This window comes from Podarcis bocagei (assembly GCF_964188305.1).
Source record: "Podarcis bocagei genome assembly, chromosome: 11".
NCBI classification, from domain to species: domain Eukaryota; kingdom Metazoa; phylum Chordata; class Lepidosauria; order Squamata; family Lacertidae; genus Podarcis; species Podarcis bocagei.
The window spans coordinates 41,978,925-42,051,013 of record NC_138136.1 but is presented as its reverse complement, the minus strand read 5'-3'; the positions used below and the strand labels follow the sequence as shown (position 1 = coordinate 42,051,013).

Sequence of the window (72,089 nt, the reverse complement as noted above, 5' to 3'; positions counted from 1 at the left end):
CAAGTATGATCTAGTTGAGATTCCTGCATTGCAGGGGGTTGGACAAGATGACCTTTGGGTCCCTTCCAACCTCTACAATTCACCAGGCTTAAGAACAGAGGGAGAGAACAGAAGCAGGGCTATTCCATGGCCTCTGCAGCATGATCCTGTTTCAGATGCATGAAAAACGAGTTTACGGGAGAAAGAAAAGGGAATGCAGCTCCTGAATTTAGGGGGTGAGGCATTTGCCAATTTCTTCTCAGGTGTTGGAGGTAATGGTTGGGTTGGAAGAGCAAGGTGCAGGGCCAGGTGCTGAGGTATGGCCCCTGTCAGGAGTTCAGCCTACACTCGAGTAGGACCCTGTGTAACAGACCTCAGCAACTCAGCATTTTGCCTAATCTACTTTATTTACACATAAACACACACGGAGTACTGCAACATGGTTCCTCTCTCTCTAGCATCAGACAGCAAAGAGAAAAAGGACAAAGGACAATAGTCCTACTTCACAGAACACAGTAACACAAACATCCTGTCTCCGTCACTTCCCACTTTGTGAAGTCAAAACACATACCATCATGTGATAGACAAAAATCCCATGACTGCAATCATGGAGCAGGAATTCTAACATCCCCATCCCTTACTGCCTCCCTGGCAATTGTCTTCTCAGCTCCCACCCTGCATGTCTGCTACTCTTCACAGGTTTTGAGCCTTAGTGAGGAGAGGGAAGACTATAGCTCAGAAGGGAAGAGGAACCTCTGAGATGTTGGTGGACTGAAGCTCCCACCATCCCTGACCATTAGCCATTCTGGCTGAGTCTGAGGGGACTTTGATTCCACCAATGTCTAGAAGTCTGAAGGATCCCTGTCTTTGCTAGTCGATCACTCATAATCTCGAGGACTCTGTGACATCCTTCCTGTCCCAACCAAGTCACGGAAGGAAACAGTTTCTCCTGCACTTTGGTTTACGGCAAAGCAATCCCTTTTGTTTCCTCATATAGTATTTCCATATAGTACTTTCCATATAGTATTTCCATCCTGGGCACTCAATTATAATAAGTATTATTATTATTTTCATTTGCAAAGGAGTTCTCACGTTGCATAGCAAGCCCTAGCTGCAGTAACCAAAGAGCTCCAGGTCATCCATTTGTTTCCGTTCGTAGAATCCACAGAGAGCAGTACACATTTATTCTGGAGAAAAAACATCCCATAAAAAGAGCAGCCAGCCAGCCCTCCCCTCCCCCCACAAAAAGACTGTCATTTATGGCGATGTGTTTTCTTATAAAACTCTGGTGCTGTTGATTTATTGGAGAGTAGTTTGTTTTATTAATGGCATCGGGTTGCAGAAATGTTGCAGTAATTTCATATCCTTTTAAAATGGCAAAAGAAATATGGAAGCTCATCAGTTCCAGGCAAGGGACTCTCTCTAAGTGAACAATCAGTCTGATATAGCATTTTCCAGACATGATATTATTCACTAACATTTGGTATTGGCTGGGTTATGCCTGGGAATTTAATAATGACTAGTTTGGTTTGTCTGACGGGACCCTTATAAAGAGCTAAGATTACAAAGCCTAACTAATGGCTCCATTCCAGTAGGAATGTTGGAGAATTCCATCAGAAATGGAAACGGGAGCAGAAATGGCCACCATGCACTTGCTTGTCAGAGACCAGGAATGGAAACCACACAAGCGAATATAAGCGGCATTTGCTATGGTCGCTTTTCTTTTTAATCTTCAGGCATTATGTTAATAATTAGGTTGTTTTCTGCACCGGGTTTGGTGTTTCCCTTCAATTGAAATTCATTATGTAATTAATCAGATAATTAATTATGTTTGCTTTGTACATAGCCAACAGTGAGATGACCAATGTAAGGTTTAGTGAAAGCTGAACTATGGGCTCATCCTATACCCTCCAACATTTATCTGATGAAAATAGGATCAAATCAGAAAGTGGGATGGCTTCTGTATATCCAGGACTCATCCCTTTTCAATCCCTCCTGCTTTCTGGGAGACAGTGGAGCAGGAGAGAGTGGGGAAGCACCTGGCCTTTCACTTACCTGGCTTGCCTCTTCCTTCAACTCTGAAACTTCCCCTGCCTTTGATTCTTGCCTCCTGGCTTGTACAGGTCCCCAGTGCCCCAATCTCCTGAGACAAAATCTGCAAGCAGAACATGACCTGACATAGCACTCGTTCCACTTGCTGTGAGCAGCAACTGGTATTCAGAGGTAGCCTCCCTCACAGGGCCGCCGAGCCCACATAACACCGGTCCTGAAAGACCTACATTGGCTCCCAGTACGTTTCCGAGCACAATTCAAAGTGTTGGTGCTGACCTTTAAAGCCCTAAACGGCCTCAGTCCTGTATACCTGAAGGAGCATCTCCACCCCCATTGTTCTGCCCGGACACTGAAGTCCAGCGCCTGAGGGCCTTCTGGTGGTTCCCTCACTGCGAGAAGTGAAGTTACAGGGAACCAGGCAGAGGGACTTCTCAGTGGTGGCACCCGTCCTGTGGAATGCCCTCCCATCAGATGTCAAGGAAATAAACAACTATCTGACTTTTAGAAGACACCTGAAAGCAGCCCTGTTTAGAGAAGTTTTTAATGTTTGAAGTTTTATTATGTTTAATATTCTGCTGGGAGCTGCCCAGAGTAGCTGGGGAAACCCAGCCAGATGGGCAGAGCGTAAATAAATTATTATTATTATTATTATTATTATTATTATTATTATTATTATTATTTACTATTGAAGGATTAAAGGATTAAAAAAGCGATGACTCTAATGTATTCTTCTTTGAGGGAAAGGAAGGCTACCAAGATGTAAATCAGATGTGTTCTGGGTGCTGCTGCGCAAACACTCCCTTGGTATGGAAGTAGTTTTCTTCCTCTGTTAGCACCCGCCCATCCATAAAGGCATTTCATCCCTCAATAATCTCTTGTGCAGATTCACTTCTGGCAATTGCAAGCGCTCCAGTGCCTATTTGAAAGATGAATTTCTTGTACCTGTCTTTGACAGCTGGAGTTTTTGCTCCCAAATATGGGCAGAAGTCCAAATTCCTGTTTCTCTGGAAAGTTAATTAATGTGCTGTGAAACTGAAAGTCAAGCCTCTAGAGGTTCACTGATGTATAAGAGCTTAAGCACAAAAAGGGAACAATGAAAATGCAGCGCCTGTGTGGTATGCGAAAGTGAAATGATCGCAAATGGCCATTTTTCAATGGATTTGCCCCCCAGTTTCAGAATACCTAGACTAAATCCAGGCTTAAGTTCCCCCCACAGCTAGAAAGTAGTCTACAAAGTCAGTAAAAGAAGATAAAATAAAAAGGCAGCTGTTAGCTTGAAAGGTAGGCCAATCAGTAAAACAAATCTAACATGAATGTCAGATTAGAAAACTATGCTCTATGTCTTACTACCTCTGGTTCATATCCAAGATGAAAAACTACATTGTAGCTGCTGCTGCTACAATGAATTTTTAGTGTTGACTTTGCAATGCTGTTTTTTTTTTTAAAAAAAACATCAATAAGAAAAAAATCTTGCTTTACAAACATTTTGTATGTTAACCTTTTATGTTAACACAATCCATGCAAAGTGAGGCAGGATAGCACTCAATCAACCAGTCAAATGATTGATAAATAAATAAATAAAACTCACTCCATTCATATGAATGCCGATAATCCATTTGGCCAGCTGAGTTCCAGATCAGCTGAATTTGACACTGCCAATTCTGAATGAATTATGTTGAATGTGTGTCTGTGCGTATGTGGGGGAAACATAAAGGTAAAGGCAAAGGGACCCCTGACCATTAGGTCCAGTTGTGGCCGACTCTAGGGTTGCGGTGCTCATCTTGCTTTATTGGCTGAGGGAGCCGGCGTACAGCTTCTGGGTCATGTGGCCAGCATGCCTAAGCCGCTTCTGGCGAACCAGAGCAGCGCATGGAAATGCCGTTTACCTTCCTGCCGGAGCAGTACCTATTTATCTACGTGCTAGCGAACTGCTAGGTTGGCAGGAGCAGGGACTGAGCTACGGGAGCTCACCCCATCACGGGGATTCGAACTGCCGACCTTCTGATCAGCAAGTCCTAGGCTCTGTGGTTTAACCACCAGCGGCACCCGCGTCCCATGGGGGAGACATAGCTAGAGATAAATCCTTCAATTTGGATTGCAAGCTTTTGTGGGCAGGGACCTCTTTTTCTGCTGCGTATGTAGGCTGTGGAGGTAAGAGGGAAAGAAGCAGCCAAGGAATGTATATTGGCCCTTGCATTGAGGGGGTCACCATTTGGCGCTCAGTTGAAGACCCCCAAAGGTCTTAGGCTTGCAGCAAAATGCCACGACCAATTCCCCAAGGCAAATGAACCTCCCCAAGGTGCTATTAGCATATATTAACAGGCAGGCACGATATGTGTGGGTGCTGAAATGGTTTCTCCTCTGTGGCAAATAGCAACCGTGGGGAGGGATTTGAAATTTGCATGAGAGATTCAGTCTGGGGGAGAAGGGTTAAGCTGCGTCCCCCATCCATGCCCCCAATCCATCCCCTCCCCAGAGCTGCTTTTACAAGAAGAAGAAGACATTGAATCCAATCATGGATTTCTCATGTAACAGTTGGGCAGGGGACCACCAGCAGATTGATATCAGTCAAGTCATGTTAACAGACTTTCCTGGCTCATCTTGTGGGCCACTGGAGAAAACAGTGCAGAACTAGACTGACCTGCAACCTGACTCAGCATGGCTATGATGTTTCATAATCATTTCCCAAATGTTTGCATCAGTGACCCACTGTACCAGGGATTCCAGAGCAGGGTGTTTTCTCCTTCTCTTCCATTTTGAATTCATCTCTCCCTCCAACAGCAAGCTCAGCCTGCTAAGTGCTGGTAGGATTGTTGACAGAACAGAGCCACCAAGAAACAAGAGTGTGTTCTTGGTGTGGGGAGAAACTGCAGGATTTGCAGAAGTAGAAAAAAGAGCTTCAACAGAACTGAGCATGCTCTGTTGCCACAGAATGCCGAGTGTCTGTTGGGCACAGGGCAGGAAATGGTTGGGCTGGGAAGAATGGAATGGAACATCCTGGAAGAGGGTGAGGCTGGCTGGCTGGAAGACTGGAAAAAAGCACTCACTCCACACTGCAGCCATTGACTGCAGGTCCCACTTGTTTCTTGGAAATGTTAGCCTTATATAATGACATCCCACACCTCCGTGAGTCTCTGTGTCTGTCTGTTTGATTTCTCCTGAATCACTGTGGTGGTGTGGGAGGAAGAGGTATCACCTGAAATCAGAGAGGGAGGCAGAGATAGTAGGCTGGGGGGGGGGGAGGTGTCAGGTGACATGTGCCCTGGGAGTTCTGTGTTTGGAAGTCCCCATATCATTTTAGTTAAAAACAGCAACAACAACAGGCGTGGTTTGTGTGCATGATTGGGATCAGGGCTGCAGTGTGTGGGGGGGGGGGAGGGGAGGGGAAACCCTAACCTTTAAGTTTCCCTCTCAGCATTGGGATGGAGGTGATATTGATCAGGGTCAAGTTACTGGAGCATAGGGTTAGGCTCACATTGCAATCTCAGTCCAAATCAGCTATCCCTTGAGAAGTTAAGGCTTTTTTAAAGGGATGGTTTGGAAAAATCAACCAGAAATAAATGGCAAGTGAAGGGACCTGACCAGCAGCAGAAAAAAGGAGTAGGAGAGAACAAATTTTAGCACTCTTGCACTAAAGCCAACAAAGTGTTGTGCTAATATACAACAGTTTTCAGCATTGCTTCATGTTGAAGGAAATAGCAGTTTCCCCACAGCTGCAGAAGAAGAAAATGTTGGGAGTTCCACTCTCCGGAATTCCCACACCATACATAGTCTGTTGTGATGCGTTGACATAATGCTTAGTTGCTTTGGGGGAACCTACAACTTGAGCCTTGCAAATTTCCATTCCCCAAAAGGAATGATGTGGAGGAAAAGCTTTGCTGTCTCCTTCTTGGGGAGGCACCCACTGGTTTCACTCCAGTCCCTCCCCTCAGACCTATTTGCATGTCCAGCACCCCAAACATTTCTCACTAAGGGGGGGGGGTAAAAGAATGCCCGACTTAAAGGAGGTCTGGAAACAAAATACCAAGAATGAATGTGGACCTCAAAAGGTGAGCAATAACCAACAAAATTAGTGCTTGAAACCACAGCAAGTGACTGTTGCACGACTTGGAGAAGCAAGGGCAATGGTGAAGGCCCTGTGGGGAAGAGAGAGGAAGGGAACAGGGGCCAAGACAAGGAAAGATGGGGGGCGTTGGCCCTTGTCCACTTGCTCAGTTGCTACAGCCCAAGATTATTATATTTCCATTCACATTCCCATCGTTTGACACTCACATCCCCGGTTTTATAATAAATTCCATTTTAGGAGAATAATAATGAGGCATTTCATCGCAAAATTGCAGATTATTGAAAAAGCAGATACGTTTAAAACAAATGTGGAACGATTACGCCTGCCTTTCTCTTTCCCCCTCTGTCTCTGCTGACCTGGGCGTTTCCAGCTGGGTTTTCACAGAATTGTTCCTCTTCCAGTTTTGAGTTGTGTAAGAGAGGAATTCCTGCCTCCTGATTTTCCCACTGTTGAAATGGAATCTGCAGCTGATCAGTCAGGAACTCCCCTTTCCCCCTTGCCTCTTCCTGCCAGCTCCTCCAAGAAAGGAAACCCATCATTTTCAATCTAACAGGATTTTCTAAAGCAAAAAAGAACAGAGGACATTTATGATTGATGCTGATATGTAAGTAAGTATCCACTTAATAGTGCTGACTTGTGTGGAATTCTAGGTCCATACATGTTCCATGTACCAGTGGACAAACAATTAAAGGCCAATCCAGGCATGATGGCAGCAAAACTGTTGTTCTCCTGGTACCCTCCAGATGTTTTGCTCTACAACTTCCATCACCCCCAGGCAAACCTGCTGAGATGTTCCTTGCCCTGGTGCCCATCCATATCATCACAATATAAAACATAAAATCATCCTCTGACCTGGACCAACCTCTCTTATCAGGTTAGACCTGGTAATGAAAGGCATGAAAGACTCTGATAGGCTTTACTCTAAGTTGGGGTAGTTAACATGGTGCCTTGCAGATGGTAGACTACAGTTGCCATCATCCTTGACCAATGGCCATGTTGGCAGGGGCTGATGGGAGCTGGAATCCAGAAACGTCTGAAGGGTAGCACGTCAGCTGTCTCTACTCAGTTGTATTATTACTACTTTTCTGTTGCGCGTCGAAGTCCCCAAGACACCCCAAATAAGAACACAATGACACTTGATTTTTGTTTAAGGTTTTTGGCATAATTTTGGCCACAACTTTATTAAAAATACAGCAATGTGAGTGGTTGCTTAGGCATTGGTAGCGACTAACTGACCCCGCATGGGGACAGCTCTGACATTCGCACTCCCCACGAAGTCAGCAAGGGTAAGTCACCTGGGGAGAGAGACGGGACTCACCTCTCTCCAGAATGCTCCCAGGGGCTTGCGTGGCCCTAATCCCTTGCCAGGGGGTTCGGATAAAAGCATGGCGAGCCCCTGGGTTCCTTTAGCGGAAAACCCTTGCAGCAGCAGCATTTTGGAGGGGCAGGCACAGCCAAATCCATACCCCTCCACCAACCAATTCCCAAACCAATGCCTAACCACAACCTTACAAGTTGTGACGATTATCTACGCAGGAGGCAAAAACCAAATGGCACCAGCCAATCAGCCAAATGGACAAAATTCCTACCAGGCCCCTGCCCCAAAGCAGATGACCCCATGACAGTCATAGCAAGGTCAAGCAAGCAGCCTAACATTAGGGAGGGAGGGCGGGTGATCTGAAGCACGCAGCGAAAGAGGAAGCTCGTCACTGCGTGTGGTGTATTTAACAAACAGGGCTGTCACTCAATAAATGGCAACATATAAATCTCCCCAGTAACAGCCCGTCCCTGCTTAAAGATGGCCAAACTCTTTTGCCCAGCAACAGTGAGGTGTCTTGTCAGCCCCCACCACAACATGTGCTCTCCATGAGGGAGAGCACACTTTCTAACAGTGCAGGAGCAGAAGAACTCTGATGGATCAGGTCCATGACTCATCTAGTCCAGCATCCTGTTCTCACAGTAGCCGACTAGATGCCTGTGGGAAACCTGCAAACAGGACCCAAGCACAAGATGCATCGCCGCCACCAACCCTGGAGCAGAGCCATCATGGCTAGTAGTGATCAATAGCCTTCTCCTCCATGAATTCGACTCATCCTTTTTCAAAGCCATCTACTCTGTTTAAGCTTGCCTGGACATGCCAGCGCTGAGTCCTCAAAGGATTTTGCACATTCCTACGTGCACTGACTTAGGAGGAAGTCCCACTGAATGCTACGAAACCAACTTTGGAATAAATAGGGATCAAATTTGGCTGCTTCATATGCTTGTGGTCGAAGCTCGAGTTTTGCACACATTTCTCTATATTGATTTCCTCACTTTATAACATCGGTTTTCTCTTGGAAAAAAACACCACACTGGGTGCACACACTCATGGCTGCTGTTAGCCTTCTGAATAAGACTCTGCATTCTGTATTTGGGGCATGTGCATATATATGCTGTGCTTTTGTGTACATTTTGTTTTGTTTTAAATAATTGCTTGTCTAGAGAAACCTGCAGAGACTTGTGTAGTGTAGGGCCAAACTGTACGAAACTGAGGTCAATTTGTTGTAGAGGCCTATATTTCTTCTCCAAAACCTCTTTATGGGAGACTTTAGAGTTCGTTTGCTGCCATTCCAAAATTGCACATAACAAGTACAGTATCTAGTTTCTCAACAAGTGCTGGCATGCATTGAATTTGTACCGGAACACAGTCTCTAAACAGTCTCTGTCTTTTTTTTGAATGACAGCTGTCAGTTTTGAGCAATGACCTATTTTCAAATTTCCGGAAAGCGGGAACAAAACACACATGAGTTGCAAGGCCAGGAAAGGAGGCTGGTTCACATTCCTATGAGAAGTAGGGGCTCTGTGGTATCGTTGTAGGTGAACTGAATCCTGGGATTTGAAGTTAAGGTCATGCAAAGGTTCTGGGAGAAATAGGAATGAAAGGGTGGGGTTGAAGTGCTTGGAGAAGGGTGGAGTTTGGTGTTAGTTTCAGTTCCAAACGAGTTGCTGGAATAGAGAAGATTCCAACATTTGTCCCTGGTATTTTGGATTTCTTACTTTGCAGTGAACCCTCTGGCTGCAGTCCTAGACCCCAACTGCTGATGGATGCGTTGTGGTGGCAGCTAACATGCAGTGCATTTGCCTCTCCAGTGCCCTTTTGCCCCCTATATTTTTGGGGTTGGGGCTGGGCCTCCTAATGTTCCAAAAGTGCAGAGGTGAAGCACGGAGCTGACCGCAATGTGGCTCCAACGGCTGGCTCTTTCTCTTCCTCCTCCTCCTTGAGAGGGTCGAAGCAGCCTCTCACCATTGGCGACACCAGGAGGAGGCAGAGGAGGAGCCACTGGCCATTGAAGCTGCAGTGCCACCTTGTTTAGCTCCTCCCTGGCTCCTCCCACCATCCTGACATCATTCGTGTGATGTTTCATTCCCCCCCCATTGCCCTTGTAAGCTGGTGCCTCTGCCTGTGGAGAGGAGTGCTGCTGTTAGGACTGATGGGAGTTGGAGTTGTGAAACACCTGGAGCGCTCAGGTTCCCTACCCTTGTTCTGGAGACATACATCAGGAGACAAAATGATCTCTTTATGTGAAAGATTGATTGCTTATTGCTCAAAATATGATTAAGCAATGCCATTAGGTAATGCTCCCACATTGACAAGTAAAGGATGTGCATGGGAAATTCAAAGAACACAGAAGTATTTATGTGGATCAGATAATGTATACTTAAAGTGCAGTAATGACAGCTTTCTTTTTATGGGTTCCCAACCCATCTAGGCTGCTGAGGCCCAGACATTCAGCAAGGTTCAAGAGAGACTGGCTGTGCGTTTTGCAGTGATTTACTGTACAAGACTCATAGTTTAGTTAATACGACCACATTTTTTGACCCAGATTTGTATCATATTGACCATACAATATCACTGCAATAGCAGTTTGACTTCGCAGACTTGAAAGTATCTGGCATCTGACCAGCGTACATGAAGCAATTTCCTTTCTTTTTTAAAAAAATGAGACTGTATGTTTGTGTGGTCATAAGTGTGTGTGGCATTCTGAGGAAGTTCGCAGATGAAACATTGAGAAGGATTTTGAAGAGGCAGAAGCTTCCCTGTTCTGACAATGGCATGGCCATTCTGACAGTGCACAAATGGGATGGTAGATATCATAAATTGGCACTGTGGGAATTAAAAGTATATTTATACTCATATAAAAATCATGCCCACACATATACAGAGTTGTGCTGTGCCTATTTTGCACCCTCATGGTCTGCATTCCAGTGGTTGGGGGCTCAAAAAGTCAGCTCCTATGTCAAAGGCTCATTTTGTGGATTGCTGAAATTGACTTGAATTGACGTGGCTGCTGTTACACGTTGGCAGTTTCTAGCAGTCACAAGCGAGAGCTGAGTGGGGACCAAAGGTGGGAAAACAACCCCAGAAGGAGGACAATGTGCCCCCCACCTCCCCTAACACCCCATATACTCCAACTATGTGTTACTAGCAATATATTGGAGTGAAAGTCCCGCTATGCAATTCTGGCGGGCAATGAAATAATCAGGGCACTGTTGCATGATACAGATAGTGGCCAACATTGTGCAATAAGGACAATTTCCTCCACTTTGTTTCCTCTCAACAATGACATCATATAGCAACATCTGATTGTGTGGGACTGTGAGATCGTCAAGTTCCCTAAAAATTATGTGAAAGGCAACAGCATATTGGAGCTTTGGAGAGACATGAAATTGCCAGATACCATTATGAGAGGAAGGACTGCTCAAAACTTCCCCTTTTGTGTTAGAAAGTCAAACCCAAAGTGCAGTCCTCCTGCACTTCCTGGTTCTGATTCCCCCATTGCTACCTCTGTTGGTAAGGCAGGGAAATTCTCAGTGCAGTGATCTGAGTCAGGACACACGTATATTTGGTCCTAGACATTATGGAGGAGGGATTAAGATTGCTGCAATAAACAGAAGCATTTTTCTTAGGGATTGTAGGACAAGACTTGCCCAGGAAAATAAAGAACTTATTTATGTATGCTACAACAGCAGCAAGAGTCTTGATAGCACAAGGATGGAAGAACGAGAAAGCCCCGACAAAAGAACAGTGGCAAGAGAAATTGATGAACTATGCAGAACTGGCTAAATTGACATACAAACTGCAAGATAAGGACAACTGTAACTTCAAAGAAGAATGGGTACTTTTTACAAATTACTTGAAAAGGCAACAAAATGAATTGGACTCCTGGGCAGGTTTTGAATAAACATAAACAAATTTATTGATGTTAACATAGTAGATAGATAATATAAGGATTTATACAATTTCACAGTATGCAGAGAACAATATGAGTTGAGAAATCAGAGAGAGGAGCTGAGGGAAGTCTTGGGGGGGGAGGGGGGTTTGTTGAGAAGGTGGGAGGGAGAGAAAAAAGGGGGGATAATGAATATGATTTGTTTTGATAATTTGTTATATTGAAATTGTTAATAATTTTTTTTTATATATATATATAAAAAGATTGCTGCAGTAAGTGTCAGCTGTAGTTCGATTCAGATGTTTCATTCATACAGTAGACCAGTGTGTGACTGGGGCTATCCCAAGTAGCTACCTACCCACAATATCACATGCGCCAGCTATCTCTGCCAACTGGTGCCCATGTCTATAGCACAAATGTATTCAAGAAGGGATCCTTCAGGTGTACAGCTGCATCCTTGCCGATGTTTGTGCTGTTGGTGCACACAGTGTGGATGTGGTGACTCCACACTGCCCCATTCATGTATTGGTTTACCATAGGAGTAAAACGTCTTAGTGGGATTTGTGTGCTCTTAACACATGTTATCCCATAGTCTTTGCCTTTGCAAACCTAATGCAGCCCTGCTTCTAGGACATGTTTCATCCTTAAAAATCCCGACTTTACATAAAAGGTTCAGCCAGGAGAGAGACGTCTGTTTGGTGTCTGGCTCTCAGAACTGCAGATGGATGGCTTTGCTGGGTTGCAAGCTCCCATGGCTGAGAATTAGTTTGCTTTCCAGAGGCAATGCCTTCAGCTAATTCATCATTGTAGGACATTAGTGCAAGCTGTTGAATACTATTACATGGAGACTTCAAACACAAATAAATAAATGGCAAGTGTCTGGCTAATGTACACCAGCCTAGGAGGCCCCCCACTCTCTTGGGTTTTTCTGATTTGCTCCAAGGCTCCCTTGCTCTCTCTACCGCATTTCGATAATTCGTTAAGCATGTGTGTGCATTACAGTACATGTTGCAAAAGCAGAAGGGGATGTCTGTCTCATCATGTAATGTATACAAGTTTCATCATGTAATCTGCCCTCCCCCCCCCCGTGTTTCTATACTTTTTAGTGCCCCTCAAAGCACAATGCTACTACTGGTATGCTTCCAACTGTTGTTCATCGCATGAATATGATTTGATCCCCAGAAGCTGCACGGTTCGTGGATTTACATCTGTGTGGTTCACCTACAAGGGAAAAAGTCAGGAGATTTTATTACTTGTCTGGGTGACTTTTTATTAGTCTGCCCATAGGTTCCTCTTGCAAGTGCCATCATTATGTGTGCTGCTGTTGACTTCTGGGAATATCCTTGTTAATTTACTTCCCCTTATTTGTACAGGAGAGGAAACATGGCCAGCACAACCTTCTTTGAGAAACATTATCTTTGCCCGAGATGGGACAATGGAGGATTTAAAGTCAATATTAATCCAGCTGCATTACCTCTCAAGGGGTTGCATGGCTGATACATAACAGGATTTCAAGATGCATAGAAAGCCTTGAGTCTTAAAGCATGTCAGTCTTAAAGGATATTAGAGGACTCGAATGAAAAAAGCTATTGGATTCCAGAATTGACTGTGCCTTGAACTTCCAGAGGCCCTCTTTTTTACTGTGACAAAGTAGAAGACTGAGAATTTCACAAATATCTCTGGATTTTTCAGACTCATTCTTTTCTACTTCAATGTATGTATATGGTGCTCAGGCTCTTTAAGGCTCTGTGAGAAGGCATGGAGCGGAACATCCATTTGAGCTCCTCAATTTCTCATTGCAATGTAATTCCCATCCCCCAGTTGCAACTAGGAGTGAATCTGTCCATTTTGGTTTCTCTCAGTTTCTCATTTTTCCATTCTTAAGTTCCACACATTGCCATGTCAATTTGTAATTTTTTTGTTAATTTTTTTATTAAAGATTTCTTAGTTTACAAAATTTCGTGCATTGTCTCTTTTTCATGTTCTGTTTTCTACAGATCAATTTCATTCATTGTGAGACATTTGTGTTATATACAATGCTAGGTTAGGAAGAAAAGGGGGAAAGAGGGGGAGGGGGAAATGGTGAGTGGGGTGGGGTTGGGTGGCAATGCTTCTATTAATTTGTAATCTTTTTAAATAAAAAAAGTTCTCATGAGAACTCACCAGCATTTTAGAGCGAATTTATCCAAATATACACATTCATGTATGCAGTTTTGCCTTACGTGATTTTGCAAAGCAATTTTGCTAATATAATGCATTTTGGTATGCTACTTTCACCAATATATGCATTTTAATGCATACTTTGACCTGGCAGATGCATTTTTGTACACATTACTTGGTGGGAGAACTGCATTGCAAAATTCAAAGGATGGCTGTGGTTTGGAACACATATTGTTTCAGGGCAAACTGGGTATGTTCACCTTGAAATGCAAAAGGAATTCAATTTCTCCCTCATCCTTATTTGGAATACATAGTTTATTGAGTTGTGCGAACCAGGCTAAGTGTTCCACCCCTGACCTTTTTGCAGCTGCGCTTCACTGAGCTATGTTAGGGTCCATCATCAAGTGCAAAGCATAAAGGAGCAATCTAGAGGAAGCTTCTGTGTATAACATGGAACAATAATGCACATTTAATGGAGATGTGATCATCCCATTGCTACAGTGGTCTGGTAGTGGTTGACTTCACAGATGAGGTCATTGTGAATAAAACAAACCTGAATGTCAAACGAATAATCACATTACATGCTGGAAAAGGAGGTTGTATTCCAACCTTGAAGAATTGAGTGGCTGCCAACATCTACCTAGTACAAATCCCGAACTGCTGGTAACGGTGCAGATGAGGAGATGAATCATATTTTTGCCTGTGAGCTTCCCAAGGATGTTTTGCTGACTGATGAAATCAAGCATCGGACCAAATGGGCCTTTAGCTTGATCCAGCAAGGCAATTCTTCATATATTCTGATGACTGCCTTGGCTCATCCTACCTCCTGGACCAGCCTGATCACATTCACAGTGACTGTGCTGCATACCGGTGTCCAGTGTGAGTTTTTCTTCCCACACATCTGGCGGGTAATGAAGTCATTTCCTTTGGACCATCAAATGTTGGTAAGGAAATCTTGATTGATGGTGGATGTATGGGAAAGGTGGGAAGAGCAGCTGGAGCCAGTCAAGATATGATAAGTAAATATAATCAAGGCTTCCTATATAGGGATTGGGATAAGTGTCTCTCTAGTCATCATTATAGTATCGCTTTCCTTGGAGGAAACAGGAGTATTAAAAATAGAAATGCAATAAAGCAAGTAATTGGGGAGTGAGGGATTAAATAGAGATCTGAATGTGAACTGGAGAGTAACAACGATCTGAGCTCAAATATGTTTCTTTGTAATTCCTTTCCCACTCCACGATGTTCCTAATTATAGTCATGTTAGGAACCAGACTCTGTCTGATGCCTTGAGGCCCAGCAGAACCTGAAACAATGTGGGAATATGGCCTATACAGGCCAGAGGCCAAATCACAGAAAGCTACCAGCTTTGCTTATAATGTAGTAGCATCTATGAGCCCAAGCCATACATAACATCAGAAACAACCTTAGCCGTTGGTTTTGTGTCTTCTGCAGCCTGGAAAACCTGAGAAACAGTTGTGGGCTCCACAAAAAGGGCCATTTTACAGAAGAAAAATGGGAGATGCACGAAAAACCTCCCCCTCTAGAACCCCCCTCCAAAATGAATAAAATATAGATGAAAGAGCAATTCAGCGCCCACCAAAGAGGCAATAACCCCCACCAAACAAAAGAAAAAGGAAGCAAAATATGTGGATTGGGATGTGTGTGCATGGAAAAACCTGAGGTTCTTGCATTGCTGGCATGTGGCCTAATGTGAAAGTAATTGGTCCACCCACTTTTGCCTCTGGCCCCGCCTACCCATGTGGCCCCTGATAGGTTGCTCATGAGGGAATGTGGCCCCTGGGAAAACAGCCCCCCACCCTTGCTCTATTGCTTCTGCTTACCAAGGAGGAGTTGGGAGTTAGAGTGGAAGAGGGAAGATACTGGAAGTTGTGCTCTCAGGATCCCTGGGTCCTAAAACAGATCTGCGATTAGGCCCCTGCAGAGAGGGTTAGGCAGCTGGCTACACTTGCCCCAGGCCTTGGAGGGCTAAACTGGCCAGGGAGCCCTGCCAGAGACCTGCTGCTATTTTGCTGGAGTTTATAACTTTATTCTGGGACGCGGGTGGGCTGTGGGTTAAACCACAGAGCCTAGGACTTGCTGATCAGAAGGTCGGCGGTTCGAATCCCCGCGACGGGGTGAGCTCCCATTGCTCTGTCCCAGCTCCTGCCAACCTAGCAGTTCGAAAGCACGTCAAAGTGCAAGTAGATAAATAGGTACCGCTCCGGCGGGAAGGTAAACGGCGTTTCCGTGCGCTGCTCTGGTTTGCCAGAAGCGGCTTAGTCATGCTGGCCACATGACCCAGAAGCTGTACGCTGGCTCCCTCGGCCAATAAAGCAAGATGAGCGCCGCAACCCCAGAGTCAGTCACAACTGGGCGTATAACTTTATTCTAACAAGACTCCTGCCCTGGGCCTCAGACAAGCTCTGCATGGGCCTGTCTGTGGTGCAGGAAAAAGCATGCCAATCCCATTAAGCTTTCCCTTCTCTCTTCCTCCCAGACTCCTGATCTTACTTGGTAAGTAAACAGAGCCAGTAGCTGCAGAGGCATGGCACATCTTGGGTTGCCTCTTTCCCCCACGGGCTGGGCTGGTGCAGAGATGCACACAGGCTCCCTTCCACATGCTAAGATTAGTTTGCATTCTCTACCTTGGCAGCCGTGACCAAATGGCTTTCAAAGCTTCACCAATCTTTCTCCATTGCGTCTTTACCTAGCCGCTCCTGGCTTGAATTTGTACACTCATCATCCCGGCTGGCCTTGTGGGTTTCTCCGCTTGGCTGCATTCGGCAACCGTTGTGCAAAAACATCATTCCCCCTCCTGTCCCAGAAAAAAACTAATGCATTTGTGCAGTCCATGACTTCTTTGAAGGCCAGGCTATAAAAGGAATGACTGAAAATGTCTACTTTTTGGCCAATGGCCAGGGATGATGGGAGTTGTAGTTCAGCAACATCTGGAGGATGGAAGTTTCCGCACATCTGCTGTTCAGGGAAGAGGTGGCAGAATGTAAGGAAGAGGAATTGTTTCAGTATTGAGGAAACCAATATGGATTTAGGATTAACAAGTGGATTGATTTAATGATGAATTAAGACAAGCTATATAACAGTTAACTTTACAGAAGATTTTATAGGCATATTAAATCGGGAAATATTGAAGTGGGGCTCATGTTTTTTAAAGGTGTCATAATTTTAAACTAAGTTTTGAGTTGGGGATTTTAGAAGATTGATCCCTTCCAACTCTAAATTCTATGGTTCTACTTTTTTTAAAAAACCAACTCTGGTAGTTTAAAATCTACTCAGAAGTTCGGCTCTGCCCTCGCCGGTCCTGGAAGGATCCTGTAAAAAAGTCCCATATGCTCAGAGACTTTGCGCCTGTTCATTGAGCGAGATAGGAAGCCCAGAGCACTTGTTCTTTAGATGTCCCTTTTATGAAGAGGCACGTACAGTGGTACCTCAGGTTAAGTACTTAATTCATTCCAGAGGTCCGTACTTAACCTGAAACTGTTCTTTTCCTGAAGCACCACTTTAGCTAATGGGGCCTCCTGCTGCCGCCGTGCCGCCCGAGCACGATTTCTGTTCTCATCCTGAAGCAAAGTTCTTAACCTGAAGAACTATTTCTGGGTTAGCAGACTCTGTAACCTGAAGCGTATGTTACCTGAAGCGTATGTAACCTGAGGTACCATTGTAGTGAGACCATTGATCCCCTGCTGGTGAGGCTCGCTGACTTCCTGGAAAAGCAAAAATTTGACCTTTTCCTGTTAGGCAAAGATCATAAGATGACAGATCTGTACAGATCTGTAGGCGCAGACCATCCTCTGACCCAAACTAGTTGGTTAAGAAAATCCCCAAACTCAGTTCCATGGGTGACTCTGGGTCTCTCTGCGGTAGCTTGTCTTAAAGTTTTAAGTGTCATATAATTGTGAGCTACATGAATGGACTCACATTTGGCCTGGTCCTTAGGATGAAATCCTATATATTTACCATAATGCCAGCTGAGAGGCCTAAGTATGTGGCGTGCCACTCGACTGGCAGAGACAATGCCAGTGGGGTGACGCTTTTGCCACTGGAAGTCCACCAGTACAGCGCTGGAAAATTCTAGTCACATGGTTATTTCACCAGCATTGTTCTCCTGGTGGGGGGTGGTGGAGAAGAGTTATTAGGACAGGTAAAGTGTGGATACACTTCATCCAAGGCCCCATTTCCTTGGCATGCCCAGGAACCAATGCAACTCTTCGTGCCAACATCCCATTACAGTCAGTGAGACCGGAAAGAGTTTCCCTCCCTACTTCCTTCCCCTGCCGATGGTGAAATGGCAGAGCAATGGCTCTTTGTGGTTGCTTCACTAGTGGAACACCTCCCCACCCGGCAACATAAAGTCGGATTGTTCTTCCAGTCTAGCTCAGGGATTGCACAGTTCTTGATTCACAGGCCGGGCAACTTCTTCCATGGGAGACTGCACAGGATACTTTTATTATTGTGAGTTTTCTGCTGAATATATGAAATTTCGACAGAGCTGCCCTTTCAGGACTTGCTTATTTGACAGAGACCAGCTTGAGGGCGGCTGTTGTTGCTTTTTTTTTTTTTTAAAGGGAAGCAAAACAATCCTTTGAGAATTTGTGTTTTGAACATTGGGATACGTCACCAGATACATTCTGGTTTATGCAACGCCCGTCAGCTCTACGTAGCCCAAACAAGGTTGCATTTTACCATCTGTTTTGTTATGCACTCATAAGGAATGCTGTTGCACAGGGTTCCTATCTGTATATAAGGAATCTTTCTTTCTTTTGCATGTAGGGATTCTTGCACTGTACCTTTTGGTGCAGAATTTTCTCGGAACTATGGCCTTATAGCCCCTTATCTCTTGCTCTTGACCAGTGCTTTTTTTTGGGGGGGACGCAGGGGTACGCATACCCCTAAACATTTTGTGAATCTAAGTTTGGCTTCGTTGAGGGGCAGTATTTCAATATGAGTAGGAAAATGAGAGTACCCCTAAACACGTTTTTTAAGAAAAAAAAGCACTGCTCTTGAGGCTACATAGGATGAATTAGAATTAAAGTACATTCCACTATTTACTAGACTGCAATCCTATGCACATTTACTTAGGAGTAAATTCCACTGAATTCAGTGGGACTTTCCTCTGAACAGACCGACACAATATTCTCAGCTAATAGTGTTTCCGTGTCAAAACTGCCAGTGCATACTTCTATGCCACATAGCCAACATTTAATCAGGAGAATTTGCATTATGGTTAGGCATGTTAGCTTTGCAGAGAAACCAGGGAACTGTACAATAAATTACATAATCTTCATTCATTTGCAGTGACTCAGTAGCCAGCATGTCAGGTTTTATTTCTATCTCGGCAAGCAAACATCATTTCCTTTCTTTATATCCACCTGTATTTACAAATTGCATAAACATACTTTCTACATTAAGAACTGAGAAATGCTTTTCTTTTTCCTTAAGCACTGCACTGGGTCATGTTTTGCTGTAAATGGCCTTTTGGTCAAGATCAAGCACTGATTGAAGTATCTATTTTTAGGCAAAAATGTTACCCAAGAGGGGCCTTTTAAAATGCATGAGCAATTAGGCAAAACTATTTTCTTTTTAAAAGTCTTGTGGATTTTGATGGAGGTACATTTCAAGTCGGGAAGATGCTCTGGATTGTAGCCTTCTTTTAACCCCATCTTACAATTCTTGTTATAATTTATAAGTGAAAAGCAGTGGCGTAGCGTGGGGGGTGCAGGGGGGGCCGGCCGCACCGGGCGCAACATCTGGGGGTTAGGGTTAGGGGGCGCAAATCCACAGCTTAGGGGGCACAAATCCACAGGTTAGGGGGCGCAAATTACTTGCCTTGCCCCGGGTGCTGACAACCCACGCTACGCCACTGGTGAAAAGTGCCTTTCCGTAAAGCAACCTGAAGATCTAGGAACGAAGGGAACGTGCTCCTTCTCAGGGTGATTGAATTCATTTCCTCCCTGGCACCAATTATTCATTGTTTTAAAAATGGGGAGAAAGAATCCTATATCTCCCCATGTTAGAACAACTCTAATCTGATAAGGAGCAATACAAAATTCTTTCTCTTTCTTTTTATTTTAAAAAAGAACCCTGAGAGTGGGTTCTTTGTTTCTGTTTTTCGGTCACAAGCAACTTCTTTTTCCTGCACCGGAAGCCTCTCCCCAAATCCCCTCAAATTTCCGAAGCGCTTTGTGAGGATGCTTGCTGAGACGAGGGAGGTGGGTGAATCCTGAAACACCAGCCAACACAAACTTACTCTCCACAATTTATCATAGTTCCTGTGGATAGGAAATCTGACCCCCCCCTCCCACTTTCAGATAGCTTGATGCAAATTACGGTACCCTTGAGAATATCTGTGTTCTTACTCTTGAGCTTTGCTGGGGTAGGGGGTCAACTACACATGAGCAGGCTTGGATTAAGAAAGGAAGGGCTGGTTTCTGCAGAAATGTTAATCTTTGGAACCTAATTAAGAACTTCCTCTCCACTGGCACAATGTAGGACAGCTTCCTCTCTCTCCCCCCCTTTCCTTGACACGACTTGCTCAGGAGGAATGCCAGGGAAGGGTGTGATCTTCCCAGCTATTACAGTGAAAGGAAGGAACATACCAAGCAGATGAGGACGCGAAAAAAAATAATGCTGCTGACTCTTTAATTTTACCTCCGCCCAACGGGTCACCGCTCAGCAATATTTTGAAAGGCTCAGTCAATAATAATAATTAAAAATAATCCAGGGGATTAAAAACAGTGAAAGAGAGAAGAACAAATTAATGCCTGGGTTGATATCCATCAAATTCTCATTGGCTTCTCTACTGTGTCTGTTTCACCTGGTGAACCAGTATCGTTTCATGCGCATTTTGTCAAAGCTGAAATAAAAGCCATGTTTTGTCATGTGTACAGAAGTTGCCTGCAGCTTGGTATCCTCCGTAGGACGAAACTAGTTGCAAATGTACTACTTGTCCAACAGCCAATTACTGGTGTTGTTTTTTAAATCTGTTCACCATTATAAACTTCCAGGCACCACAGTGCCCTCAAAAATATGTACCAAGTAGCGTACGAATATTTGTGATGTGTTGGGATGTAAAAAGGCAGTGATTTCTGTTCTGATCTGAATTTGTCGCAGCCAGTGTTTCCATTCCACTGCGAGTCAGTTTCCATCAAATACTAGGTTATTTGTCTTGCCGTTTGCTATTTACCATAAGTCATGTAACTTACATAACTATTGACCTAACTTATGTAACATGCATTCATTTCAATGTAAAGGAAAGATCCAAACAATGTTTTAAAAGACATTAATTATTTATCATTTATGGACTTAAAAACGACAACGACAACTATGTGAATGAATACATTTGTTCGACTGATTTCTTTGTCTGACCATGGAAAAATGCGCAAACTGCAGCAATTTCTGCTCTCTGTTTTTGTCTGAATTCTCTGATATCCCTAGTGATAAGTGACTTCTCGCTGGCTCACTTAAACGTTAATTCATTTGTTGATAATTCTTTTTTTAATACTCTTTTTATTTATTTTCATGGTACAGAAGATAAATTTTGAGAAAACAATTGTTACAACAGTAAACAACAAGTAACTTGACCTGATAAAATGCCACATTTTCCTATGGGGAGAGGGGCGGATGGGGCCTTTCCATTGTGTCCCTAAGAAAGCACAGAAAAGCAAAGCCCAGGGTGAACTTGTCTCTAGTCCTCAATCCCTGTTGGTCTCCTCTTTCAATGGATGAGTTTAAATTGGCATACAGAAAGCTGACTGGACACATGAAGGGTCTTATTTGAAAGGACACATGAAAGGCTTGGATTTTTCACTTGGGTGGTCAGCATCATCATTATTTGCCCTAGCTACATGTGAGCTGTAGTTTCATACGGCTTTCCCAGTTTAATGAACCAGGCAGGGAGGCAGACAAAACTACAAAGCCCAGGCACCCCAGCAGGAAATGGTCTCCTGAGCATGCTCAGAAGCATCCTGGCCATAAAACTACAAGGACTCTCATGCCTTTACTTAACTATCTCTGCTCTCAGGTTCTTCTTCCCCTTTAATCCACCATCCCCATGACACCCTCATTCAGCATAAGTGCCTGACACCCCCAACCTTGGCAAGCGTGTAATGAAGAGCTATATAGGTAGGGAGAAAGGATAAGAAACAAAACAATGAATGTTAATAGCTGCCAGCATGACATCAATAAAACAAGGGTTCAAGGGAATCCATGTTTCAAGGACATCAGAATGGATGGTAACTGCAAAACAAGGACAGAGAACAAAATAGAGTTAGTATAATAGTTTGGACTCAAAAACATTGTTGTTAGGTTTGTGATTAAAAAATAAATAAACACAAATCGGTATCATTAACTACTGCTACCGCTTGCACGAACCCCATTGCCTCACATGGATGTTGACCGAGCGAACACCGCGAAGCTCGCATTAAAATTTGACGACAGTGAAATTCTATTTTTTTTATAAGATATTTATTAAAATTTTTTAAGATATTACAATACAAAATGAAAAAAAACCAAACAAAATAAAAATGATTAAAAGCCACTCCATTTTTCTATTACTTATTTTCCTTAGCTTGTTTCCCGGACCTCCTCACACCTCCCTTTTTTGTATTCCAGTTCAATTTGTTAGCTCAGCAAATCCTTACCCTCTTTGTTTATCCTAATCTTTGGTCTTAAAATAGTAACATTAGATTTTTCCCTATTAACAACCCATTTTTCATATTCCCTTAAAGCATTACAGCTGGAAACCACTTAATTTCTATCCAACATCATTCTAACATTCATTAATTTTACAATATTTCTGTAGATAGTCTTTAAATTTCTTCCAATCTTCTTCCACCGACTCTTCTCCCTGGTCTTGGATTCTGCCACTCATTTCTGCCAGTTCCATATAGTCCATCAGCTTCATCTGCCATTCTTCCAGAGTGGGTAAATCTTGTGTCTTCCAATACTTTGCAATGAGTATTCTTGCTGCTGTTGTAGCGTACATAAAAAAACTTCTATGCTTCTTTGGCACCAATTGGCCGACTATGCCCAGGAGAAAAGCCTCTGGTTTCTTCAAGAAGGTATATTTAAATACCTTTTTCAGTTCATTATATATCATTTCCCAGAAAGCCTTAATCCTTGGGCACGTCCACCAAAGGTGAAAGAATGTACCTTCAGTTTCTTTACATTTCCAACATTTATTATCGGGCAAATGATAGATTTTTGCAAGCTTGACTGGGGTCATGTACCACCTGTAAATCATTTTCATAATATTCTCTCTCAAGGCATTACATGCCGTAAACTTCATACCTGTGGTCCACAACTGTTCCCAGTCAGCAAACATAATGTTATGTCCAACATCTTGTGCCCGTTTAATCATAGCAGATTTCACCGTTTCATCCTGAGTATTCCTTTTCAACAGCAAGTTATACATTTTTGACAAAATCTTAGTTTTGGGTTCTAACAGTTCTGTTTCTAATTCTAAACCATCCCTACATGTCACTACAAAATGTCTATGGCCGAAATATTGGGAAATTTTGGAACAAGAAGGGGACAAATGGAAATTGCAGAGTTTTGAGAAATTAAAAGATAAAGTGTGAGATTGGCTTCATTATTATCAAATAATGGAGGTTTATAAGTTGGACAGAAAAATTGGCTTCCAGGTGGAAAAATCAAAATTAGAAACAGAATTGTTAGAACCCAATACTAAGAACTTGTCAAAAATGTATAACTTGCTGTTGAAATGGAATACTCAGGATGAAACGGTGAAATCAGCCATGATTAAGTGGGCACAAGATATTGGTCATAACATTATGTTTGCTGACTGGGAACAATTGTGGACCACCGGTATGAAATTTACGGCATGTAATGCCTTAAAGGAAAATATTATGAAAATGATTTATAGGTGGTACATGACACCAGTCAAGCTTGCAAAAATTTACCACTTGTCTGATAATAAATGCTGGAAATGTAAAGAGACTGAAGGTACATTCTTTCACCTTTGGTGGACATGCCCAAAGATTAAGGCTTTCTGGGAAATGATATATAATGAACTGAAAAAGGTATTTAAATATACCTTCCCGAAGAAACCAGAGGCTTTTCTCTTGGGTATGGCCGGCCAATTGGTGCCAAAGAAGGACAGAACATTTTTTATGTATGCTACAACAGCAGCAAGAATACTCATCACAAAGTATTGGAAGTTACAAGAACTACCCACCTTGGAAGAATGGCAGATGAAGGTGATAGACTATATGGGACTGGCAGAGATGACTGGCAGAATCCGAGACCAGGGAAGAGAGACAGTGGAAGAAGACTGGAAGAAATTTAAGGACTATCTTAGGAAACATTGTAAAATTATTGAATGCTAGAATGACGTTGGTTGAGAAATTATGTGGTTTCTAGCTGTAATGATTAAGTAAAAGAAAAGAAAGGCTAAAAATTTAAATGGATAATAAGGGAGAGGATTTGCTGAATTAATAATTGGAAATTGGAATACAGAAAGGGGAGGGATGAGGAAGTTGGGGAAGTAAGTTACAAGAAAATAAGGGATTGAAATTATACTTGTTTTTGTTTCTTTGTTTGTTTGTATTAATGTCTTGTCTTGTTATTATGTAATCTGTGAAACTTTAATAAAAATCTTTTTTTAAAAAACAACACAAAATGTCATGTCACAGTGAAATTCTAAACCATCCCTACATGTCACTACAAAAGAGAACAAAAGACAACAGAGATCTGCATATAGTTGAAATGGAAATGCAATTCATCTCACCGAAGTGGGGAAGACTGTCACCAGGTGAGCTGTTTGCACCCTCAGTCTGCTGTCTAGGTGCTAACATTTTGTTATGGGGACTCTCTGAGCCCCTGTTCTCCCTTCTTACAGCTCTTTGCGTGGCGATTCCCCCCCCCCCCAAGTTGGAATAAATAAAGACACTGGACACCAGAATTTAGGTTAATGGGCGAAAAATGGCCACAACTTTATTGGTTACAGGTAAGAGCGGTATTGGCTTTAGGCAGCCAGACGAGGGAAAGAAAGTTTATTGCAATGCACTGTATATGAGGCTTCCCTTGCGCTTCATCTGGAAGCTACAGTTCTTGCAGAATGTTGCAGCACAATTGCTGGCAGGAGTGAGGCCCTGCCAGCATAGAACACCTGTGGTCAGAGATCTGCACTGGTTGCTGATTTGCCACCGGGCCAAGTTCAAATTGTTACTTATCAGTATATAAAGAACATTACAATTTGGGACCAGTTTACCTGTGAGATCGCCTTGGCCCATATATGCGCAGTCAGATGGGCAGGGTACAAATAATAAAATGATCATTAGAATTATTATTCGACTGCCTTGATCTGCAGAACTGGCCCTGTTGCAAGTGCCACAAAATCCTCTCCATAATAAGTGCAGCAGAACCTATATTCAGACAGGTGACCTCAGACAAGCGCCTTCAATTTACTGTTTTCGGCACATGCTAGAAACATTTTTGTTTGGACAAGCCTATGCAGAGATGTAAAATGTCGATGTATGTTTTAATCTGTTTTTAGTTTATTGTTGATTTTATCTTTGTAGTGCTTTATAGAGGTGGTTTTTCCCCACAGATAATTTTATTGTGTTAGTTTCTTTGAGGCTTTTTTTTTTAACAATCAAAAAGTGTAAAAGCTTTATGAAATAAATAAACAAAATAATAAAGAAAGTTAGACTGGGCCTGGCAGCCCTTTGAATAAAGGGCTGTCCTCTGTAAAGTGGGACACATGGCTATCCTCCTGTAGACACCCCAATTGCACATGGCCTGGTGTACATGTGCGCGAATGCTGAGACCAGGGCAAGTTATTCCCCACACCTCTTGAGAGGTGCCCAGAATCTTGCAGAGTTGTGCACTTATATTTGATTGCGCACCGATGTGCTCATTAGATGCACACTCCCCAATAATTATATTGCTAAACATATGCTCCTCTCATTGTATATACATGAAACAATTACATACTTTCTCTCCCTCTCCCTCCCTCCCTCCCTCTCCCCACCTCTCTCTGAACTTACCCTTTATTTTCTGAATTCATTTTCTATGACGTAATCTATGGCTTTACATCAGCATCTTGAAATGAACATGGCTAGTTTGAAGGTATTCTGAGCCTACTTCTTCTTCTTCTTCTCGTTCCATGTTCTGTGGTCAATTGATGCTTAACATGTCAAACAAACTTTGAAAGATAAGTGATGAAATGCAATCTGCTCAAAATAAGTCAGATGCCTTTGCTCATTTAAAGGAGCACAAGGTTTTTCTTTTACAGAGATTTTCTGTAGCCAAGAACAATCTGGGAGTATTTTTAGAGCAGCACCAGATGTCCTCCAGCGAAGTCTCCTGTGATTCCAGGATTGCTCTCGTTCCTCTAGTTAACAACCTGTCAGGAAGATGGAACCAGCTCTCAAGAGCAGTGCTTCCCAGGTTTCTGAATGTAAACCAGACATGTGCTTCACTCTCAGTTGTGAAAAGTGTAAGAGTGGTCCTGGCATTGCTTCTGGATTCCAAGAAGATGCAGCAGTGGCCAGCAGTGCTGGTTGGGCTTTTGAGAGATCCCTGGAACATGGGCAGAACTGCTGCAGCTCATCAGCAGAGCATCAACTTTGCATGCAAAATGTTTTAGCAACTATTCCTGGCATTTCCAGTTAGGACTGGGAATTTCACTATCTGAAACCCTGAAGCAGGGCTGCATTTAGTTTTGATGAGGCCCTCAGTTACTGAAGGTAATGGGGCCCTTTATATGTCCAGCTGTTCTTTGATAACAACAAATTGTCACTTTTTTGTGTGTTGAATACAGTGGTACCTCGGGTTACATATGCTTCAGGTTACATACGCTTCAGGTTACAGTCTCTGCTAACCCAGAAATATTACCTAGGGTTAAGAACTTTGCTTCAGGATGAGAACAGAAATCGTGCTCTGGTGGCGCGGCAGCAGCAGGAGGCCCCATTAGCTAAAGTGGTGCTTCAGGTTAAGAACAGTTTCAGGTTAAGAACAGACCTCTGGAACGAATTAAGTACTTAACCTGAGGTACCACTGTATATGCTATATGGTAATTTATGGACCTAATAGGTATCTAAAGCCATTTGCACATAACAAAATATGTATTTTATCAAAGTAATTGTTGAACTAAAATACAATTAAGAAGAAGTATATTAATAGTGAAATACAATTAAGAAGAAGTATATTAATAGTGAAATAATTACCAGTGATATTTTAGGGAGCAGGCTAGCAGGCAGGGCCTATTGCTTACATCGTAGGAGCCCACACAACAAAAAATGCTGTAGCTGTATGTAGGTTTTATTTTATTTGTTTTTTATCTTATATTTTGGAAATGTACATCCAGTTTTTTCCCCTTTAAATTTTTTGGGGGCCCCCAAGAGAGTGGGGCCCTAAGCTATAGCTTGTTTAGCTTATACGTAAATCCGGCACTGCCCTGAAGAACCACTGCCAACAACACTGAGCTGAATTCAGAAGTGGGAAAAGGGCAAAGCCAATATCTGTGGTGCAACAAGAAGAAAAATAGGTTCCTTTGGGTTATTTCAATTTAAGCATTGCACACACACACACACACACACACACACACACACACACACCAGGGCTCTGTCCCTGCTCACGCCCCTTGCTAACCCCACGGCCATTCTCCCACATTGACCCTTTATAGCTTTCCCTTACCACTCCATGCTAGCACTAAGCACACTTTTCACCTTCCCAAACACATTTCTGAAGCCACTTATCTCTTTTGTGCTGCAATTGTTTTAAACTACTCATTCCCTTGCCAAGGCCACTGATGTTGTGGAACCTGCCTTCACTGTCTCCACTTTCACCCTGATTTCATGCAAATCCAGGTTTCTGACATGGCACTACAAATCCCTTCAAAGGGGCTGTGCAGTGACAGCCTTACGTTTTTATTATATAGGAAGATACACCCACACATATACCCACCCCCCACTTATATACTTGTATAATATTCATGGATACATGTGTGCGACTCTGTGTGTGAGAGAGTTATCATTTGATGTAGCAAATGATGGGGCTTGATTCCTTGTTTCTGAACCGTTTGAACTCACAGTGATGGTGCAGTGAGATATCTTATAATAGTTTTGCCTGCTGAATCTGTGGGAAAGAGCTGAGCCATAATATACCATTACACAGCTTTGATGTGTGGAATGTTAGACAAGTTTTGCATATCTGATTCAACATCAATGTCACCTTGATAAACGGCACTTCTGGTCTTCATCAAATAGATGTACTCAGGGGAAGTGTGTGTTTATTTTCAACAGCTTTATCAAGTACTCTTTGCTATCGTTGGGGGGGGGGGAGCACATCAAGGTGTTATTTTGTTAAGCTCTGACCCCATGAATCACTTTTGCCTCCTGCCATCATCATTCCAGCTACCCATAATGGTTTCTGAACAAATATTTATTTCTGATTAAGAACATACCATTTCATATTTTCAAAATGACGCCTCATTTTCACACGCTCGGACATGCTTACCGTATCTGGGTTGTGCAGGAATCTTCACACAGTGTGGAATCTTGACACACAACACACACAAACAAACAAACACATCACTGCACCATTCATGTATCTGAAAACCTGTTGCCACAAGTGAGTATAAGGGAAACAGCGGAAGGAAAATGCAACAATTCCTACTTTTAAATGAAGTTGATGATAGGCACCACCCACCCTCCCGCCATGTGCATAGCTTTGTCTGTGCAAGACAGAATCCCCACGGGGAACCTAGAGATCTCTTTGTCCTTCATCAATGTTTGTTTGGGTCCATACTGTGCTGGGTACATTTCTACCCACTGAACTATTACATTAATCATGAACCTTTCCACTACTCACATGTGACCCACTGCCCTCCAGAAATACAAGGCCCTTTTGCAGTTTCCAAAGAAGCATCACACTCCTATCTGGGTTCCTGATGCACAAACTGTGCATTGCATAGTTGGCACTGACTCGTGACAGGACCTTCTTGGTGGGATTCCTCTTCTGTGAAATGCCCTTCCTGGTGAACTGCTTGCCCTTATTATTAACATTCAGGAGGAATTTGAAAACATCCCAGTGTTGGATGGCTGAGAGACACTGTTCCTGGCAACCTCAAAATTATCAGCTGTGTGGATATGAGACCATTTCAAAATGTTCCTAGATGTTGTTGTTGTTGTTGTTGTTGTTGTTGTTGTTGTTTTCAGTGAATTAGTCTTCCACTATGCCATTTACCATGCTGGACTCCTTTGGGAAGCAGAATAGGGTAGAAATTTAATAAACCTAAATGGAACAAATTACATGGAACTATTTATTTATGTATACCAAAGCAGCTTACATAAAATAAGCATAGCAACAGCATTCACAAAATCCATCAACTACAATCAAAACCAGCAATAAAAATTTGACAATCAGCACAAGATCCTAAGGGGACCAGAGGCTGAAGTTAATCTACACATGGGCTGCAGAAGTTTGGGAAAACAGCTTTTGCTCATTTTGAACAGGACCTGAAACACCAGAGGCCTCGTTTCCAGAGGGGGAGCCATGCTAGTCTGTTGCAGCAAAAAAGAGCATAGAGTCTTCCTATTACTTGGAGATTGAACCAAGGCAAAGGGCTTTCAGCACATTTTATGTTGGCTTTTTTCCTGAGTCATGCAGTGGCTTCACCCTTGAAGCACTAGTGATGAAGTAGACTCCACTCACAAGACTTTGAAGATGACTTTTTACTTGTACGATGGCAACTATTAACAAGCTGAAGCATTTATGCATACCAAGGCCAATACAATGCATTTCTCAACCCTTAAGCCCAAGAGAGAGTCTCTTGCTTTTTGCTTCCAAAACTCATTTGTAGCAGTGCATAAATTACCAGTCCATTTTGCTTGCCTTCCCTTGCAAACTCCTCCAGACACAGAGTCTGCTTAAGTTTCTACTTCGAGCAAAACAGTGGTGAAACAGCCAGCCAGCCTCTAACTCCCACTCCTCCTATCTAAGAAGAGCCGGTTGCATCAGGCCAATGGCCCATTTAGGCCAGCATCCTTTTCCCACAGTTGGAAACCACATGTCTGCAGGACACCCACCTGAGAAAAAGAGAACTATCCCTTCCTGTGGTTTCCAGCAACTGGTACTCAGAAGCATCGCAGCATCTGACTGTGGAGGCAGAATATAGCCATCATGGTTGGTATTCATTGATAGCCTTATCCTCCATGTAATTGTTCAACTTCTCTACGGACATACCTTCCCATGCACATTGCTGTTCAAGATAAGTCTTGCAAGTCAGCTCTGAGTCTTCTCCTCGTGACATTTCCCCCCTTTAGAATATTGCACTGAACTCCAAGGTAAAATGATGAGCTCCTGCACTGTTTAAAAAACATGCAGACATAAGGCACTCAGGGCTGCCACAAATACCGCAAAATACTGCGACAAATGCCGCAAATAACCAGGCTGCTTTAGGACGTAACAGCAATTTCTAGCACATTTTGGGTTGCCCATTTCGCCAAGACTTTCTGTGACACCCATGCAGAACTCTGCAGATGCGATCAGTGCTTGGTTGCCCAATTTCTGTGCAAGCAGCACTGTGTTTTTTTCTAATCACCAGCTTCTCATCTCATCATTGGGAAATCTGGGAACTCCTCTACTGTATGAAAATGAAGCAGATAGAGAGTCTGAACAGGTCAAAGAGGCAAAATGTCAGCCAGGCTTAGATGATGTTGCACAAGCATTGGGTGTCTATCGGTTTTCAGGTCACAAATATACTTACAAATGTATATTTCCCTATCACCCGTTTTCTGGTCACTTTACAGCATAGTTTTGCTAACAGATGGTCAAACTGCTGTCTGATGGAAATACAGTGCTCATTTGGTAACCCCCAGCCATTTTACCTCCATATTTCCCCGACGTATCATGTCTCAACATATAATAAATATGATTAATGAGAAAGTAAATGAAATCCCATGTATGATTTTTACCACTAAAGGATATACAAGGCTGACCCAAGACATTTTGCTGTCTGAGGCTCAGCATGAAAGCATCCCCACCCCAAGTCAAGGTCCGTAGTACCCAAGGCCTGTCAAGTTACTTTAACATAGCCTTCATCACTTTGGTGCTCCCAAATGTGCTCCCAAACTCTCATCAGCCCTCTAACTGATGGGAATTGTAGTCCGAAACATCCAGAGGGCACCAGGGTGGTAAAGGCTGCTTTGGTACCCAATACATGTCACAAGAGCCCAAACAATAATGTATTAAGGTCAACATTTTGCTGCTCTTTCATGACACTAAGAATCTGCTGTCTCGTTCTGCCTAATGGTAGGGCTTGGCTTGGCAATATGGAGCAAAACTTGCAAGAAAACTATGCATTCCTTTATGCCTCCACTTCCATCCCAATACATGCACCCTTGGGGAGTGTCTCTCTTTTATAGGTCTCAGCCAGAGTTTGCAGTGAGGAATTGTGGGTCTTTAGCTGTGTGTCTTGCAAATTCTCATCTTGGGGCCCAAATCCAGCAACCTGCTTAGGCACCGGGACCATTTGGACACCTCCAGAAAGCAAGATTCAGCAAATGTCTGCCATCACAGAGCGAAAACAGAAGAAAAGAAAACCCCTTGACGTGCCGTAAGGACCATAGTTAATGCTCAGCCCACTTCCTAAAGAGAGGAGGGAAATATTTATCTTTTGCCCCTTGCATTTTAGAGAGCAGCCTTTGAGAGAATTCCAAGGCGGCAGAGTTCTTAATTATTATTTTAAGAGTGCAGTATCTGTATCTCAAGAGGTCTCTGTTTCCGAGAATCATCAAAGTTCTTTGCTCTTATGCAAACACAAGAAGACTTTCTTCCATAGGCAAACATTTGGGACTTTCCTCATCGCAAGAGCTGTGAGAACATGGAGCAAAGTGCCTTGAGAGATGGTGGCTTCTCTTTTGCTAGAGGTGTTGCCACAGACACTGTGCAGCCATCTCTCAGAGAAGCTGTAGTTGAACCCTGCTGGTCCTGCAGAGCTGAGCAAGAGGACCAGCAAGGTCCCATTCAACCTCATGATTTTAAAACTAGCATTCCAGAAGTGCACTTCCACTTATTATGAATGGTGAAGCATTTGCATGGAGACATTGGCCCTGGAACTCTTTCCCCATTCTGTCAACAGCAACGAATTGAGGGCAACCTCAGCTCCTGGGTCAAGTCTGCAGCAAAACTGGTTTGCATAGCAAAATAGATGCCTCACGTGAAGCTGTGCAGGTGCAGGGATGCTAATCCTCCGCCTTGCCACAGGGCTAGTCCTTCGGGTGCCTGGCTCCCCAGGTGAATGCAGCCACATGAAAAGGAGGAGAGGAACATTCCTCCCACCCTCCCTCACCCAAGGCTAGGGCCGTTGTGCAGCTATTGGTTTCAGTGCAGCAGAACTTTCCCAGCTCTTAACTGAGCCTGGCATTAACCAAAAGGCCACACCTTTGCTGTGCAATGGTATGTAGGCTTTCGCCTCCTTCCTAGCAGTGACCTCCCTGTTCTCTTTTCTGGGAACATCCACTGGTGCTCTGCTGGTTAGCCATGTGCTAGAGGCAGCCTAGTTTCATAGGTTTATGGACATGCAGAGAACGTGTGTGTCCTCAGGGTAAAAGAATCTATTCCAAGGCACATTCTTTTTGTGTTTGCTATAAGCTTGCTAAGGACTCAGCCCTGCCCGACTCTGACTTTTTAAATTTTATTTCTGGTTTATTCATTGCTCCATGCAAGTAGCTAATGCTTTATGAGCTGGGAAAGTCGCCTTCTGCACAATCAGCCGTGGGTGTTGGCGGCTCCAGAGATTGTCCATGGACGAGGGTTTCATCACTGGGCACGTTGCAGGAGCAAAGGTGTTAAGCCCAGCACCGAGTGCCCTGGAGGCTGAAAGAAGGCAAGAGACTGTCAGAATTTGCAAATGATCTAGCCTGGGTGAATTACTCAATGCAGTCTCCGTGGTTCACACCAGCTGGGAAAAAATGCAGGTGAACCAGAATTCATCGGGGCTTGCCTGCTGTCAAGTCACTCGGCCAAGAGGTAACATATAAGAGCTAGGAATGGAGAAGTCATTCGGTCTGCTTTTTGCAGTGAACCAAACCAATTTGATGGTCCCAAACCAGTGTGTGGATTGCTACTCAGCTCCTGATTAGATTACTCAGGGGTCAGCAGACTTTTTCAGCAGTCTGCTGTCGGTGATTTGGCTATCCCCACACCCCCAAGAGATTGCATGGCATGGACCAACTCCATAATGCAGAGGTGTGGAAGCCAGATGTTGTTGGATTCCAACTCCCATCAGCCTTTGCTAATGTGGCCAATAGTGAGGGATGATGGGAGTTGTAGTCTAGTAACACCTCCATGTCCACAGTTTCCTTCCTTTATACATTAATGGGTGGTGGCACCTTTCCTTCTCCACCGGATTTCTTTGGGGGAACCCTTTCTATAAGGTGCCTCAATGCACTCTGTAGGAAGCCAATTGTTCAGAATGTCCAATTGTTTTCCTTGAAATGGGGTTCCATTGGGTATTCAGTGACTAATCTAAACAGCGTCCCCACCCCCCAGCAACGCAGATAATAGTGCTTGTAGCTTTTATTCATTGAAATAAGTGGAAGCGTTCTAGTTTTCCCACGATGTAATTGTACAGATGTGCCTGCACAACAATGAAATGCACATATATATTCCAAGAGAAGCATGGGACCCCCTAGTTATTAGGCTCATGAGCCATTCACACAGACCCTACTGCTTCCTCTGTGCATTGTTCAGCAAGCAAATCACACAATAGTCACAAAACAGTTGTAGAGAAAGGAGGAAAATGTAATCTAAAAGCAGATTAGCAGTAAATAGCACCACCTAAGGTATCAGCAGATTCCCTGGCCCCACACTTTCCTACTGGGGTCGCCTGCCTACACTGATGCACAGAATATGATATGATTTTATCATTTTTAAAAAGCTCACGGATGCTGTTGAATGGGTCTTGCATGTTCTCTGCTGTATATCAGGGACAGCTATAGAAGGCTCTGGAGGAAGAAGTTCAACTCATCATACCAGATCCTAGCTTTGATTTGCAAAGTGCTAAGTTTTTATCGTGATTACTCTGCAGTAGGAATCTTGCTTTGGGGATTTCCTTCATGTTTGTTTCTGGAAGTCTCATTAATTCAGTGTTTCATTCATCAAAATCTGCTTTTATTTCATGTTTTATCCATTGGTAATGATTTTGCTGTGATAGATTTGGGTGTTTTCCATCTTCCTTTCTTTCCACTTTTCCTTCCTTCCTTCCTTCCTTCCTTCCTTCCTTCCTTCCTTCCTTCCTTCCTTTTTACTAAATTCTACTGTCACTAATGGGAGGAGCTGGCTTCTGCAGCAGAAGATGCCATTTTCCTTCTCCCATAATTCTCCTGGATGTAGTGCATTCTGGGTAAAATAAAATAGAGATTGCAGCCCTCGGTGGGAGCCCCACCTCTCCTGGAATGCCATGAAACAACAGAAAGCCCTGGGAAGAAATATTCAGATTGAATGGGACTCTCACTTAGGCTTTGGCAAATCTGTCAATTTCGGTTTCTCTCAGTTTCTCCATCTTATGTTCAGTTCTTTGCATTTCCAGATCAGTCTGCAATATATAGAGAGCTGGTGAGAACTTTGAAGGGTGGTTAGATAGATCCAGTTCCCATCGCTACCCACAGTTCACTATTCCATTCATCTGAAAAACAAATGAGCATTCCCATTTTGAACAGGTTGCCATTCTTGTGGCAAGTTTGATACCTTTGTGGAATCAGGTCACATGGTGGATTAGCTACATAGCATAAAGCAGCCTTTCTCAACCTTAGGTTCCCACATGTTGTTGGACTACCACTCCCATCACCCCTGACTGCTGCCCCTGCTGGCTGTGGATGATGGGATTTGTAGTCCAACAACATCTGGGAACCCAAGGATGAGAAAGGCTGGTGTAAAGGATAGTCTCTAAACATGGGCACATGAGAAAGTGTGGGAGAGTTTATGGAGTCAGTTATGTAGTCAGAGTTATGCGGCACAACATGTAATTAATCACCAGGGTTACTTAAAAAAGACAGGCACCAAGGCTGATTGCAAAAGCTGGACTCCTTCAAATGAGTGTCTGGATGCCATGCTGTGTTGAAATGAAGTCTAAACAGATAGAGCAATCTCTTGGCGAATAAAATGGGTATATAGGGAAGTGTGCTTTTGAGCAGGGCTGGCCCACCCATGAAGCAAGGTGTACTGGCCTGGCCCAGATAAGGAAGCCTGATAGTTAACTCTTTATTGGCAAGAGAAACACAACAGCTTCTACAGTGCTCTGGATACACATACAAACACACACATGCTTCTGGCCTCTAGGCAGCTGTCCATAGGTCTGGACTCTATGGAGCAGTTGTCACAAAAGTGGGGGCCCTCTCCTCATCTGGCTCATATCCCCTCCTCTGATAGGTTGCATGCTCGCAACCTGAGACTTCTCCTGCATGTAAGTCACTGCTTCTCTTCATATGAGATAACTGGGCATAGCTACTCCAGTTTACTAAACTGATTACAAGCTATGTAATGTCATTAGCACATTCCACAGTGTTGCAAGAATGTATAGATGCAAAGGCTATACCAGGAATTAGAAGGGATCTAATTTTATTATGATTAACAACTGCTACATTGCAAGCTGTGGCTAAATCCACCACTTATTACTGATTGGATTGATAAAAACATGGGGAATTTGGGTTGTGGGAAAGATTCCATCTGAAATTAAAGGCACATGTAACCTGTTGCTTGTGGATGTACTGATAGAAAAGTGGTCACCATTTATTATGTATGTCGATTCAACAAGAACAATGCAGAAAGGCTCAGCTTCCATTTTTTATTTCAGAATATTGAAGGAGGGGAGGTGCAGCATGAAGAGAAAAACCAAACAAAGAAGTCATTTTGAAATTGGAATCTTTGCTTATCTCTGATTTTTCTCATTCTGTTTATATCTTGAAATGCACACTAGTTATTGTGTGGTTTGAGTGTCTGTGTGTGCATAAATACATACAGATCTAAAATAAAAATCCTGTCCAAATTGTTTTTATATGCACTGTATTGCTTTAGCCTTTTAACTGCACACCATCATGCCCAAAAAGTGAGTGTCACATGTTTACTTACCTCTGCACACATAAATCTGAAAGCAGGTGGGTACCATATGGGAGACATCCCCTGTGCGCAGTTATTGAAGGTGTTTCAGAGAGGGACTAGTAGCTGCATGGTATCACATCATATTATTTACATCATTGCCCAGCATAGGGACCTGGAGCTTTATAAAATCTGCAATGTAGAAAACTAAAATGAGAGAGAGGGTGATATCCAACATGAGCCATACTCTATGGACATCCTCTGATTGTGACTAACATTGGATGTAACCCATGGAACAGGAACACAGCCATTTTGAACATAAACATCAAGGCTTTTTAGAAACGCTTTACTGAAAGTAAGTCCTTCTGCAGTCAACGAGACTTACTTTACAGTAGGCATACCTAGGGTTGCATTGTAAAGGGAGTTCTGAGCATTTGTTGAAAAATTCAGCCCCTTCAAAAGGGAATTTTTGTCTTGATACTTGAACACCACCAAAACTCATTACAGCACTACTTCAAATGCTTAGTTTCCCAAGAAACAAGGAATGCAGATATCTTAATGCACTGGAAGCTTTAGCTCTTTGTGCCACTACCTTCCCATTCACATTCAGAAACATCTTCTTGATGGTGTTGGAGAACGCTTCATTTTTGGGATTGTGCATGTCCATATAATTGTGCATTTCAACACACCACCATAATTATTACCATAGATTATAGGGAGGAACAAGTCTGAGGTCTTGCCAATTTTTAATAAGATGTATTAAATGCAACCTTGAATAGTTCACATACTGTTGCTGGTTCTGCCTTCGGTGCTTTGATTGTTAGCAAATGTTTAATTCTCACTTCATTTTCTGCCTTAATCTTCAGAGTTACAGCAGAAAGGGTAAACAACACACACTTTGCTGTCTCTGCACTCCTGGGACAAATTTTCACAGGTTGCAATTATGCTAAAATAAGCCAGGGGAAGGGTGACTACATTCTCAACTTGCACAAATCACCATAGACCTGGAGTCCAGATTTCCTCTGTTCAAAAAAAAAAAAAAAAGCCATGAATATTTGAGTCCATAGCAAGTCTTGAACTGGTGACCTAAAGGATGTCAGGCAAGGTTTAAGCATGTGCTCTGCCACTCAGCAATACCCTAAGGACGGAACATCAGGGGACCATCTGATAAAGCTTCCTTCCACCAATTGGCTAGAGTGGGTCAGGTGACACTCTCTATCCTCTTTAAAGGCTCCCAAGTCAGACTTGCTCACCCGTCTATGCAGCTATGACATCTGCTCCTGCCTTCAGCCTTCGATTTTCCCTACCTCCGCTTTTGCCTCACCTGACCCTCGCTAGGAGCCAGGTTTTACATTAACAATATCTCTCAAACTTAGATCTCTAGCTTTTGTTGGACTACAACTCCCTGGTCCTGCTAGCTAGGGATGATGGGAGTTGTAGTCTAACAACAGAGGGAGATCCAAGTTTGAGAAACACTGCACTAAGGCATCAGCCAAAATAAACAAGCTAATCTTTTCCTACCAAATACATCTGTGCCTCTTTAACTTTTCTCATTCATCAAGATCATTGTTTGGCTCCTGATCACATGCAGTAACCTATATGTCATAGCCTACAAGTAAAGCTGTGACTATTATGGCACTATGGCCAGAGGCTGTACTTGCTTAATTGAGATTGAAAACCAGCCATACCACCTCCTATTCTCAGGAAAACAGGGACTGCACCTGCTTCTGATGCTTGGATGCTAACCTGTTTAGCAATGGACAAGTTTGTCAGTTTCAATTTCTTCTGGTTTTCGTTTTTCCAATCTTAAGTTCAGTTTTCCCCATTTCTGATTTGTTCACAATTTATTTAACGAAAGTCAGTGCAACCATTATATCTGCATTTTCATACAACTTTTCAGACACCTTTCCCTCCCTCCCTCCCTCCCTCCCTCCAAATTTGCCTAACATGCACATTTTTGCAAGCAATTTTCCCCAATACAATGCATGACGTTTGTATATTATTTTCACTACTATCTACATTTTTTAGCACACTTTCCCCTTATATACATCTTTGTATACTCTTTTGGGTTGGTGAATTGTATCACAAAATTTGAAATAGTACAAATTTTGGAGGATAACTATGATTTGGTTTGTGTTCAGGAAGTACAAATTAGGTAAATCCATATTAAAATGCAAGCTGAACAAATTTCTCCCCACCCTTGACATCCCTAATCCTGCTGACCTCTTTTAACTTTATGGTTACTATTGCATACTATGTCTCAGCTAGTCCTATTCTCTATGTAGCTTTTTCTCTGAAGCATTTTTCTCAAGGAAGTCTGTTCTTATCAGCTTGATATGTGATATGCTCTTGATCTAGGAGCTGCAAGTTAAAATGACTGATGGAACAGGATCAACAGAGAAATGGCTTTGGAGCTTGTGCTGTCTACAGCTCACATTTCCCTGGGATCTTTTGTTCTTCCCAAACTGGCGTGCTTCCTTGCAGAGGGTTCCTCTTTGTAAGAATGCCAAAGACAGAACTGAATTAATGAATTCTGGTCCTTTCCAGCTCTGTGGTTGCTCTAATCTACCAGCAAGAGATGCTCTAAGAGCAACATCTGGACAGGTAAAAGCTAAAATTCATGGTCAAAGTGATATTTATAAGAGGAAAGGAATAAAGACCGGTTGTCAAATTTTGCTGGTGCTTTTAATCTTCACAAGATACATCTACTCTTAAAAAGGCTGGTTCACACAACTGAGGTACTGAAGCCTGATAAACATACTGGGCATTCTGATGCTCAGGCATGCGGTGTGAGCATCAACATACAATTAGTTGCTAAGCACTGATTCAAATTGATTTGACACAGAACAAGCCCAGTTAAACATTCATTGGCCCTCACCTACGAAATGTGAGCTGCAGATGTCCATCACATGTGTGTAGCAATTTTCAAAGTGGTGAGACCAGTAAAATAGATTTCATGGGATTAGCTGGATCAAGATTACAAGTTTCAACCTTGCAATAATTTTCATCTGCTGAATTATGCTCTGTTAATATAATAGGACACCAAAGGGAAGTCCCCAAACCCTCCCTCACCTTCTCTTTTCATTTATTCCTCTTTTTCCTTCTCTCATCTGACTCAAGGCCAAAGTAGACACAGCCCATCTGTGTCTGTCCATCCTAGAACTGGACCATAATCATGTGAGGGAGGGCAATAGGAACAAGCACATTAACTTTGCCCCCCTTTTAGTCATCATCATCATTGCCCTCTATGATTTGGAGGCAGGGCCCCCAACTTGAATAAAATATGGGGGGGCAGGTAAGTCCCACCCCACATAATCAGTCACAAGGCACACACACTATTTGAATGGTTATGCCCAGCAACTTGGGAGCAGCAGCCTCCTCAAATATTTTATGGTGGGCTGAAGGGGCCTCGGCCCCTAGGAGTTGGCTGCTCATGGTTGGAGGGCAACTTTGTGAAGTAGGGAGCCTCCTGTGCTTCTGGTGGCTCTCTGCACATCTGAGAACCCTGCAGAAGTTCATCATGCTTCACAGTTGCCCTCCAACTTGTGGAGGGCAATGTGAATGCAACGGAGAACAGAGTTCATCTCTACTGACCCCCCCACCAATGTGATTACTATGAACAGTCCCAGAGTGCCTGAAGGCAGCTAATGAATCAAGATATTCTTAAGGGACAGGCTTCCAGAAATACATTCCAAAGATTTCTCAAAAGGTCAAGACAATTTAAACCTCTCCCTTCACACGGAACAAGAAAGATCTACCTCACTTCATTTGGGATTTGAAGCCACCTGGAGGTCAACGTGCTGTTTGATTGGAGATTTTAGTGTTAATAATTATCTGTGCTTGCTCAATGAATGCAATAAGTTATTCCTAGCCTTCTCTGCGTCAGCACAAAATAAAGCTCCTGGAGATGACATGTGGATGGTAATTTACTCTACATCTTCCCATGGCCTATTTTCATTGTGTATAATGCAATTCATATTTTTCTATAATTTTACTCTTCCCAGGCAGGAAATGCTTTTTCTAAAATAAAAACAACTACACCTAGCAACTTGTCTCCGAAAGTTTCTGTATTTCAGAGGTGGTCATGCTGCGGTTTTTCTCTAAACAAGCTATATGTGTTATATAGCAGCAGCAGTGGCCATGGGGGTGGGGCAGAGCTGCGCTCCTGAAATTAGTGTCACTGAAGCCCTGCCCCATCTTAGTAAGCTGCAATGAATCCAGTGTCAGGAGGATACCTTGGCAACTCTGCCCCACCACCACAGCCACTACAGTGTATGAGAGAGAAGCTAAACATATGTGAAGACGAGAGAGCAAAGGCTTCTTCACATAGAATCTTAGAATTACTTTGTCCAGTTGTGGGCACCATAATTTAAGAAGAATGTTGACAAGTTGGAACGTGTGCAAAGGAGGGCAACCAAGATGATCAAGGGTCTGGAAACCAAGCCTCATTAAGGATGCTTGAAGGAGCTGAATATGTTTAGCCTGGAAAAGAGGCAATAAGATTGCCATCTTCAAATATCTCAAAGGCTTTCACGTGCAAGATGGAGCAAGCTTGTTTTCTCCTGCTCTGGGGTGTGTGTGTATGTGTAGGACTCAAACCAATGGTTTCAAGTTATGGAGATTATGACTAAACATCAGGAAAAACCTTCTGACAGTAAGAGCTGCATGACTGTGAAACGGACTCCCTCAGGAGGTTGTGGACTCTCGTTTAGTTGAGATTCTTGCAGTGTACTGGTTTGGAGTAGATATCTGCCCTATTCACATATAAAATGTATGTGTGTGTGTAGGCTAAAACTTAAATGAAAATGAAAATGCAGGGCAGAGAAGATAAACATTGCCCCTTTCTCCATCTCATCTCAACTAACTCCATTATTTTCTGTCATTTGCTTTAGCCTGGTTCATTTCCGGTATCAGATCTAGGCTGAAGAAAGTACCTGCAACCACTGCGAATTAAAGCATTTATGTATTTATGATATTTGTATGTTGAAAATGGCTGTTCTTGGTTGGAGTGATTGGTGCTCTTCCTGCCTGCCTGATTCCTATACTTCCTATGGTCTTTCAGGTCTCTCAGACTGGCAATTCCTTTTGCAGATCTTCTCTGCTGCCAATACAGCACCGTCGCCCCATTCAAGAACTGTAGTTAATTAATCACATGCCTTTTAATTGATTGACTGGATAATTAAGCAAGTAAATCCATGTATACAGTATTTGCATATGAGAATAAGAAACCATATCCTAAAGAGGAAAAAGGAGCACATTTTATTTGGGTGGAATCCAAAGAATTAGGGGAAGGGATATTGCATGAAAAATGTTCTAGGTTCAATACTTGGCGTCTCCACGTAGGGCTGGGAATGTCTTCTATCCAAAACCCTGCAGAGAAACAGCCCGTTACTGTAGATAATACTGGGCTAGAGGGACCAGTGACCTGACCCAGTATAAGGCAGCTTCCTATCTGTCTTGGGCAGAAGCTTGTAGGGGGAGTGCAGTGATGCATCACATACCTGTGATGTCATGTGCATGACACATGTCACGCATGTGCCATCAGGAGGAGCGCATCATCAGGAGCAGGCCTTCCTTAGTGCTGCACAGATTCTACGACTGCAGCTCCTCCTCTCTCATGCTCAGGAAGACCCAGCCTTCGATGCTGCACTGCACTCGGCTTGGTGGTCCAGCCGCCTCGCCCCCTCAATATTGGGAGGGGGCTGAGCCCCCTGCTAAGGAATATTGAGGGGGCTGGTAACACCTCTGCCCCCTAGAGCTGATGCGTCTGCTTCCTATGCTATCCAGTTGATGCCTTTGTCATTAAGAAAGGGATTTTGTTTTTGTTTTTTTTATATGATATTTATTAAAGTTTCAAAGAAAGGATTACATAAATAAAAAGAGAAAAAGAGAAAAGAAAGAAATAAAAAAATACAAAATACAGAAAAAAGATAATAAACATTTAAAAAGAAAAACACATCAATCTTTCCGTACCTTACATTTCATTTCCTTACTTCCCTGACCTCCTCACACCTCCCTTTTTTGTATTCCAGTTCTATTAATTAATTCAGCAATTCCTTTCCCTCTTTGTTTTAAGAAAGGGATTTTGATTGAGTGGAAGCATCTTCTAACAGAAGAGGCGGGAAGGGGAAATTTATAAATTAATGACCTCATCTCTAAGCGCTGTTACAAAAGATAAAATCAGTTGAAATTAAGCACAAAATCAGAAACACTTATTTTAAATGCTTGCTGATATATATATATATATATATATATATGAAGTCTTCACCCAAGGCCTGAAGTTCAACAGGGAAGGTGATTGTCTGATTTCAGCTGGCAGGAAGTTCCATAGAATTGTAGTCATGTCTTTTCATTGTTTCTAGAAATCTAGAAAGGTTCCATTCATTTCTAGATCAATGTAGACATTTCTGAGAAAGTTATTGAAAGAACAACCCCCATATATCCTGAAAACAGACAACACTTTTCACAGTTGATGTAAATGATAAGGAAAAGAAATGGGGAACCTTTTTGGTGCAGCCCCACTTCCTACACAGAATGAGAGGCCTCCATCAGATCACATAACTACAACATACCTGTTGTGTAGGTATTATGATTACTGCGCCATTTTGTGATGAGGATACAACATTGCCAATGGCCCTTGAGCCAAGGCGGAGTTGCCAGTCAAAGGAAAATGAGTCTGTGAACATTTCTCTCTCTCAAACAAATTGAAGTTGATCCAAGAAGGTGTGTTGTGAGAAAGCTAAAGAGGAGGGAGGAATTCTTATGCCTCCGAGCCATGGCAGAGACATGACAGGGATGGGATGCAAAACGCAGTTTGAAATATTTAATAACATCCCTGTTGACAAACAGGAAAAGCAGCTTCCTGCTTTGAAATAAAGGCCACAAGTTGTTCACACGGGAGATTAAACAGTAACACAAAAGGCCTGGATAAATTGCAAAAAAGTAAAAAAAAACAGAGTAATTTTCTACTGGAGGGTTGCAAAAGAAGCATGGGGTGATCGTTGGGGTGTGCATTGGTTCTGTGTGCGAGACGAGGGGTGATTTGGTGAGGTTTTGGTGAGCATTCCAAGAGGGAATTGAGCCTTCCAAGATGGAATGCTGCTGTCAACAAGGAATCTCAAGCCAAATCAGAGACCCTCTAAAACCTTGAATTGCCTGTGGACTCGGCCGAGCCCCAAATGCTGCATCTTGGGACCACCAACCAGATGTCTGTAGAAAGCCCATAAGCAGGACACAAGTACAACAGCACTCTCTGCAACAGAGATTTTCAGCAACTGGTATTCAGAAGCATATTGCCTCTGACGTTGGAGGTATTCCTGTAATTCTTGGCCTGACCTCTGACTTGCTCCCCAGTCCTGCCCTTTGGTTCATCCTCACGACCTCTGGACTTCTTGGCTAAATCCCTGAAATAAATAATATAGCTACTAAGAAATAAAGTGTGGTGGAGTGGTTAGAGTGTCAGACTAGGATCTGGGAGACCTGGATTCGAATCCCGCTCATCCATGAAGCTCACTGAGTGACCTTGGGCCAGTCACTTTCTTTCAGCCTAACCTATTTCACAGGGTAAGGATAATATGAAGACGGGAAAGCACCACCTCTGCCATTTTGAATCCCTTGGAGGAAATGCGAGATTTAAATGCAATCTGTGGGTTAAACCACAGAGCCTAGGACTTGCCGATCAGAAGGTCGGCGGTTCGAATCCCCGCAACGGGGTGAGCTCCCGTTGCTCGGTCCCTGCTCCTGCCAACCTAGCAGTTCAAAAGCACGTCAAAGTGCAAGTAGATAAATAGGTACCGTTCTGGCGGGAAGGTAAACGGCGTTTCCGTGCGCTGCTCTGGTTCACCAGAAGCGGCTTAGTCATGTTGGCCACATGACCCAGAAGCTGTACGCTGGCTCCCTCGGCCAATAAAGCGAGATGAGCGCCGCAACCCCAGAGTCGGTCACGACTGGACCTAATGGTCAGGGATCCCTTTACCTTTTAAAATAAAATTAAGTAATTCCACAGCATGTCAACCGCAGCATTAGGGATGAGAGAGAAACTTGATTCCGTTCACATTGGAAGGAGAATCTGCTGAATTCTTGCTTTCCAAAACAATACACAAACCGAAACACAGCCATCCTTTGAAAATTCCCCAAATTTTGCAATGCAGATCTCCAACCAAGTAATATGTACAAAAAATTGCATATACCAGGGTAAAGTGTGCATAGAAGGCATTTATTAGTGAAAATAACATCTGAAATGCATTGTATTATGGAAGGTTACTATGCAAAAATGTGCACCACAGGCAAAATTGCAGACAGTCATGTGTATATTAGAAGAACTGCACTGATTAATTTTCAAGATGATTTTTTAAAAAATCACAAACTGATATGGAAATGTGGAGAACTCAGGGTAAGTATGGAAAAATGAGAAACCGAGAGAAACTGAAATTGACAGATGCTCCCATCGGTGTGCAATTTCACCCTACAAAGCTAAAGATGTTGCAAAATTTCCCAGAGCAGACGGAATGGAATGTCCCACTAAGCAAACTTCTGGATTGGGTTGCCAACTGACCAGGAAAACAGGCATGGTCTGTTCCCGTGTCTTTAACAGCTTGTTCTACAGAAATAAGCTGGTGAAATCTTTCACGTTGTGGAGACAAGTGTTCTCACTTCTTAAAGGCACAAGAGCCTTGTAAAATCACCGATGACCCTACTTCTCAAATCCAAGATGACTGCAGATTTCATGTTTGGGAGTAGCATGTAGAAGGAGAGATCTAAGAGTTTTTAGATCTGCAGCAGAAGATGTGACTTGACCTTGAACCCTTTAATTTAGGGCAAGTTCAGGCATATCTGATCTACGAACTCCAAGACAGGAGAACAAAAGTGGATGACATTTTAATAATCTGATCTGATAGCTGATTGATTATCATGGAGAAAGCCTTCACATTGCATGGAATAAATGCATTTGAATGGTTCAGTGGATGGGTGGTGAAATTTTCCTGGAGTAAAATTGACATGTGATGTGTGAATCTGCCAGATGTAAGTATGAAGTAACCAGCTTTTACTGGATTGTTTTTGTAACTTTCACAACTATTCCCAGAAGTCATTCTATCAAATATTTGCATTTCTCCTAATCTGTTTGGTAAATAATGTCTGAAAAGTAAATTGATTCTAAAAAGTATTATGTTTTCAGTTGTTGTTCTTTTAATGTACAAGTCAACATTTTATAATGTATTTTGTATTGACATTGTCTTTTGTTAATTATGTTTTTCAGTGCTGCTTGCTCAAGTGCAATTTTAAAAACCTGCATTTCCTCTTGTGCAAGATTTAAATGTATGTTTAAATATAAGCCAATCTCTAATAATTGCTAATGAAAGTGACATCTTCTTTGGTAACCACTGTTGAAAGAAACAGTAGCAAGATGTGAATTTATTTATTGAATTGTATATAGCCAACGTTTCCATTTCAGATAGGACCCACAAGGTGGCTGTCAACCAAATACAGCAAGAGAAACTCTAACACATTAAAAAAACACCTTAAATAATGCCAGAAACTAGTAGAATATTTAAATCAGCAAAAACAAACCTCCATCCATTTCACACTATTTCAATTAGTGCCCCTTTCAAATGCCCATTTAAACAGCACTGTTTTAACTTGCAGGCAGAAAGGCCATCAGTTTCACAGTCTGGGTGCCATCACTGAGAAGGCCCTGCATAGAGTACTTTACCTATCATAGCTTAGATGGCAATGGGACAGTAAACACTGCCTCTCCAATCAATCAAAGGGTATAGGCATGGTTATATGGAGGTGACAACCCTTTATATAGCCATCTCTCAAACTGCTACGACCCATGAAGCCAAATTCAGGCTTTGATTTAGGGATGCGTGGGGGGGGGCAGCCACCCTGGGTAGAGGGCAGGGGATCGGAAAACTGCATCCTGCTTTGATGGTGCAGCAGGAGAAACCACACTGCAAGGCCCATTGCCAGCCCTAAATCTGGTGCTTTGAAGCTCTGAGCATAGGGCTGGCAGACCTCTCATTTCTCCCTGCCCCGCCATTGACAGGGAGGGGAGGAACAAGGGTGGAGTTTGCAAATGACAGCAGCAAGCAGAGCTTCTCCAGTTTGCCTCCCTTGTTTGCAAAACATGGATTTGTTTCTCTCCTCGCCACAGCTTGATGGGATAGGAGGAAAAGCAAGCAAAGGCTGCTATAGCTTGCAAACGCCCAAACCAAGCCGGACCACTCTCTTTGGGAGCATGGAGGCTGCCTTAAAGTGCTTTTCAAAAGCTCTGCTTGAAGCAGCTTTTGCGAGTCTCTTCTCCCCTACCCTGCTGTGGCCCACCTGCAGGAGAAGCATGTGAGCGGCTTCAAACCGTGCTCTCGAGCAGGATTTAATAGCTGCTCATCTGCTGATGCGCGGAGATTAAATCCTGCTGCATAGAGGATGAACCATTAGAGACGTATGCTTCCTATTCATTTACAAAAGAACAATCCTTGGCATTTATTCTATAGACACACAATTTATTAAATCTGTACACCACCCTTCATCTGAAAATCTCACAGCATACTGTGATTCTAACCAAATTTAGATCTGTATTGTGGCAGCTAGTTGCTCCTACCCCAACATCCTGCTTCCCACCAGTTCCTCTGTCACTCTTGTTCTTCAAGAGCCATGCGCCTTCTGTTTTTCCTTGGGACTATGAGGGACTATGGGACGCAGGTGGCGCTGTGGGTTAAACCACAGAGCCTAGGACTTGCTGATCAGAAGGTCGGGGGTTCAAATCCCTGTGACGGGGTGAGCTCCCGTTGCTCGGTCCCTGCTCCTGCCAACCTAGCAGTTCAAAAGCATGTCAAAGTGCAAGTAGATAAATAGGTACCACTCTGGCGGGAAGGTAAACGGCATTTCCGTGTGCTGCTCTGGTTCGCCAGAAGCAGCTTAGTCATGCTGGCCACATGACCCGGAAGCTGTACGCCGACTCCCTCGGCCAATAAAGCGAGATGAGCGCCGCAACCCCAGAGTCGGCCACGACTGGACCTAATAGTCAGGGGTCCCTTTACCTTTACCTATGAGAGTCTAGCTAGGAGGTCCATCCATGCCCTGTTCCAGGATATTGCATCCCACCATATTGTTGATCTCACAAGCACGGTTGGCCAGCAATGGCTGGTGGCCTTCCAGATGATTGACAACTCCACCATTGTTTTCTGTAGGCAGCTAAAACAGGAAATCTATCAACCCCGTGTTGGGCTGCCACATATGGCTGGTGGGCCAGATTGGGCTTGGCACAGACCTGAATAAGGAAGAACATACCCCAAATGTAACACATATGCAGCATTGGCTCACACCACATCGCCTACCAATTCCAGATGCTCTCTTCCAATGTGTGGTCTCCTGCAGCTCCGTTCGGGGAGCTTCAAAGCCAGCAGCCAGCTGAACCGCTTTGCTGTGGGTCAGTTTAAGCTTCTCGTTTGATGTCGTTCCCCTGCCCTTTTCTTTCTCTGTGTTAACGAGCGATAGGCTTTCATCAGCCAACTGTTTTGATTTTAATTATTTTGAAATCCGCAGCTGAGATTACACTGAGTAATGCAGCCCCATTATAATAAAAAGGGAAAGGGATGTTTACAGGAGTTTGTGCTGCTGGTGGTGCAGGGGAATCAAAACGCCTTCATCCAGGCTCAAAAGTTGGACACCCTGCCAATTCTGCCAGCAGCTTGTGCACTCGGAAAGGAAACCCTGCCCATTCAGGAGGATTGGCAGGGAGCCCAAAGGCATGGCTTTTGTTTGTGGGGAGGAAGGCTGACCTGCACAGAGTGGCTATAAGCACACGGCCGTTTTGTTTTGTGCTGGTTCAGTTTCCAAACAAAGCAAAGCAGAAATGGGCACAGGCATCGTGTGACATTTGCCTCGCTGTATCCTATGGAATTTGGACCCACGCCTTTAATGGGCATCAGTGGAAGAGAAGGTTTTCCAGAGTGCGGTCTTTTGCGTGGAAGATTCCACTTCCTCTTTTGAAATGAACGGCTGTAAGAGCTTCCTGTGGGCCATTAAATGTACAGTTGTAAGAGCTTCATACATGCAGAGTATCCATAGGTCTATGGTTAGGGTGCATAACTGGGACAAGTTTTCAGACCTGAAAGTATGTGTGTGTGGGGGGGGGCAGGGGGAAGCTGTAGAGTAGGGCATAATTTTCCCCAGGATATAACTTTCTAGGCAATGAGGAAAACATATGATGGTCCAGTGTGTACAGAACATCGATGGGGACACAGAAGGGGAGTTTTCATTGTGTTCTGAACTTAAACAATGGAATGAAAACATACATAGAGTCAGTGTAATTTTGTAAGCAGTATCATACCATTTCAAACAGAATCCTGGGTACCAGGTATGCCATCTTGTGGGAGGAGTTGGGCCCGCCAAAAATAATTCAACGAAGGGGCTGGGCCCCCTCACCGTTAAGGGATGGCTGTGTGTGCACGCCATAGGACACACATGCGTCATACGTGCAAGCTGCAGGGCATCCACATGACATGTCAGCACACTCCTCAATCATCCTAGAATCACACCTTTCAGTATATTGCACTGCTTTGTAATTGGAAGCTAATAGGTCCTACCCTTTTAATAAGCCATCTGGAGAGCTTTCTGTACAATCCATTTCCACCTTGCTCAATGAAAGAACCCCATGTGTACTAAACCATACAGGTTTCTCTTTTTTAAAAAGGAAGAAGCTTTTCTTGCATATCAGTTGTCATTCTGCCTGCACAGTAATATATCTTCCGATGAGGCTTTGTTTTGGTTTCCATAAATCTCCCACAAGTTGTTTGCTACAGCCTGCAACTTATCTCATGCCAAAATGAGCAAAAATGACTGCTGCATAACCTTGTCTCTCCACCAGCCTGGTCTCAAAACCTATAACATGTGCAGTATTCTTAATAAAGATAATTGATTCTGAGCAAAGACAGGAGGCATTCTTCTCCCTCTCCATATCACTGCAGCCCATCTGCACCAGCGCCTCTTGGGTCAGGCCATGCCAGCCCCACTTGTGGGCCCCAGCCCAGTCATTGAAGACCAGTGGTGTAGATGAGCCTTGCTTCCCTAGTGCATTTGCAGCAACATTCAGTGAAATCAATAAGCAGAGCTGTATGTCAGATGTGCTTAGAGAAAAATCAGCCAAAATCCTATGTTATGCTACATCACAGAATGGCTTCTGTGAACTGTTTAAACTTATGCAAATGATTTTTATGTTTTTGCATAATCTGCATATGTTAATCATCCCAAAAGACCCTGTTTGGCCCATCTTGTCCAGCATTTTGTTTTCATAATGGCCACAAGAACTCTTCCAGAAACTGGTAAAGGTAAAGGTAAAGGGACCCCAAAGTGGCCGACTCAGGTTGCGGCGCTCATCTCGCTTTATTGGCTGAGGGAGCCGGCGTACATCTTCCGGGTCATGTAGCCCACATGACTAAGCCACTTCTGGCTAACCAGAGCAGCACACGGAAACGCCGTTTACCTTCCCGCCGGAGCGGTACCTATTTATCTACTTGTACTTTGACATGCTTTCGAACTGCTAGGTTGGCAGGAGCAGGGACCGAGCAACGGGAGCTCACCCTGTCGCGGGGATTCGAACTGCCGACCTTCTGATCAGCAACTCCTAGGCTCTGTGGTTTAACCCATAGTGCCACCCGTGTCCCATCCAGAAACTGGTATTCAGAAGCAAACTGCCTCTGACAATGGACGTAGAGCACAGCTCACATGGTTAGTAGGTATTGTCCTCCATGAATTTGTCCAATCCAAGTTGGTGGTCATCACTGCCTCCTGTGAGAGTGAATTCCTTCATGAAGCTATGCACTGCGTGTAAAAGTGCTGTTGCAAACGTTGGGTGCCACCCCCACTCTCTGCAAGATTCCAGGGGGTTCCAGGCACTCACCCAGGCAGTCTGTTTAATCAGAGAAAAGCCATTGTCAACATTTACTCAAGATTGCAAACCTCTCATAGACTTCTTGCATGAAAACGAAAAAGAAAAAATAACATTTGGGTTTGAAGGCTGAAGATAATGTTGGTTTATAAAACGTAGTTGTGTGGAAATGTAAAGAAATTGAAGGTACATTCTTTCACCTTTGGTGGACGTGTCCAAGGATTAAGGCTTTCTGGGAGATGATCTATAATGAAATGAAAAAGGTATTTAAATATACTTTCCTGAAGAAACCAGAGGCCTTTCTCCTGGGCATAGTTGGCCAATCGGTACTAAAGAAGGATAGAACTTTCTTTATGTACGCTACAGCAGCAGCAAGAATTCTCATTGCAAAGCATTGGAAGACACAAGATTTACCCACTCTGGAAGAATGGCAGATGCAACTAATAGACTATATGGAAATGGCGGAAATGACTGGCAAAATCCGAGACCAGGGAGAAGAGTCGGTGGAAGAAGATTGGAGGAAATTTAAAACTTATTTACAGAAATATTGTAAAATTTTTGAATGCTGATGACATTGAAATGAATTGAAGGGGTTCTAGCAACAAGGTAAAATGTAAGATGGGATTGATAATAGATAAACTAATAGGATATGAATTTGCTGAACCAATTCTTAAAAGGGATACAAAAAAGGGAGGCGTGAGGAAGTCAGGAAAATAAGTTAACTAAAGATGAGAAATCAAAAAAGAGGGAGTTTGTTTTCTTTTATATGTGTTTTTTCTTCTTTTTTGTGTTTGTATTTTTGTATTTTGTAATTCTGTATTTTTCTGTTTTTGTATTTTTCTGAACTTTTCTATTGATAAAACTTAATAAAATATTAATTAAAAAAAAAACGTAGTTGTGTTGGGTGTTATATTGGAGTAGATGACTTGAATAAAGTTTATATATAGCTGACAGAAGTTCATGATTATATATAGCTGCCTGAATTGGAAGTTTCTTAACTTTATTTTTTCTTTCTTTCTTTTAATTCTTCGCTCACTTGCTTTCTCTCCCCCCCTTCCTCTTTCTTCTCCTCTGGATCTATGTTTCTCTCTTACTTAGATTAATGTTTTAGTTTGTAAAAAAAGAAGAAGATATTTGATAATAATATTTGTATCTCTCTTTATAAAATCAATAAAATTTATTCAAAAAACCCCCAGTAACAACCATGTCCATCCTTCATGGTAAAAAGCTCAGGGTCCTAATTACCGGTAAATAGCAATTCAGAGGGAGCCCTTGCCTGTCATTTTAGATAATTGAAAGCAAATCAGCACAAGTGGCCGAGCACAAATGTTCTCACTGTTGCCTGGAAAATGCCTTCTTCCACCAACAAATCCATGCAACTCGAGTAGGAAGAAAATTAATTCATTTGGCCACAAAGAATGAGTCAAAAGCCCTACGTGACTGGGAATTTCTCAGACTGGAATGGGTTTCCGAATGAGATGCAAGTAGCGGGTGTTTGCAAATGAGACAACTCATCCAGGGATTTCAATAAAAGACGTCTTTATATCTAACTTGCAACTGAGATCATGAATCTTTGTAGATGGAGGACACTGGGCTTTTTTAAAAAAATGTACTGTTCTGCATTGATGGAATATACTCTCTAAGGAAGCTCATCTAGCAACATTCTTTTCTAAAAATGAAAAATTGCATGAAAGCACCTGTTTTTACTGGGCCTTCAGTTTGTCTATTATTTTTTAAAAAACGTTATTCCTGCTAATGTTCAGCTTTCAATTATTTTAAATTAATAGGAAATTAATAAATCATTCTTATATCTGTGTTTTATTCAGGGACAATAGCTCAGTGGTTGAGCACGTGTCAGGCAAGCAGAGAGTTCCAGGTTCAATCCCTGGTTTCTCCACTTAGAAGCATTCAGTTGCAAGACAATGGACAACTGCTGCTCATCAGTCTGGACAGTGCTGCGTTATTGGGGCAAATAGTCCGACTTGGTATAAAACAGTGTTCTCTGTCTCTGACTAAGGCTGAAATTCATTGGGCAGCATCTGCAACCTGGAAAAAAAATCAGGCAATTTCCCAGACATAGCCAGCAATTGGCCATCAGAAGCTTTGTCCAGGAAACTGAGAGGTCTGGGAAAATTTGGACATATGGCAACCCATGCTGGAAGTGCTGTTTTCAACAACCTTGACTCCCCCCCACACACAAAAAAGCTCAACTTTTTTTGTCCGGATTTTCACTTTTTGAAACTTAGCAATCCTAGATTAACATATATCTGAAAGACGTACAATTGTGCATGCTTAAAGGGACCCCTGACCATTAGGTCCAGTCGTGACCGACTCTGGGGTTGCGGCGCTCATCTTGCTTTATTGGCCGAGGGAGCCGGTGCACAGCATGTGGCCAGCATGACTAAGCCACTTCTGGTGAACCAGAGCAGCGCACGGAAACGCCGTTTACCTTCCCGCCGGAGCGGTCTTATATCCGGAGAAGGTCTGGTGTAAGTCCCCAGTGTGGTGTAGTGGTTAAGAGCAGTGGACTCGTAATCTGGTGAACTGGGTTCGCGTCTCCACTCCTCCACATGCAGCTGCTGCGTGACCTTGGGCTAGTCACACTTCTTTGAAGTCTCTCAGCCCTGCTCACCTCACAGAGTGTTTGTTGTGGGGGAGGAAGGGAAAGGAGAATGTTAGCCACTTTGAGACTCCTTATGGTAGTGATAAAGTGGGATATCAAATCCAAACTCTTCTTCTTCTTCTTCCCTCTACAGTGTGTTCACACCACAAATGCTTAAGGGCGGTCATATAAAACAGCTCTGTTTTACAGTTTGGCCTTTGCCTGTTGCTGAGCTTTCTGTGTGCAAATGTCACTGAGTTAATTTGTGGAGTGTTCCATCTCCCTTTATGGATTCATCTGACTCCTTAAACCAAACAGTTTATATTTGCTGAAAGAACAGACCACTGTGCATCATCTCATCCTACTCATCAGAGAACCAAGATGGTTTACAGTCAGACTGTTATCAGCCAGCTGAATATGCAGGTGAATGTACTGCCCTAAATGACTGTATTAGGTTATATGAATACACAGCTTAATGAAATTGTGGGTAATAGTCAGAGGAAATAAACTCTGACCAAAATATACAATTGACATTTGCCATTTGAAGCAAAAATCTCAGCTGAACAGGATCGAAAGACAGAGAAAAACAACAATAGGCTAAATGCTGAAAGTCAAATCTGATTTCCTATTTGATAATTGCTTGTACTTTTACAAAAAGGTATTAATTTCCTGCAGTCCACACAAACCATCTGAACTCTTCATGACCTGTTTGCCGCACTTTCAGAATGTATATGCCAAATAAATCCTTAAACTCCTTCAAACCTTTTACCATTGATAGTTGGAGGCTTGTTAGGTCTTTGCCCTCAATGATATTAAGATAAACAATTATATTTTATACTTGGTATGTTGCCAAAACAGAGCAAATGACACTGGATTTGAATACTAACTTGTCAAAATGCCAATGTAATTCTTGGGAATCTTGGAGGTATAACTGTATAGCTTTACCCCACCAAGTGAGCACAGAGCTTATGCATATGAATAAGCCATATGACAGTTTTCATTTTAAGCATGACTTGCAAATGTGATCTGCAAGTCATTGGCGCTGGCTTGTACAGTGAGTGGTGTAATCTCCACACCAGCCCACACCAAAAAACCTTCTAGCATCACAGCTGTGCTTGGTAGCTCTCCTTACCAGGAGCACTATCTAGAAAGGGCAGATTTCTCTCCACCCTCCTTGTTTAAGACCATACCTGATTATTCCTCAGAGGCATCTATCTGCATGTCTGATGAACTCAGTGATTCTAAGCATGGAATGGCTGTTCTTACAAACATCTGACTATGTCAGGCTTGGGGTGTATGGGGTGTTAGGTGAAGTGTAGCACCTCTAGTGGGGGACACATTGTTCTTCTTCTGGGGTAGTTTGTCCACTTTTGGTTTCCATCCTGCACACAGCTCTCACCTGTGGCTCCTAGAGGCTCTCAGCATATGACAGCAGCCACACCTCAGAAACATCTTCAATTGGCCAACTAAACTAGGTGAGGGTAGCTGACGGGCCTCAAACCCTTCATGAGTTAAGGACTTTCCTTGCATGCAAAGACAAGCTCTGGAGGATTGAGCAGACAAGACCAAGAGTGGGTTTAACAGTCAAGAAAGGTGATTTCTGCACAGGCTGCATAGGGAAGTGAGGGGCAGATGGGGCGCATCAACCTGAGAAGGAAGCCCATACAGGAGAAGGAAACTCTAATCCTAAACTTCCACTGCCTACTCATTCATGGGAGAGGCTTCTGGAGTAAACCCTGAGGGAAAATCTGTACCCACTGCCTTGCAAGACATCTTTGGGAAAAGAAAGGTTTTAGTATGGCTGTCCCTGATCTGTGGAATAGCATTCATATCAAGATATGACAGACAACTTACTATCTGCAATTTCTAGAAATAGTTGAAGACTACTCGATAAATTCTTAATTTTAGGGACACGGGTGGTGCTGTGGGTTAAACCACAGAGCCTAGGACTTGACAATCAGAAGGTCAGCGGTTCGAATGCCCGCGATGGGCTGAGCTCCCGTTGCTCGGTCCCTGCTCCTGCCAACCTAGCAGTTCGAAAGCACGTCAAAGTGCAAGTAGATAAATTGGTACCACTCTGGTGGGAAGGTAAATGGCGTTTCCGTGCGCTGCTCTGGTTCGCCAGAAGCGGCTTAGTCATGCTGGCCACATGACCCGGAAGCTGTACGCCGGCTCCCTCGGCCAATAAAGCGAGATGAGCACCGTAACCCCAGAGTTGGTCACGACTGGACCTAATGGTCAGGGGTCCCTTTACCCTTTACCTTACTGGATAAATAAATGGGTCTTTATCATGAGTGTCCACTTGTATTGATTGTTTTTAAGTTTATAACAGCTTTTAAATTATCTTAAGTATAAATCACCTTTAGGTGGTGGTTTAGAATGTGATTAATTGTAATAAGAACAGTAAATTTGTCACAGCAAACACTCCTCTGTTAAGCTACATATTTTGCAATTAATCTTAAATACAGACAATAAAGGACTTTAAACCTTGATGAAACCTCCTAGTGAAATCTCTTTACTCCTCAGCTGAAGTCCTCCTCACATGTTTAAAAGAGCTGTTGTTGTTGTTGTTGTTGTTGCTGCTGCTGCTGCTGCTGTTATGAAGAGGTGGAGGATGATGGGGATGTACAAGAAGCAAACACGGATAACTAATGAACAGTTTCAACAAATTTCCCAGAAGCAGTAGCCTTATTTAGACTTTGTGTGTGTGTGCTCTTTAGTGACTTTTCATCATAGTGAGTAATTTCACTGACTCACTGCTGAATTGTTTGTCATTTTATTTTATTTTGTTCTTGTTGGTTTGAGGGAAGAGGAGGATGGCGCGCGCGCGCGCGCGCGCACACACACACACACACACACACACACAAGTCACTGTTTGCTGCATGAGCAAAGTAACTTCTTGTTGTGTGGAACTTTGTTTAGGAAGATGTTATCAATTAAAACCAAGATTTTTAAGGGGTTGAAAAGCAGTTGTGTTTATTAATTAAAATGTTTATATCCCACCGTACCAACTCACAATAAGGTGTTCAGATAACAAACCATGTAATATTAAAATTGCAATCATGCAGTGAGATAAAAACAGCTGATGAATGGCAGCATAACATCAAGGTGGAAAAAAAATGTAAGCCACACCATAGGCCAGTGATAGCCAATGTTGTACATTCCAGATGTTGTGGGCTAGAACTCCTTTCAGTACCCACCCAGCATGACTAATGGCCATGAGAGGTGCGGTCACCACATTGTCTACTCTTGCTGAAAGCCCACAGGAACAAAACCTGAAATTGACAGATTTGTTCATCCCAAAATAAGTTATCATAAAGCCATAGAATTGCAGAGTTGGAAGGGATCCCAAGGGTGATCTAGTTCAGCCCCCTGCACTGCAGGAATCTAAATGCAATGCATGGAAACGAAAGCATCCATGACAGATGGCCATCCAACCTCTGATTAAAAACATCCAATGAAGGAGAGTCCACCACCTCCCGAGGAAGTCTGTTCCACTGTCAAACAGCTCTTACTGTCAGAAAGTTCTTCCTGATTAAATATCGGAATCGCCTTTTGGAATCGCCTTTCTTGTAAGTGGAATCCATTGGTTCAGGTCCTCTCCCCCAGAGTAGGAGGAAAGAGGCATGTTCCCTGTTCCAAGTGACAACCCTTGAGATATTTGGAGATGGCTATCATATCTCCTCTCAGTCTCCTCTTCTCCAGGCTAAACATGCCCAGCTCCTTCAATTGTTCCTCATAAGGCTTGGTTTCCAGACCCTTGATCATCTTGGTTGATTTGAAGACAAATACATGCAGAATCCTATCCAATTCCTCACTGACACATAAAACTGCTCCCACCTTCAAGCTTTTCCTGGCCACTGATTAGGAAGACATGAACTTGGAAAATCTGATACTTTAGCTATGCCAGCTGAGGGGCTGTAGATTATAGCGGAAGCCCCACTACAGCACCAGGCAATCCTGTATGTAAGGATTGTCAGAACTGTAGATTCATTTACACATTCAAGTGCAAGGTTTTTCATAGGCAGAAGTGGGCACAATGGTACTATAGTGCATAGCTGGGCTGTTTTTCTCATTCCTATTCTAAAGTGGGAGGCATTCTACTCAGTGGCGTAGCGTGGGTTGTCAGCACCCGGGGCAAGGCAAGTAATTTGCGCCCCCTAACCCGTGGATTTGCGCCCCCTAACCCTAACCCCCAGATGTTGCGCCCGGTGCGCCCGGCCCCCCTGCACCCCCCACGCTACGCCACTGGTAGGCGGGCAGAGCCATCAGGTCTTATCTGCGATGCCTGCATTGCGGGGTTGGGCTGGATGACCTTGTGGGGTCCCTTCGCCCTGGGGTCCGCTTCCCATCACCAGATGCGCGAAGGGTCCATTGGCAACAGCACTGGTTGCCTCCTCCCTTCATCTTTTACCTTAAGGCTGGAGACGATTTTCGCCTCTTGGGGGACGGAGGGGTGAATGGCGACCAGCAGCCCCTGGTAAGCGCTGCCCTTCAGCGTCGCGGCGGTGACCCCCCCTCCGAGGAGCTGCAGGAGGGCGAGACCCACGCTCAGCCCCAGCAGCCCCACGGGGCCGGCCCCCGCATCGCTTTTTCTGGCCATCCTTTTCTGGAGGAGCACGTCGGAAGTCCTCAGCGCTTCCCTCGCAAGACAACGACGCGCGGCAGGTTTTGTTGCAGCTGCGCGCAACGATCTGGAGATTGCAAAAACGAGGCGCGTCGTACGGCTGCTCCTCCTGCGAGCAGTGAGTGGAGCGCAGCCGCAGCGGCGGCGGGGGGCGCGCGCGCTAGGGCGCAAGGCTGGCGGCAGCGGCGGCGGGGCGCCCGGCCGAGGAAGGAACTTGTCCCTTCCCTCTGGACTCGCGCCCCCCGCAGATGTTGCGCCCGGTGCGGCTGGCACCCCTGGCACCCCCCACGCTACGCCACTGATTCTACTTATGGCCTCTTTTCACTGCTACAGAGCTCCCAGTCTTTAACCTGCTCACACCAATAGGGTGGGTTTCCTTGAGAAATTCTGTGTACGAGCAGAATTGTTCTGGGATGGTATTCAGGGTTGGTCCTATTCAGAACTGACCCATTGAAGTCAATGGACCGGACTAGATTCCTTGGTGTTAAGTGCCATCTGTAAGTGAGTTTCAGAGTAAGTTCTTTCCTTTTTGCTGATATGGATTTAAAGGGAGGTTTAGACCACATTCTGGTCCACTGAGCGGGGTTAATCTCATAGTTTATGTCATCCTCCCATTGTTTTTTTATTACGTCTAGGGCGTTTGTGGGATTTTGGAGTAGTATTTTGTACATTGTGGATACCATCCCTTTGCCGTGCCCCTTTGTTGTTAGGAGGAGGTTTTTGAAGGTTGTCAGGGGCCTAGTTGCTGCTGATTTTACTACTGGATTGTTTAAGAGGGCATGTAATTGGTAGTATGTTAGCCAGGGCATTTGGGAGTTTGTCTTGTGTTTGTCTTGTGTTTCTTGTGTTGATAAAGGTTTGTTATTTTTGTAGAAGTCTGCGGTATAAACTGGCCCTGCTAAACATCTTTCAAGATAATAATGCCCACTTACATCATAAAGAGCTCATAACCCACCTACTCTCAGCAGCCAGAAACATCACGGCCAGGCACTGAAGAGATCTGTCAGGAGTAAATATGGACCAATGGTATTAAATAGTATGGGAAACAGCCTTATTGGAAAAACTAACCAATAAACTGAAACTGACATGGGGACAAATAGAAGAAGACGCCTTCAACCCGGTATGGCTCCCCTTTATCACATACACAGCCCAACAAGACAACAACAAGAATCCACTAACAGCATACGAATCAATCTGGCTAACCTGAATCAAAAACACACACCCCACTCACACATGAAAACAAAGTTCACCACAGCGAATCAAAAACAAACAACCGCACCCTGGGCCAACCCCAACCTCTCTCATCACCAAAGGAATACAAGCGAATAGTAAAGAGAACCTGCACAAGCGACGCTGACACAAAACCCCACACATACACTAGGCAGAATAGAAGAATTGCCATTCAACCCCACTCATCTTTCACTCCTCCACCTCTTTTCCCTTTTTCTTCCTAATGTAACACTAATGTAACACAACAAATGAAACTGATCTGTAGAAAATGTAACTTGAAAAAAGAGAAATTGCACATACTTTTGTAAATCAATAAATCTTTAATAAAAATATGTTTTTAAAAAACACAGATAGGACTAGATTAGGATTATTAATTTTAATGGGTCTACTTAGAGTAGGACAACCCCTAATCTGCACCTCCTGAGCTAACGTGTGCACCAGGATTTTGTTTCCACTGGCTTTGGCACTTCCTAAATATTCCTGGCTCTAAAAACAAGAGGGAACAAATGTAGGAATGAACATGTACAAAAAAGGCACGGGCAGTTAACAGACTGATTTGCCCATCTCTACAGTATAACAGTGGGGAATAGGTGTAGGTTTGCCTGCGGCGGGTCTCAGGTTCAACCCCTGGTGTCTCTCTGGGTATGGCAGAGAAAGAACCTCTGCTTGAAACCCGTGGCAGACCTTTGGGTCTTAAATTTCAGTGGTGCCCTGTGCAATGCCAAATTTTGGCACTCATCCCTGCCTCTCACCTTCCATTCTAAATAATAGCTGGGGTGCCCCCTTTGGCACTCTGAGGTTCTGCAGCCAGTGCTGTCATACTGGTCATGCTTCCCTAAATTCGCCTGTGCTGAAACCCTGGAGAGCCAATCCCAGTCAGTGTTGGCAGTACTGAGAAAAATGGACCTACGGTTTGGCTTGGTATACTGCAGTTTCCTATGTTCCTTTGCTGAATGATGAAGAAGCATAGTTGGTTGTATTTCAGAAAAGCAACTAGAAGGTAAGTGAGGCAGATGCATTTGCTTGAAAACATGGCCCCAGATACCCTCAAAACGTACTCAGTTCTATGGACATTATTATATAGCAAGAAGAACTGCTAGGTTGCTTGGGCTGCAAAGTTTTGTAGACATTACACCCATTTTTGAGACAATTTAGGTTCTGTTCAAGGTGTTCTGAAATTTGACTTAGCTGGCTAGTTAGCTAGCATTATGATTTATCAATCACCTTCCCAGTCCAAATCATTATGAGCCGAAGAAACAGCAACAAAGCCATAATTCTAAAGCAATAAAACACAGCATATAAAACAATCCAATAAAAGCAACAACAATTGTCCGGCGCCACAGTAAAACCTCATAGACCAAACATCAACTGCAGTAAAAACCTTCTGACCTGATGCCTAAATGCTAGTAATGCAATTATTTTGCATCTTAGGTGTGTGCCCACTTGCATTGTGGGTAGGGAACAAATTTTCTGCAAGGGCAACCAGCTGTTGTCAATTCACTCTTCTGTGTTTGAAGGAGTACATTAGACTTGTGCCTTAGAAGAGGGCTAAGGTCCCTAACATAGGAGGCTACTCCTTTTATTGGCAGAAGGTTATATTCATATTACCAGAGTGTGGAAGAAGATAGAACACCTTGCAAAACCAGATGCAGCTGAGCTGTGAAATAGCTTGCAAAATGTAAAGCTACTTTGAGTACATGGTTAAATGATGTGTGCTAATTTATTTTTTTAAAGAAAAATGATAAATACAATAATAATAATAATAATACTGGATGGTTAGTTTTGGTGCCAAATAATTTTGTGGACTAGACATGTGTTTTCATGGCAGATCCAGGAATATGTCTGTAATCATAACAACAGTAATTTTTGGCTGCAGTTGTATATCTGCTTACCTAGGAAATAAGGTCTCAAGGCAACTTTCTTCTGAGTGGACATTGCACTGTTATAGTACAATTTTATAGAGGTCTACTCAGAAGAGGTTCCCATTGAATTCAATGGGACTTAACTCCTGGGTAAGTGGATATAAAGTTGTAGGCTTAATTATTAAGGTTTGCCCATTTTTGTGGCAGCTCAATATCAATATTTTTTGTTGTTTCATTTCTCGAGGTAGTATCTGGATATTCAACGGGATGACTGAGTTAACTTTTGGATATTAAATATTTCTGAGCTATTTTCTGCCTCTGGATAAATCTCTTTAGAAAGTCCTTAAGAGAAAACCTACTAGTCCCTTTTTATAGATTTGTGTGATAATAACAACATTGTCTCAAGCTGGCAATTAGGATGTGCTTTTTCTTGCCAGCTGCTGCATGCTCTAACCTTAAATCAACTTCACGCTCACGTTGCACTTTTTATTGCCTACTCCCTGCTCAGCTCTGGTTTGTTTTTTAAATTTGTTTCCTTGGAGAAACACTGAGTTTATGAGCTGTAATTGGCTGGCTGGAACAAGTTCCTTGGTAGGGATTTGCTGAACAGGATGGAGGCCCTATGGCTTCAGTTGGATGGCAAGACTTCAATGTCCATTTGTTGGTGCCATGAAAGAGAGGGACTCAGTGGCTCACCGAAGCTAAGCTGGTTCCAGCTGACCTGTGCCAGAACTTTGAGATAAGTATAGCAAACCATACATCTGTGTCAGGCTCCAAACAGTTCCAAACCACCTGTATCCACTCTGAAGTTCCATTTCTTTCCCTCTGCAATGAATGTAGAATCTATGGTCCCTGCAGATGTGGATGGACAACAACTCCTATCATTCCTGACCATTGCCATACTAGCTGGGGCTGGTGGGAGTAAGACATCTAGAAGATCATAGGTTCTCTATTCATGATTCAAACAGTGGCAAACTTATCCAGTTTTTCTCTTGTAGCAATCCCAATTGTGTCTCAGTGTGTGTATAAAAACTTGAGTTCCCTATTCTTGATTACTTGGGGATTCACAGCTGAATGTGTGAACTGCCACCACTGAAAATCTTTTCATTCAGAGGCAGATTTAGGGGACAGTGACACCAACACTGGGTGCTGAGCTGAGAGGATGCTGCAGTGGGCACTGCGACAATGACTTAGAATGGAAGGTGAGAGGTGGGTGTGCGTGCTAAATTTTGATGTCACACAGGGTGCTGCTGAACTTTGAAAGCCCAAAGTCCGCTACAACTGTGGAGTCTTGTCTGTGATGTCCTATCTGTGATGCCCTATTCACACATGCTGACATAGTAATTAAGCAATGAACATACATGCGTGAAACAGCCCTCAACAGCATTCAAAACATTTGGTAAGTTAAAACATGGTTTACTTACAAACTCTCCAAAGGTCAGATTCATGTGCTTTCCCACACATCACTCAGAAAAGTTACACAGGCAGTAAAACATAGCTTAGTTACAAAGTGGTAAATGTTCCTAAACTATTGGTATAGGAACCCAAAAGAGGTTGGTGAAAGCCATGTGGTTGAGCTGGAGGAACCCGCTCAGACCTCTTCATGTGCTGAATTTACAGGTAGATGAGCCGGGGGGGGGGCGCGGCGGCAAAGGCTTGATTACCTATTTTCTCCCAAGGTAAGGGGAAGTGACATGGCCTGATGGGACAGCTTACTCTATGGTGTTAACCGCTTCATGCATTAATTAGATTTAAGCACGTTGTCTATATTTGGCTAGCTATCCTACAAAAGGGGCATCTAGAACTGCCTTCTCCAAGCCTGGTGCTCTCTTGATTTTCAACAGCCCTAGCCAGCATGGTTAATGGTCAACAATGATGACAGTTGTAATCCAAATCAGAGAAGCAGATTGGGGGAGTCTGATCTAGAAAAAAAGACAGCAATATCTGTTCTTTATCAGCACATTCAACAGGAAAATGACATTATGACTTCAGTAATTTGGAGAAACACATATAATTCCATTATATACAAGCTCACTCAGAGAGTTGCACCTAGATAATTATCACTGGGAAATGCTTCTTAGCAGAGCTGGCTGCGTAATGCATAAGAGAGAAATTTATTCCATGGGTATTGGCTCTGCATCTCTTAACAAATTGCCCCAGAGCATCTTATGATTAGTACAAGGTTTGAAATTATTCATTGGGAAATATTGCTGAGTGCTAGTGGACAATTCATAGCACGTGGCAGTCAGATTCAGACCTCATCTCTGTTGATTTGTTTTAGGGAACAGGGGGTGGCTTGGTGTCCTACCCAAACTAAGTAACACCATGCTTTCCCTACTGAAAATGAATTTCTATATTTATCTTTCCGTGATATGTTTGCAGAAAAGAAACATCCAGCTGACAATTCCATTTGCACTGGGATCCCTAGCTATTTTTTGGTAGATACTCACTCCTAATTTAATTTATCACCCCCATCCCTGCTTTCCTCTAAAGCAGCCTTCAACAACCTCACACCCTCCAATTGTTTTGGAACAAAATCCTCGCTATCCCCAACCTGCATAGGGTTGTAGTCCAAAACATCTGGAGATATAGGAGTTCAAGTTCAAAACACCTGGAGGCAAAGGCAGTTCTAAAGAATTGCAGATTCACCCAGGTGCCCAACAGCTGAGGCAAGCAGCAACAACACTCAGACATCTGATTTCCCTTTACTTGGTATTATAATCTAAACACCTACAGCTAAGGCAGAATGTATGCATACAATATTTTGTTTGTATGATAAAAGACTTGCCCATTACCCAGCACAGAACAAAGTGTGTTTAGACCCCCTTGATTTCAAGAGTTGTGTGCAGTTGGGCAGTGGCTGAAGAACAAGGTACAGATGTTTCAAAGAAATACATGACCAATTTGGATCTTCCTTGTTAACCAGACAGTACATCTAAGGTGCTTCCAGATGAGTGCTTATTGTGCAATCAGTGCTCCTCATGCACTCAGGTTTTTCGCAGCATGCGCACGACATCACTGGCATCAAAACGTCAGCCTGCATTCGCCCCACTTTCTTCTGAATTTTCCCTTCCTGAAGAAAATCTGATTTTTTTTTTTTTTTTTTTTAAGAAACACGTGTTGCCAGTGACCCATTTGCAGTAGCCCAAGGACCTCTTTGTAAAATCTGAGCCCCAGTCTGGAAGCACTTCTGCTTGTTGGAAGAAAAGGGGTTCATGCAACCAAATGCCCCCTCCAGGTAGATGGGCACAGGGGATGTTTGTCAGATCCAATATGGCAACAAGGCAAGTAAAATGCCCATTTGTGCAATGCACCCCTGAGAAGACCCTGCTGGATCAGGCTAATGGCTCATCCAGTCCAGTAACTCACAGTGCCGAAACAGATACCCATAGGAAACACACCCACAAACCACTAGCACTGGCAATGTTACACTTGACAGCAAAGGAGATTCAAGACTAGGCATCCTAATAAAATGCTTCCTCTCACTCTCTGTCCATTTTGTTCTGTGAGGTACACATGCCTTTACTTGACGTTTTGTTTTGCAAAGAGGGTGCCTTTTCTAACCCAGGTGTTACACATATTTATTGAATACTTGGCATTCCAGGGATTTTATAGCAAACAGAGTGTGAAAATCTTGTATTACTCTTTTCCCTTGCTTCAGGGCATTTCTCTCTCTGTGTGTGTGTCACTGTGTATGCAGAACTTACATTATTTTGCATGATTGAGCCTTCCTTTTTCTTTTAAACAGTCACAATCAGGTTTTGAAGAGCCACATGGCAGGTTCAAGGACAGACCCAGGGCTCTAGACTCCAAAATTCTCCCTTCAGAACCTCACAAAGAAAAATGGCTCCACTCAGGCATGACTGCCATGAGGCTGAGAGTGTGGCAAGGTGGAATAAAGCAAGACAAGATGGTTTCTGGGTGAAGGCAATTCATAGCGAGCATGGAACCAGAATCTACTGGCTGGGGAAGGGCTGTAGCTCAACAGTAGACCATCAGCTTTGCATGTAGAAGAAGAAGAAGGAGAAGAAGAAGAAGAGGAGGAGGAGAAGGTGAAGGAGGAGGAGTTTGGATTTGATATCCCGCTTTATCACTACCCGAAGGAGTCCCAAAGCGGCTAACATTCTCCTTTCCCTTCCTCCCCCACAACAAGCACTCTGTGAGGTGAGTGAGGCTGAGAGACTTCAGAGAAGTGTGACTGGCCCAAGGTCACCCAGCAGCTGCATGTGGAGGAGCGGAGACGCAAACCTGGTTCACCAGATTACGAGTCTCCCGCTCTTAACCACTATACCACACTGGTTGCAGGTCCCATCCCCAATGTTCCCAGGTAGGGCTGGGAGAGAGAGACCCCTGGCCAAAGTCCTGGAGGCCATTGCCACTCAGTGTAGACTATACTAAGCTAGAAGAATCAGTGGTCTGATTCAGTATAAGGCAGCTTCCCATGTTGCTCAGGTTGGTATGCAACCCCAAAGTCTTCACATAAGCCCAGGAATATTACTTCTCTGGTGAGAAGGTGCTTCTGTGACTAGTGTGGCCAGTCTCCTCGCAGCACCTACTTCAGCCTGAGCTGGGTAGTGGTGCACAGGTCGAAATAACACCTAAGGTCCTTCACCTCATTAGTTTATGATCTGCCATGGGCTTGAGTACTGACAGGTCTCAATCATGCCTGCATACAATCAGTACATGGAGGAAGTAGTGGGATCACATCTTTGGGCAAATCCATCCAATTCAGTTTCTCTCAGTTTTTTACATCAGTTTGCACATTAAAAAATAGAAACAGCATTATAGTGTGGATTTTACATTTTACATTTTTGCAAAGCAGTTTTCTCTAATAAAACATATTTTTGCATGTTATGTGCATTTATACGCACACTTTACTCTAGCATGTGCATGCTACTTGACTGTTTTTTATTATGTTTTTAGATATGTTGTAAGCTGCCCAGAGTGGCTGGAGAAACCCAGCCGGATGGGCAGGGTATCAATAATAAAATTACTACTACTACTACTACTGCTACTACTACTACTACTACTACTACTACTACTAGAGAACTGCACTGAAAAATTCAGACAAGTGCACATTTCAAAGGATGATGGTTTTTCGGTTTGCATATTGTTTCAGAAAGTGTGAATTAGGTAGATTTCAAGTGTGCAATGAATCAAATTTGCCCCCCATCCCAACCTGCAAGGTGAAAAAATAACATATGAGATAAATATAATGCATATCATGGGGAATTTAATAATGGATCTCGCAACATCAAGTCTAGTTTGGGTCTTGGAGAAGGACTATAGCCTCTTCCCATCCTTTGAGTGAGTTACAGCACAAGCCTATTGAAATATACTTGGAGTTGTGTAGTGATTTCATGCTCTTTATTGCAGCTCGTAAAACACTGAATGAATTCCCCCCCCCCGACCTCAGGCTTTATATACATTATTTACACAATGGGTTCCGTCTGACTGGCTGATTCTGCTTCCCTCCTGGGGTCTGATTGGTCTGCTCCTGCAGGCCAATCAGGTTGTTGCATTCTAGGGTCCTACTGCCTATTGTTCTAGGATCCAAACTCAGTACATAACACCTATATATGTCTACCCAGAAATAAGTCCCATTCAGTTCAGCAAGGCTTACTCCTGGGTACATGGCTATAGAATTACCATGTTAAAGATGTATTTATTATTTTCCTATTGCTTCCTTCCCCCCTTCCCCAAATTCTGGAAAACATTCTGGAACGAACCTATTAAAAATAAATAAATAAATGGGTTGTATCCAAGTAAGGCAAATGTGTCAGAACGTCATGCCACTTTTGTTTTCAAGAAGCCACAGACAACTTAACAAAACCCTAGAAAGTGTGAAATTGAATGAAGCATTTTTATTGACAGATGCATGGCCACAGAATCACTTTGCGATATTGTGCTGATGCCAAAGAAATGGCTAAATAGGCCAAAAAGACTGGTGGTTGTCTTGTTTGCTTTTGAAAATCAGCTTTACCTCTAGCTTGCTTTTACTGGTGATCTGTAAATGGGCAGAAAGAATGAGACCGTAACATTATAAGGACACGCTGACCTTTAGAAGGACACTTTGACCTTCTTCTTTACCAGCTGCCTTACCCTGCCCTGCAAGACCTACTCCACCCACTCTGACATCCCACTCGGTCAAATCTCTTTTCCTGCTGTTGCTTCCAAGTGCTTTGAAACCATCCTTTCACCTCCTTCAGAGCCCAGCTCTCTTTGAGTCTAGTGTCTCCATAATGCTTCTGCTCTTTGGCACAGTCTCACTGAAGCTACCTGTCTGTGTATGTATAGGTAGCTGGCTTAAAGAATCAACAGGTAAATCAACCATGCCTGGCTGCAGGTGGAGAGTTCCATGTCTGTAAAACAAAAACAACAACAACACCTCCACCTCCCTGAAGATAGAAAGTAAGCATGTCAGGCAAAAGGGTTTATCTGACAATTCTCCCTGACTTGCTGCTTCCCCACTCTTCTTTATGCATACTCTGTCTGTTTCCCTCTCTCTGCGCGACTCTGGCAACCCACGCTACGTCACTGGACAGGAAGGCGCATTGAACACCTCAACGGACAATTAATCAACAGCAGCCCTGAAGTCTGCATGGAAGCAGGTTCACCAGGGTAGGTGATAGTACTGCTTGATAAAGCTCCACTAGATGTCTAGTCAATGAGACAATGTAGGTAGCAAAGGAGGCCTTCTTCCCTACCTGCCCTGGTCTGCAGTAGATGGGATTATGAGGCATGTTTACAATGAGACTAACTCCAGTTGTGTTCCGGCCTCCAAAGGAACTGATGATGATTTTGCTAATACTGAGTTCCGTCTCCTTTTTAAAGAACATTTTTTAAAATTGTGCCACTTTGATCTAATGACCGTTGCCACTGGCCTTTGAAGTTAAATGCATGTTCAGTGCAGCAAACATCAGTCTGAATCCCCATTCATTCCAGCCCTCCCTGTTTTCGTGTACAGGGGATATTATTGGACCATTGTGTCTGCAGTGCTTACCTAAGCAGAGTTTGCAATGAATTGAACCACTTGATTCTTAGTAAAGATGTAATGTCTGTTTGATAGGTCGTAGCCAGCTGCTCCAGGAACATCTGAAGTGTCTGTTTAGAACTGATTGAGAAGCCTCTCAGATTCCCTGTGGGAGTTGAAATGAATTACAAGCAATTCATGAAAGGAAGAAGGAGGTATGAGGATTGTTGTGAAATTAAATTATAATTAACCTTTGCATTGAACCAGCTTGCTCCCCCCCCTTCCTCCCAAATCCTTGAAGCTCCCAACCCACTTCTGAATCTGTGCGAGAGAGCGGGGATATGTTTTCACAGATCCTGTTGCATGCAGCTGTCTTTAAATTATTGGGAATCTTCCGCGTAGAAAGAGGTGACTAAAAGGATGTGGGAGGAAGGATATGGGAGAGATACCATGAAACCGTAATTGACTAGCAAAAGTGACTGGGAGACAGCTGTTCACTGGTTCATATCATGCAAATACGCAAATAAACCAAATGAAAACAGCATGGGTAGCCCATTTGCAATGATCCTTATGTCGGAGGATTCCGATGTCGGAGGAAACGGAAATGGTAGCAGAAATTGCAGATGTTTGTTTATTTGTCCCATGCCCAGAATATAAATCAATCCAGTGAATGTGATGGGGATCTGCAGCTGGTTTTGCTTTTAGTCCACAAACGATATGTAATTGATTACATATCTCCCTCCAGTTTGCATTGTTCCCTTTGCATTGGAATGAACGGGGTGGAATAACGTCATAACGAGGGGATTAATTATGTAAAGTATGTAAGTTATGTAATTTCACCACAGCAAACAAGAGGACAAATAACATGGGTTTGGGTAGAAGACAAACTGCAGCAGAATGGAAAGAGTGTTGCATACAAGGAATACAGACCAGAACAGAAAACAATGCTTTCCTGCATTCTTTTTATGCAGGAATCTATTCCCTTGATTTTAATGGGATTTACTTCTAAGAGGACAGTCTTAGGTTTGTGGCCTCAGAAGAATGGTAACGGATTTAAGAACCTGGATTTGTTTTTTGCCAGGTGGGATGATTTTTCCATCTAGTCCTTCTAGCTGTTTTGTCTGACAGGCAACAGCTCTCTGGGACTTGGGAAGACGTCTTTCCCATCACCTGATACCTGATCCTTTTGGTGGAAGATCCCAAGGATGGAACCTGGGACCAGAGATGGCTCCAGGTGTGAAGCACCTTGGCCAAATGGTTCTCTCATGGGTCCTTTCCTTTCTCAGTGGTCTCTAATGGGCATATGTGTCATCAGTAGCAACAGCAACAGCATCGCAAAACCCTGAGGTGGTGCCTCTGCTGGTGCCATGCCTGCCCCCTGTTTCTGCAGAAGCAGCACTTCCCATTTCACCTCAAGCAGCAAAATGGGACACATGGCCCCTGAATGTTAGAATTTCTGCTCCGTGATTGCAGTCACAGTATTATTGTCTTTCACATGACCGTGTATGTTTTGACTCCACAGAGTGGAAAGTGATGAAGACAGGATGTTTGTGTTACTGTGTTCCGTGAAGGGGGACTATTGTCCTTTGTTCTTTTTCTCTTTGCTGTCTGATGCTAGAGAGAGAGGGAGCCATGTTGCAAGTGCTCCGTGTGTGTTTATATGTAAATAATAATAATAATAATAATAATAATAATAATAATAATAATAATAATAATAATAATTTATTATTTATACCCCGCCCATCTGGCTGAGTTTCCCCAGCCACTCTTTGGGTGGCTCCCAATCAGTGTTAAAAACAGTACAGCATTACATATTAAAAACTTCCCTGAACAGGGCTCCCTTAAGATGTCTTCTGAATGTCAGGTAATTATTTATCTCTTTGACATCTGATGGGAGGCCGTTCCACAGGGCGGGCGCCACTACCGAGAAGGCCCTCTGTCTGGTTCCCTGTAGCCTCACTTCTCGCAATGAGGGAACCGCCAGAAGGCCCTCGGTGCTGGATCTCAGTGTCCAGGCTGAATGATGGGGGTGGAGACGCTCCTTCAGGTATACAGGATCGAGGCCGTTTAGGGCTTTAAAGGTCAGCACCAACACTTTGAATCGTGCTCGGAAACGTACTGGGAGCCAATGCAGATCTCTCAGAACCGGTGTTATGTGGTCACCTTCAAAGGTAGCCCCATGTAGAGCGCGTTGCAGTAGTCCAAGCGTGAGATAACTAGAGCATGCACCACTCTGGCGAGACAGTTCGCGGGCAGGTAGGGTCTTAGCCTGCGTACCAGGTGGAGCTGGTAGACAGCTGCCCTGGACACAGAGTTAACCTGCCCCTCCATGGACAGCTGTGAGTCCAAAATGACTCCCAGGCTGCACACCTGGTCCTTCAGGGGCACAGTTACCCCATTCAAGACCAACCCGCTCCCTGTCCCCCCAAAACAGTACTTCTGTCTTGTCAGGATTAGCCAAAATGCTGAGTTGCTGAGGTCTGTTACGCAAGCTGCGAAGACTCTGTGGATCCCTAAGTGTGCTGACGTCTGTTGGCATTGGTCGCTGTGATGTTCGGGCAGAAGAAAGCTTTGAAGTTCCCAAACAAATGACTAGGAGAGAGAGAACATGCCTGTCAGGCATGTGCCTCTGCCAGGGTCCTACTCGAGAGTAGGATGAACTCTTGACACTGAGCACTGGGCAACTAGGTCTATGAATGCATGTATGAATTTATGCATATATTGTACTTATTCCCCACGTTTTCTCCAAGGAGCTTAGTGTGATGTACATGGTTCTCCCTCACCTCATTTACACAACAACCCTGTGAGGTGGGCTAGGCTGAGAGGCAGTGACTGGGCCAAGGTCACCCAGTGAGCTTCATGGTCCCAGAGGGATTTGAACCCTGCTCTCCCAGGTCCTAGTCTGACACACTAACCACTACGCTACACCGCATGCACGTGGCGCATCAGCATTGTGAAACAGGATGCCACTGAAATCAAAAGTAAATATATTTTCCAGAGGTCTTGACAGAGGAACTGTTGCAGAATGCAGCAAGATTTTTGCGCATGTAAAAAGTTAAATGTTTTCATGAGAATGAAGACATAATGAGAGTAAAGGATTTTTTATTCTGGCAGAGGTTCCCTGGAACATATAAATTATGCCTGCAGTTTTAGGACATTATTCTGCTTTTAGCTAATTTCTTGGCAGCCCTACATAAAATATGACCATATGAATTGTCCCTCAGGCAGCTTCTGAGCTTTTTGGGCTATATCCTAGATAAGCCCCCCCCCCACCCCAATCTGCCGCCTTCCTTTCTGGCCAGAATTTTTAAGGTGATGTTGTCTGGACTAACAGTGCTGATTGCTAAATCTATATCTAATCTGGTCAGAGCAGAAAAGTCTTTTCAAGTCCATTACTTAAGTTGACCTCAGAAGCAGCTGTTTATAGAGGAAAGGTGCTCATTTTGACCATTAAAGCTGGTCTAAACACACTGGTCAATGTATACTGAGTCAATGCTAACGATATTTCCACTTTTCAGCAATCCATCTTCCAAACTGAAGGTGACTTTGTGAATGGAATCCCAAGTTGTTTTAATAGATTATTCAGTATACACAATAGTTTTGTTACTCGGATGCAAGGGAATAGGTTGGAGAAACTGGGTAAGATGATGCTATTGCACTCCTGCTGAGCTTGTAGGCTTCTCAGGGGCATCTGGTGAAAACAAGATGCTGGACTAGATGGCCTAGATTGACCTGTTCCCACACACTCATCTTCTGCTCTTAAAGGATAAAAAAGTGAGGAAGCAAGTTGCGAGATAAGCCCCATAAAGGTCTTTTTCTCCATGCTATCTTAGTCATGTGTTGAGAGACGGCAGAACAGTTGCGCATGGTCACTCTGCCCTGCCTCAACTGTCCATGTGGAATTCCCTCCCCACAGAAGAGCTATACAGCTCTCGTTGAATGCAGAAGATAAACTTCTTTACCCTGGCCTTTGACATATAAAACAAGTGTTTTCAGGACCCACCTTATTCCTGTGACTGTGGCCACATTCTCACTATATATTTAAGGCACTGTGACCCCACTTTAAAAACCTGTGGCTTCCCCGAAAGAATTATGGGAGCTGAGGTTTGTTAAGGGTGCTGGGAGATAGTGGGCGACCCTTATTCCCCTCCCAGAGCTACTATGTCTAAAGTGGTTTTTAAGAATTAAATTCTCTTCCCAGAGAACAAATGTGTAAATGGTGGAGAGAGTGGACACAGCATGGGGGGCTACCAGGAGTGTACAGCATTAGGTAAAGGGACCCCTGACCATTAGGTCCAGTCGTGGCCGACTCGGGGGTTGCGGCGCTCATCTCGCTTTATTGGCGGAGGGAGCTAGCGTACAGCTTCCGGGTTATGTGGCCAACATGACTAAGCCGCTTCTGGCGAACCAGAGCAGCGCACGGAAACGCCGTTTACCTTCCCGCTGGAGTGGTACGTATTTATTTACTTGGACTTTGACGTGCTTTCGAACTGCTAGGTTGGCATGAGCTGGGACCGAGCAACGGGAGCTCACCCCGTCGTGGGGATTCGAACTGCTGAACTTCTGATCGGCAATTCCTAGGCTCTGTGGTTTAACCCACAGCACCACCCACATCCCTACAGCATTAGGATGACTCTTAGAAAGAGATGGGGACCTTTGACCTTCCAGCTGTGGCTGAACTCCAACTCCCACCAGCGCCAGCCACCATAGCCAACAGGGATGATAAGTTTTGTAGTCCAACAACATCTGGAAGGCTACAGATTCCCCATCCCTGCTCAGAGAGACAACAGCGGACATGCCCACCAAATATTTCCTGCCTATCCTGTTTGTTCCTCAAGCTTTCCAATCATGGCATATATTAAGTTCCTGAATAATAATGGTTGTTGCTTCTCCTTTGATCCCCCAAACTAGATTTTCTGGAGTCACCCTTGCATAACTTTGTATTCCGCGGATACAAGGGGATTTCAAAGTAATCCACTCCCAGCCTTGGGGGTGGGGGGAATAAATTGGAGGAAAGATTGCTGCGACCTAATTCACATGAGGAATATATTTATTTGCTGCTGAACAGGAGGTTTCTGCGCATTGTACAGCTACACAGCTTAGTGCACTTACATGTGATGTTGCTTTCAGGGAAGGAAACAGGTGCTGGCTGTGACACATTTCAGCACATTTGCACATGTTCCTTACTGTGACAGGCTCCACCTAAGCTCTCACGACTCAGGAAATCTGCCTCGGTGGGGGTGGGCTGCTGGCAGATGTCATAAATGGAGGATGCAGGCAAAAGCATGCTGTCAGCTTCCTTTCTGTTGCCTGTAAAGGCTTTGAAGCAGTGGAAAATGAACCACACACATATTTTC

At 43.5% G+C, this 72,089-nt stretch overlaps 1 long non-coding RNA gene across 4 annotated transcripts; it reads right to left on the bottom strand.

Moving 5' to 3' along the window:
• Nucleotides 1-21,085: 21,085 nt before the first annotated feature.
• On the bottom strand, nucleotides 21,086-47,166 carry LOC308597400. Of its 4 annotated transcripts, XR_014012934.1 has the most exons (5): nucleotides 46,887-47,166; nucleotides 35,584-35,742; nucleotides 33,971-34,141; nucleotides 27,685-28,009; nucleotides 21,086-21,723 (listed from the first exon to the last, which is right to left on the bottom strand). It is a non-coding gene; the product is annotated as an uncharacterized lncRNA (long non-coding RNA). The 4 variants fall into 4 exon arrangements; XR_014012935.1 differs by lacking the exon at nucleotides 21,086-21,723 and having other exon boundaries at nucleotides 27,244-28,009; XR_014012936.1 differs by lacking the exons at nucleotides 21,086-21,723; nucleotides 27,685-28,009 and adding an exon at nucleotides 28,552-32,331.
• Between the last annotated feature and the right edge of the window lie 24,923 nt (nucleotides 47,167-72,089).